Source organism: Lolium perenne, chromosome 2 (assembly GCF_019359855.2).
Source record: "Lolium perenne isolate Kyuss_39 chromosome 2, Kyuss_2.0, whole genome shotgun sequence".
Taxonomy (NCBI): Eukaryota; Viridiplantae; Streptophyta; class Magnoliopsida; order Poales; family Poaceae; genus Lolium; species Lolium perenne.
Window position 1 is genome coordinate 295382318 of NC_067245.2, and position 72089 is coordinate 295454406.

Consider the following 72089-nt stretch of genomic DNA (forward strand, 5'->3'; position numbering starts at 1 on the left):
CAGAGCTAATGGTGAGAAGGTGCAGACAAAAGTCGCCGTGAAGATTCTTCGTTATCTCCCGTTCATAAAAAGAATCCAACGGCTTTACATGTCCGAGGAGTCAGCCAAACAGATGACGTGGCATAAGAACGGGTTGAGATTCAAGGACGCGGAGGGACGACTAAACATGGGGCACCCATCTGATGGTAAAGCATGGCAGAACTTCGATGCAAAACACCCTGATAAGGCAAATGATGCTCGGAATGTCAGAATTGCGATAGCAACCGATGGATTCAATCCATATGGTATGTCAGCATCCGCGTACAGCTGTTGGCCCGTGTTTGTTATTCCGCTCAATCTCCCTCCCGGAGTCCTTATGCAAAGGAAGACCATATTCTGTCGATGATCATTCCAGGGCCTGATTACCCGGGGAAGAATTTGAGTGTATTCATGCAACCGCTTGTGGATGATTTGCACCACTCTTGGCACCATGGGACCTTGACATACGACCGAGCAACGAAGACAAACTTTGTCATGAAAGTTTGGTTCCAATATTCCATGCACGACCTACACTGGTACGCTCTATTTTGCGGGCATTGTACAGCTGGTAGGTTTCCATGCCCAGTGTGCAGGCACCGATTGGAGTTCATTTGGCTGAATGCGGGTCGCAAATATGTCGCATTTGACAAACATCGAAAGTACCTCAAAAGAGGGCATCGGTTCAGAGGAGACAAAAAGAACTTCACAAAGGGCAAAGTTGTGCGTGAAGAAGAAACGATACCAAAGTTCAATGGTGAAAGCTGTTGATGGTGAGCTACGTGCTCTCCGGCGTAGTAAAGAACCCGGCAAAACATATGTGGGATATGGTGAGACACACAACTGGACTCACGTGCCGGGCTTAACGCAGCTCGAGTATTACAAGGATCTCGAACTTCCCCATAACATCGATATGATGCACACGAAAAGAATGTGGGGGAGTCCGTTTTTAACACCGTCCTGAACATTCCTGACAAGACAAAGGATAATGTCAAGGCTAGAGTCGATGTTGAGAATCTGTGTGACAGGCAAAGACTACACATGCATCCTCCTGAGGGCAATAGAAAAAATTGGGTCAAGCCGCATGCCAACTATGTGCTTGATAGTCTCCAGAAGAAGGAGGCAATGATGTGGCTGAAATACGCCGTTATGTTCCCAGATGGCTATTGTTCGAATATGAGTAAGGGAGTCAATCTTACAACAGGAAAAGTAAACGGGCTCAAGAGTCACGACTATCATATATGGATTGAGCGACTGATGCCGGTGATGGTTCGAGGGTATCTCCCCGAGCATGTCTGGCGAGTGCTTGCGGAGTTGAGCCATTTCTTCCGCACGGTCTGTGCTAAGCAGATATGTGAGTCGGTGATTGCGAAGTTGCATGATCAAGTGCCGGAGTTGTTATGCAAGTTAGAGATGATCTTTCCACCAGGTTTCTTTACTCCGATGTTACATCTCATTGTGCATCTTGCGAACGAGGCACTCTTGGGTGGACCGGTGCAGTATCGTTGGCAGTTTTGTATTGAGAGAGAGTTCAAGTATATTCGAAACAAATGTGGCAACAAAAATAAGATTGAAGCATGCATAGCTGAGGCAACTATCCTCCGGGAGATGGCAGACGCCACGACAACGTACTATGCGGATGATGTTCCCACTATGCATAACCCGATATCTCGGTACAATATCGACGAGCCCAAGCATGACCCCAAGCTCCTCCTCTTCAAATGTCACGGTGGCAAGGCTGGTGCCTCTAAAAAGGGCATCTTGACAAAGGAAGAGAAAGATTGCATAATGTTTTATGTGGTTACGAACATGCAAGAAGTGCTCAAATTCATAAGGTAAAATGGTGAACAAATTACTTTGCTATTAGTAACTCGATTTTGGTCTAATACGTTTTTTCTTCCTTTTAGCCAATACAAGGATGAATATTGGACGAGATCGACGGATCCCTCTGATGCGGAGATGGAGATTCTTTTGAAAGAGAGTCGTCCCGGAAAGAAAAAATTCCTGGATTGGTTCTACGAAAAAGTAATTTCTAACAAGTTCCTTTTAGCCAATACTTTTGCAATCCGTGACTTGTCCCTCTTATTACACGTAACTAATGCAAAGAAACAATTTGAACTAAATTTGTAGGGAGGTGATCCCAACGTTGAGATGACGGATGAGCTGAGATGTGTTTCCCAGGGTTGCAACCGTAGAATCTCAATGTATGAGAAGTACGATGTGAATGGGTATCGCTTCCATACAGAGTATCACCAGAAGAATCGGCCTAACCCAAAAACTATAAATACTGGGGTCTTCACCAAAGGATCCGATGACATAGAATACTACGGAAGGTTAGAGAATGTATACGAGCTGACATTCAATAGGACAAACATACAACTCAATCTCGTTGTGTTCAAATGCCACTGGTTCGACCCACAAGTTGGACAGAGAAGCACTCCTTCCATTGGGTTAGTGGAAGTTAGGCCTTCAACCTGCTATAGCGGAGCCGATGTCTTTGTTGTGGCTCACCAAGCCAAGCAAGTTTATTATTTGCCCTACCCATGTCAAAAGGAGTACCTCAAAGGCTGGGAAGTCATGTTCAAGGTATCACCACATGGTAAGCTACCCATGCCCTCCGACGAGGATTACAACAACATTGACCCTGTAACATACGAGGGAATTTTTTATCAAGAGCAAGAGAACTTTGGGGATTTCGAAATAGAAATTGGTCTTGAGGACCTCGAGAACGAGGCACATCTTCATGGTGAAACAGTGGTGGACCTAAAGGACATACAAATGCTCACCAAGTTACATGAGGGCAATGGGTTCAATGATGAGACTCCACCGGACATTCCCACCCAACCTCATTACTCACATGATACTGATAGTGATAGTGAAAATGAGAACCCAATGCCTCGTTATGAGAACCCAATGCCTCATTATGATAGTGATGATTCGAGGTGAGGGTCCTTTATGCCTTTATGCTTAGTATCTATTTTTCCATATGCTTCTTATACTTAGTATTTATTTTTCAATATGCTTCTTATGCTTAGTATCTATTTTTCAATATGCTTCTTATGCTTAGTATCTATTTTTCAATATGCTTCTTATGCTTATTATCTATTTTTCAATATGCTTCTTATGCTTAGTATCTATTTTTTGCTTAGTGTCTACATTTTATTAAGGCATGAATGCTTACTTGTTTACTCTTTGTCAATGCAGGTGATTGATCAATATGAGCGGAAGCAAGAAATCCATGAACTCCATTTTGAAGAGTATGAGCCAACAGAAGTTCACCGGGACCACTAGAAGTGGAAGACCAACGCGTGCCAGCTCGCGTTACGCGGACGATGACACGGGTGGAGTTGGAGGTGGAGGTGTAGGTGGAGGTGGAGGACGTGGTGGAGGTGGAGGACGAGGTGGAGGTGGAGGACGAGCTGGAGGACGAGGCGGAGGCGGAGGTGGAGGACGAGGACGAGGTGGAGGTGGAGGACGAGGACGAGGTGGAGGTGGACCTTTCCTTGGTGACATACCCTCTGCTTCTGGCGACGTGGCTTCCCAGTCCGCTCACACACAGTCTACTGAGGGGGAGATGGAGGTGGAGATGGAGGTGGAGATGGAGGTGGAGGGCGGGGACGAGGAGGCGGAGAGGGAGATGGCGCCGAAGAAGTTGCGCATTCGTGGTGAAGCGCAAGTCCCTGATGAGAGGAGGGAGCCTACTAGCCAGGATGCGAAAGCCCTCATCATCCCGAACAAAAAAGAGTAAGTTTAATTTTGAACATTTAGATTCATTTTGCTATGTACTAATGTTTTCATTATTGTGCATAACTGATTGGCATACTAATGTTTTGATTATTGTGCATCAATTGGACATATGACAAGGGGGTTCGCCAGCCGTCGAGCATGATTGGAGCTCTTATTAGGCAGTACTGGCCGGGCTTTTACACTCCGGTCCCCGGCGGCGAGAAGAAGCTAGCCGAGACTTGGGCGGACTATGAGGCAGCTCCTTGCCCGGGCTTTGGGACAGCTTCTGACGCCGTGTACACCAAGTTTTGGGTAAAGCATGCTTCTCGAGTTTACTTCATAGTTGATGACCACACTATGCTAACTCATGTCTCTCTCACAATTATTCTTATGCATGATTGCAGACCCATTATAAGGTGCCTGATGATATGGTTGAGCTAGGGAGGGCGGTACTGACTAGGGCTTGTCAGAGGTTGACAAGGCAACAGTGGTACAATCAGAAGCATACCTGCATCGGGCACTTCAAGGCTGAGCAGGGCACGAGGGTCAAGAAAGCTGACAATATCAGGGACGATCCTCAGATGACAAAGGAAGATTACTTCAAGGTAAGTAAATATTCAATGAGACTCTATGTTGCTGCATAGTTGGGATTGCATTATGTGTTCTTCAAATGAGTTTTGGTTTTTCAGGTTATGCCCCTATGGTGCGAGAATAAGGAAGACGCATTTGAGGCCTTGGTAGCGAGGTGGGTTGGCGAAGACGCCGACTTCAACGCCAAGAGCGCGCGCAACAAGGCAAACCGGGGCCTTTGGAGGAACACACGGCGGGAAGCCGCAGACCGAGCGCTACAGGAAGCACAAGGTACATATATACATGGAACAACTTGCATTTATTTCCCCTCATATTACTACTTGATACACATAACATTTATCTTGTGCAGGAGGCGGAACTCGGGAGCCTCTCACCGAGGTGGGAGGGTGGCGAAGATGAAGGCTGAAGCAGCCCGATCTGAGCCAGCCTCAGCCCTCGCTGCCCGAGTACTTCGGCTATGCCGAAGAGGAGTTGGAGAAGTACTGCTCGGTGTTCAAGGGTCTTCATCCGGAGGTGGATGATCCTATTGAGCAGGAGACCGACTTGACGGCGATTATGGTGGCGGGGAGCGGCGCGGAGCATGGCCGCACGAAGCTTCTTAGTGGGGTGATCAAGCCGCAGAGGACCCTCACGCAGATCAGGTCTACCCTCACCACCGGCGACCCACCGGTCGCGCCTCCTCGACACCGTCGTACGGATGTAAGTTTTCTCATTTCCATCTTCTTTCCAACATTCATCCCTGAATGGCTAAATTGACATGACTCCTTTTCTTGGAAATTGTAGGCTCACTTTGAGGCCGCCTACGCGGCCGCTTATGAGAACTATTTGACGGTTGTAGCAGAGTGGGACCTCAAGAGAGCGGCTTGGGAAGAGTACCAGGAGGCGACGAGTCGTGTAAGTTCCAATCTTTTATGGTTCGAAGACATGACAAGTCCCACCTCCCCTTTTTTTATATCTGCGGCGCTTGACATCTAAACTATCATGCAGGCGGTCAGGACGTTCTTCCAGACTGGAGAGAGGATCGCACTTCCGGCCGAGGAGCCAGCTAGGCCGGGGCCAACTCCAGTGTGCCCATCGAGGGAAGCTTTCGCGGCCACATACTACGCACGGACTCCGGTAAGTCCTGTGCCTAACCAGTTCTCACCGCTTTCCTTTCCCATGTGTAAGATGCTAACTCTTGTCAAACATGTAGGGCACGGGAAGTTCGCGGAACCGACCCTCTCCTGGTTCGTCGCGCGAGGGCACACCGATGCACCCCGGCCGCCATTCTCCCGGTGCTTCAGGGTTTTCACCTGCTGGCGATGGTTCAGGCCATGGTTCTACTTCGGTCTACCTCGACAAAGGCCGGACGCCTGAATTTACGAGTCGGGAACCTGGTTGGACCCCCTGATCTTAGTTTCCCTTAGCTAGGTGTCTAGCGGGTGTGCGTCGATCGTGTGTGCCATGTGTCGACGATGTATGATGATTGTGTGTGCTACATGACACATATTTGTATCACGATGATGTTGTTGCTACATTTGATGATGATTATGTGCTGTGCAACATTTGTGATGCATTTGAATGTATATTACTGCTATATATGCTGTGCGTGCTGTGCTGGGCCAGGAAATGCAGCCGGAAACCAAATGGTATGGTCTGTGGACGTGCCAAATGGCAGGGGCTGTGCCGACGGCTATGCCGTCGGCACAGAAAGGGTGCGCCCAGCGGCAGCGCGGAGCGGCGGCGGCAGCTGCCTGGGCGAAGGACTGGGCCGACGGCTTGGCCGTCGGCACTGGAGCAGGGGCGTGGACGCGTGGCAGCCTCTGGTCCTCCGATGGCAGCATCTGGGCCGACGGCTTGGCCGTCGGCACAGCAGCAGGGGCGTGGACGCGTGGCAGCCTCTGGTCCTCCGATGGCAGTGTCTAGGCCGACGGCTTGGCCGTCGGCACAGTACCTCCCTTGACCTAACGGCCGTTAGACGCTCCGCGGGCCCCACGTTGACTGTGCCGACGGCTACTGTGCCGACGGTGTCGTTTAACCGTCGGGCTGGCGTCTGTGCCGACGGCAAAGGCTGGGCCGACGGCGAGCCAGTCTGTGCCGAGGCGATTTTGTGCCGACGGCGGTGTGCCGACGGCGGCCGTCGGCACAGACGTGGGCCGACGGCAGGTGATGCTGTGCCGACGGCCGTCGGCCCCTCGGCTGGTTCCCGTAGTGAATGAGTTTTCCGAGTCAGCTGGAGTATTTATTGAGTTGAGCTGAGTTTGGGTCTGGAGCTCGTTTAGTTAATGAGTTGATTCAAGTTGGTTCGTTGACTAACAAGTATTTACAAGTTGATTTGAGTCGAGTTGAGTTGGCTCGATATCCACCCCTAGTTAAGATCCAACTTAGTTTTTCATTCCCACAAGTGGAGCAACTAGATTAACTGATTAAGGGATACTTGATTAGCTACTTGATCCGCCACGTGTACTACACGAGGAACCCCTACAGCAACCCATTTATTCGTATCTAATTCCCATACGTATGATGCAAGCGACTATACCAACAGATAAAACTGTGTTACATTTTTTTGGGCGTTGCAAGGATATACACCGCCACCGTATATACGTGCCTTGGTAACCAATGGGACGAGCATTGCAAAATAGCAATAGGTTTCAAGCAGCAGCAGTATGCGTTAGCAGAGAGATCCTACACAAATCGAAAATTCTATTTCAAGAAATACAATTTTTGGTCTTAATGGTTTGACCACTCGTGAATATGGTACTAGATCTTTTCTCACCAAGGGAATATATATATGTACGTGAGTACCACAGAACATAAATGCATCACGTGGCAAAGAATTCAATATTTGTTATTTGAATCACATTCTCATACATGAAAATTATGTGAAGTGTAGACAATATACAATCTAGCTTCAAAATATAATATTCTACCTAGTCCTAGGCTGGATAAAAAGCTCGAAACTCGATGAGTTAAATGAGTGCTTGTTTGCTCGACTCGTTTGAGCTCGGCTCATTTTGTTAATGAGCCAAGCTGAGGAGCAATTTTTGCTCGTTAAGGTTAACGAGCTAAACAATCGAGCAGACTATATTCGTGAGCTACTCGTTAAGATCGATAACAAGTTAGGCTTCACCAGTTTTGACAGCGAGTCACTTTATTTATCTCAAATATTTGGCAGGAAGAGGCCAAACAAAATAGTGCTCTTTAGCCATGATTGAAATTTCTACAATAGGATGGAAAAACCTATGCTTCCGCTCTTTCTCACCATGCAATGCACACATGTTTGCTTTGCATTGCCTCCTTAACGATCCTTAACGAGCTGCTCGCGAGCGCTCGCAAGAACATAACGAGTCGAGCCGAACAATGATTTCAGCTTGTTATTCTTAACGAGCTTAACAATTCGAGCCTTAACAATCATGAGCTTAATGAGCCGAGCCTTAACGATCCGAGCAGCTCGTTAGTCTACCCCTGAGTAGAGTTACATTCTTGCGTCAAAACACTGTAAGCTACCAAGTCCTATATATCCGTTCTAATATTTGCCTAACATTCATCTTCAGAGTTGATATCCTAATAGAGGAAGTCTTGGTAATGTATGAACCCGCAAATACAAAAAAAACATTTCAGTCTGAAAGTGACAAAAGAAATCATAGGGTATAGTGAACTGTAAAGTATGACATGAGAAATTGTTGCTATTATATGCATCTGAAATAGCTCATCGGATCAACGAGTCACGGAAAGAAATCTGGATAAGAAATAACCACGACAAGATCTGAAATAATCCTTTAATAAACTAGATTGCCCATCTAACAGCAGATCAAACTACTTAATTAACTAAATGATAGAATGGTCGATCACAGTATCACAAAGCTAAACAGTTAATCTGAAGGGCATAAGTAGAAGTACATAGTGGTGGGTTCAGGAAACTGAAGTTTTGCAGGGATGCGGACATTTAAAATTTAAATTCTTTCAAGGGGAAAATACAAGTCTACTTATGTAATAAAATAAAAGTAGTAAAAGGACTTAGAGAAACTACTAAAGTGACTCCTATTGCGTGAAAATCTTAATTATCATTTTTCACAGTGCGTTCCAATTCCAAGTGAGCAGTATATCACTATATCATGTGAAGCATTATGAAGCAAAAAAAAGAATCTAACTTATTATCACAAGTGTGTTGATAGGCATAGCTTATAATAGGTTGTAGTTGAACAAATAACACAGCATAGAAATTAACACTTATTGGTCATTATAGAAGGAACTAACTACAATTTCTAGTTTCAGCAAATTATGTTAAGTGTTATACGGCAGATTCTGTAAGTGGCACCCACCAAAACTACCAGCACCTAGCAGAATATTCTAGTACAGGAATGGACCAGTTAACTAAATACATAAATAGTCTGTACTGTAGTACTATGAGACTATATCGAGAGTAAAATTTAAAATGGGAACAGCAAAAGCTTCTTCACTTAGATATCATCGTTTCCCCTGTGGTAAATACAACATTAGCACCGGCCTTGAGAACTTTTTCAATTTGATATTTTTCTTATGTCAGATTCTCTGCCAGAAAAAAGTAATATTAGGTACACAAGAAATGAGAAACAAAACGGATACTGATATGTTCCAGAGACTAGTTGAATGCCCGTGCGTTGCTACGGTTTTCAAGTTTCTTTCCTTTAGATATTTTTCGATTGAACATGTAAATACAATATATGTTACTATTATAATAATTCAACTGATACCCTCCCAAATTAGGATAAATGCTGAACACTAAACCCAAAGAAATAGACTTTTTTGCTGATAATCTCAATATATTACAATATAAAGATATGTTTATAGCATGATAAGTCATCTTTTTGTACAAAAGAGACCGTATATCGACAAAGTAAAAAAGAGCATAACAGCTATAGCGCCAAATGATGTTCATGAGTAAGCACAAAATCTTAGTTTAAAAAATGGTAATATATATCTACAAAGGCATGTTGTCATCTTAGTTTAAAAAATGATAATATATATCTACAAAGACATGTTGTCTAGAATATTCTTGTTATCTCTATATATAGACGGTGGGTACCATTTGTCATCGAAACATTCCACTTGAGGCCAAATGAATCCACAACCACAAGGCTAGAAACGTATCCACAATCATCATGTATCTCGCTTAATAAGTAAAGTATATAGCTGACATCGTAAGTACGCGGATGAAAAAAAGATTTACACGTGGAGTCTTTGTTCACCCTCAGTAAGACCCTTGGCCGAATTCCACCATGGTTGGATTTGTGTATCATGTAGCGGTCGTGCTCCCATTAGGTGTTGCGTGCTGCGGCAAGCATGTCCTAGGACGGGCCTGAGTGACCACCAGACGGTGGTCATCGCATTGGCGATAAGACAACCAGATACCACAACTTCTTGACCAGGCGTGGATGCCTCCTCGCTAACACACATTTGGCATCCCTTGAATTTCAAGGATCGACTTCTCCATGATCAACAATCATTGTTTCCATGCTCCTATGGAACAAAGTTAACTGCAGAAAAAAAGGCAGCAACAGAAATTTGTTACCCTTGTTGTCCAGCTGAGAGAAGAATTAAAAAATGTAGTAGTTGACATACACATTTTTTTTTCTTCAAAATTGTTTCAGAAAGTTTAGGCTAACTCTGAATAAGAAGTCAAGTGAAAAAAAATTGAACATGCATGCAACTCTAAATTTGTGTCAAATAGAAAACTAATGACACATATAAATTCTGACCATGGGTATCTTTGTTGACCATAAAAGAATACTCGTTGCAACCTGCCGAGCACCAAGATCTACTGTGTGTCACCATCTTACTGAACCCAGCAGGTAAAAACAGGGATATAGATGAAGGCTTTAGAACTTGATTGAAAATTCTTATGCTTCTACACTCTATCGTATATTCCTTCATTTAAATCAAAATAATAACTAAACTAACCTTAGAGACCTGCATTTTGTCGGTTACTTCATTGATGAAAGGATCTGTTGTAGATAAAACATCTAACAAACTGTGTGCATGAACAGAACTAAGAATCTAGACGCAAGCTTTTCAATCAAGAACTTTGCTAATTTGCTAATCCTATATAGTATGAAATATCTGAAGTCCTATAGTATCATATCTCTGAATTGGGGACGATAATAGCGCCAAAGCTTCATCAACAGCGGATTAAATTTCATCACAGCTTTACTTGCCCAAAATTGGCATTTATTTCAACAGGTTAAGGACAAGAAATGAGAGTCATGACACGAGCTGAAACTCAACAAAGTGGTATCCGGACATGTGTGATGATCTCATAATACTGAATATCATAAGTATCAGCAGGGGACAGCAGACCTATGAAATTTTCAGAGCCTGGGCACACTTTGATCTACCAAGAAACAGACATATCATATATTTGTTTATCACATAAGGTATGTCCATGACTTCTTCGGTGGATAAGATACCTACCAAAATAAGAAAACCTAGTGTTTATGTTGTAGAAGGTAGTCCAAAAAAAAGGAAAGTGTATCAATTTTCCAAAACTGAAGTCATAAAATGAGGTACTAAACATTCAGACGTGATCATATAATTACATCTTTCTTCATAGAACTTCGCATTCCACATACCCAGAATTCATTTCCTACAAATAAACAATTTATGTACACTACTATTGGTTGATAATTTCTGAACATACTTCACCTCTTAACTTTGTACAACAGTGCTTTAGTCTAGGTAACAGATAAAATGTTGTAGCACTGCAAAGGGAAAGTATAAACCTATATGATGATACTTTCTGAAATGTATACTTCAGATCTCACCTTTTTTAGAGAATACACTATTTGTCTAGCTAGGCAAGCAATCAATTTTCTCTAAACGGGCCCATGGATAAAAAAAAAGGGAAAATATAGATGTAACTTGCAGTCAGCTAAGTCAAATACTGATGTAACCAATACAAGTTGCATCTATATTAAGCATAACAAAGGAACATACATTAGTGCATTTACTTTATTGGGTACATCAGTATTAGACAAATAGAGCGTAAGATGATGCACAAAGCTAAGTCAAATCAGAATTGCTCTTTGAAATATTTTGTCAATAACGTGTAGATCTTGCTTGATTGACAATAGCTTTGCGTACTTTATGTGCTTCGAACCATTGCCACGGAAGTCAATCATATGCTCTATTGTAGATCATTCATGTACTGAATCATGTGAAGGGAGTTGCATCATTGAACACACACTTACACTGTTATACATGCCATCCAAACATATGTAAACCAAAGTATGATTTTAAGTTAAGCAGCGCAAGGAATATAGGCATCCAGGTTACACAGACTTGAGGGACAAAAACAATTTGCTATTGTTTATCTAGAACTTACACTAAATTGTATGATGGGTGTATGAACAGAGGGCACCCAGTTCACCTATATCTCCAGGGAGTAACATAAATACCTTAATGTCTCGTGTGACCATAAGTGACAGTGCAGAATTCATTCCATCACTACCAGCATGGACAAATATCAAGAATAGCGAAGCGCCATCATTGAAATTCATTACTAATTGTATATCATTGCTGTTATATCATTGTTGTCATCTGATTGATAAGTGAGTTTCCATCTTTGACATGAAAAGACAACTTCTTAATCCATGTAATTTTTTTTGGCAAGATAGTGCACTTAAGCTTTGTCTTACATACAGTTAAGCTTTTCTGATGATTATTTTTATTTTTGCAAAAGAGAAAGATGGTTATGCCAAGTACCAACATATGACTGTGATCCCTCAAGATATTTGCGGTATTGATATTCACCCATCTTCAAAATCCATGGATTTAAGCTGTAGCATTTCTCGCCCTAGAAGAAAAGAGAAAATATTGAAACTGAGGGAAATTAGTTCAGAATAAACAAACAGTAATCTTGATAAATTAATTGACAGAAATAGAATACCAAAACTGGATGTACATATGAGTAATACATAGACACACATTTTACGGATTCATATCAGCAATCATGTTCTCTCTGTTTTAATAATAGAAAAGGGGATACAAATGACATACCTACATTATATACATGGATTCAGCTGTTCGTCATCACTTGCACATGCATCAGGAATTGCTCATGCCCACGCATTGTCTGGGTGCGTTTTAAAATGCTCATCGATGATGCTATTAATCTCCACAGCTGAGCGCCTTTTTCTGCTACTTATTAATCAATCGAGGAATCTACCTCTAAACCTCCTAACCCAATTTTGTTTTCCAATAATGGCTGCACTTTGTAGTCAGTTTCCAGCACAAACATTCTTGCATTAACAACTAACAACAAACGGCTGGGGCGGGCCAAGTGAGGGAGATGGGAGCGGCGGCGAGAATCTTGTATGCCTTGGTGCTTAAAGACAAAACAAAGTTCCATAAAATTCCAGTTTGCTACATAGGAATAGTCCACTAAGTTTAACAATGATTCCCTACAGCGTGGTGCCTTGCAAATTTGGATTCCATAACATAGAGAATTTTTGGAAGTCAGGTGATCTACAACAATAATTTCAACCGAGTAAATAACGAATGGATTTTAAATAGTAACGAGCATCAATCACCTACTATTAAGAAGTAACCTGAGAATACTTTTGGGGCCTTAGCTAGTAATGCCAGTCTAGAGTGGAGAAAACACATGAATATGAGTCTTTATTTAACCTGACTTTTGAGTGATATGGAATAAGAAAAGAAAACAATTATATTCAGAGATGAATGATATGCAGGACTCACTTAGGTGTTATTATAGTGTACGAAGCTATACATATAAAATAAAGGAACCTGTCCGGCTCGTAAAATAAGTACATAATATACAGAATAATTTGAACTTCCACCTTTGGCTACTTCTCCAGCCAGATTTCTATTCATAAAAAGTGGTAAGCCATCCAAACATTTAGTAAAAGGTAAAGTGCTCATGATATGGTATGGGTTCCAACTTATAAAAAACTAAAAGAGAATAATTTGAACTTCCTAATAGACAGACAAACAAACAAACAACATCAAAGCGTTTTCCCAAGCAAGTTAGTGTAGGGCACATGATGAAAATCTATAATGAAGATTTTTAGATAATGTAAGTATATATATATTTTTAGACACACAAATTAGATACTTTTTGCTAATGATCATCAATCATTCATGTTATCCTAAGTCCACTTTATTTACAAGGGAACTGTTCGAAATAGAACTACTGAAAATATATTTTTTCGATAAAGGATGCTTTCATTACTTTTGTAAGCAATTACATCCAGCCTCTGCATAACCAGGATGCACACAGCCGTTTATGTTGTCTCAGGTTCGAAAAAGATAAAAACAAAACTAGGCGAGATACACATCAAGATGAAACATATACGCCTAGGAAGTAGGTGGGGCATCTATCCGTAGACTATGCTGCCACCCATGTTGGGAAAAAGTATCCCTCGCCGTAGCCTCCAACCGTGTACAGACCTCCGTAAACAGGTCTCGGTTCTCCACTCTCTGAAGAGGTAAGGGATAGAGGTTCAAAATAAAACTTTAGACATAAGCTAGTAGCAACGTCCTGTCAAAGTGCTATGTCATTAAGTAGGGAAATGTACCAAACCAGCGATAGTAAAACAAGTTATGAAGAGAGCTCTCTAGGAGCACAAACTTGTTCTGTATGCTACATGCTGAACAGAACAAATACATGCTATGCTTTGAGTTGCGAAAGCAACGTAATTTGAGTCCAAAGCCATGAAGAAAACAACAACAGTTAGGATTACCCTTATGATCTACAGTGCCATTTAGGGGGAAACTACAATCGATCTAGTGATGACACCTTCATGGCTCCGTTTAACTACATCAGATCATTTTGCACTGAGCCTAGTACCGTTCCGACCTTATGTACTGAACTTGCCAAATGCTGAAATTTGTGCTTTACATCCCCATTAATCTTAACTTGTTGAAACATCACTTGGAGACTTGAATTATAAAATATACTTGCAAATTTATTAGGACAATTTGATAGCTCAAAAAGACTACAGCGTAAGTTTAAAACCTGCTTAAGGTGCAATATCTTTTTAAAAGCATGCATCAGTTGACCTTACAGGGTCAATAAATGAGTTGATTCTTTTGAGCCTATTCAAAATACCAAAATAATTGCGCGTGAAAGACATGTAAATTTTGCGAGGGACAAGGGCATGAGTTTACATCTGCTATTCGAATAAGAACGGCTTACAGTGATTGTTAGAGGTTCTTGATATTTTTACCAGTTGCATCTGAGATTCATCACGCCTAAAGCTGAATTGGCAGGTATGAACACATAATCATCGAGGTGTCAACATGCTAGGCGAATCTCTGGCTGCGTGGAGTTCTCGGGAACTGCTCTATTCTGGTCCCGTCCCTGCTCCTCCTTCAAACCGCTGCAATGTATTGCAAAAAATCAGAAATAGATACAAATAGGAGCGCAGAGGAAAAAAAGAGGGGAAATGGGCTTTGGTTCAACCATCGTCGGCCGGCGACCTCGGGAAACGCCCCCCTCACGCGTTCAGGCAAGGCAATCCTGTATAAGCTGGCCACACGAAGCACCAGGTCACCGCCGAGCCGTTTGGCCAGTGAGAGAAAACATAGCGTCAGATCTACCATATACCAACAAAAGAGGAAGTGCCCATCGCCCTTCCCCTTTTTCCGTTGAGATCAAGATCCTTGGGGTGTAGCCTCCGGTGAACTTCCCGCCACTGCCACCTATCGCCGGTCAGCCCGGAGCCGGACTTGCGCGCTACTGCGGCAACTTGTAGGGATATGTACGCTCCTTCGAGAAATTGCATGGCTTCTCCTTCGGGAAATTGTATGGCTCCTGCTGCGGCAGATCTTCCTCGATCGGCTGGGATAGGACGTCGACGGCGGCAATCTCAGACCACGTCGGGCCGGAGGAGCTCCGGAATGAGGTGGTCGTCCGGCGTGGTGGTGCTTGAGCTCTCAGTCCAACGGGAGCAGGCTAGGTACTGGAGCAGGCCCTCCGGCGAAATAGCGGCAGGATTGCTGCTGGGGCGGGAGCGAGACGGGAGTGGTGGCGGCGGCACCCTATGCCTAGGGTTCCACAGGAGGAGGTTGGCGCGTTGATTCCCCTTTCTATTGTGTGGCGTGCTTTGAACCGGTATTTTTGACTTGTCGGTGGCAAGAAGGGTAATTAGCTAACCAAAGCATTGAAACCATGAATTGTGAACCGTCCTATACCATCTAATTATGTTTTGACGGGTGGGATGATCCCAATCTCCTTCACCAAACGCGTTATATGACGTACGACCAACTCGAATATAATAGTAAAGATAACAGAAAAGAGTAATACTAAATTTACAGAAAAATGCATATACCTCTCAATTACAGATCTTCTCTGGTTCCCTTGGATCTGATAGAACTACCTGAACGACCGCATTTGGTTTTCTTTTTTTAAAGTAAAATCATGACAAGCAGTACTAGCAAGGGTATGTTCAGTAGGCATTCTTTGAGGTGTGCGAACGGCGTGAATTCAACTCATATCTATTTAGCAGCTAACTTTAATTAGCACTTTTACCATGAGCTTTAAAATATTACTAGCACTATGGAGAAAAAACAAATCTACAAGAGATGTGATATAAATCTACACAAGGGCAGGAATTAATACCGGTAGGTAGTTCTGCGCGCTTCCCTGTTAATCACACACTGAAGTTGTGAAATTTCGCTCTTCTGTATTGCTATAGCTCGACTATGCATAGCATGGATTCTTCTGAATGCTTTTGAACTTTTTTGCTCAGCAAGGTTGGATGCAATATGCTAGATGGGACTAGCTACATTGTAGGATTGTAGACACCTAATGGTACTCACTAGCAATGTATGGGCGCGGCGGCACGCCGCGCCAACTGTGTAATATGATGGCTGTAATGTTTTTAAAAACATATTTAAATTGATGTAAGTAATTTTTTATGTTTAAAGAATTGGTTTTAAGACGGTTGGCAATGGAGATTGATACCGCATACATTGAAATTAGGTGTATACAAATTTAATCTTGAAGATCAAGTAAGTATAGGCATCAGAGAGACACAGAAATATAGCCCGGTAATAATACAAAGGCTGCATTTTAGTCTGTGTTAGGTTTCTATGCTAATCAGGTCCTTCTATTTATACCAGCCAGACGCATGCTTTTGTGTTGAGATTGAACGGCACATATAGCTTTACCCAGAGGCACAAAAATAACTGGTAATTAACTTGGACACAAGATACACTTGCAGAAGGGCATACAGAAAGAAGGTGAACATACATTAGAACATTATTACAACAGCAGTGATGTGAACACACACATTTATGCTACCTTGGTGGGACCTGGACATTATCGAATATCAAAAACTGCAAATGGGTAGTGTGCACCCCTTATCGCCCTGATCGAGATGAAGTGTAGGTTCATTGTTCTTAAAGTGAGAGATACTCTGACATGACATTCATATGCAGAAACGGACAAACAGTTATCCAAGAAACACCTACATGTAACAGTAGAAATAAACATGGATGCTAAATAAAAAACGAAGGCCCATAGAAACCACATCTGTTTAAAGGAATTGCAGTAGGTTGAATCCATAAAATACATTTGCAGCCACACAACTCTCTGATTCCACGTTTGGGAACTCCTTTTCTGCAACAAATCAAAACAGTTAAGCGAGTACTTGTGATAGCTCCTATCAAATTAGGAATGTTGTATAAAGCCACTAAGAACTAAGGTTCTGTTTGGTAGCTTAGTTTTTTTTAAGTATTTTGGAAATACCATAGTTGTTAAAAATACTACCATTTCAAATACTTTGAGTTGTTTGGTACCATTGAGTACTACAACTTCATAAACTATATGGCATCTCTATAACCATGAATTTTTGCCTAATAAACACGGAGATACATAATTAGGGGACGAATGGATCCTATCTGCAGTGTAGAAATTACCAGTATTTTGCCTGCTAGCTCCGTTTGGTCTCGTTTTTTTAAACTAAAATAACTTTTTTTTTATTTTAGTGTATGAATGGCAGAATGCCTGTCAGTCCTTCAAAATGATTTGACGACATTACTCTTATGTTTACCTAGTCCATTTGGTTTTTGATAAATTGGCATAATATGGTCAGTGGCGGAGCCAGGGTCCAAAACCTGTAATGTCAAGCTTTAAAAATGTGAAGATTGTTCTTGTAGAGAACACATTTATGTAGACAAATTAAATGGGAGTAGGAAAGATCACAGTTTATTGCAGCATAATTATAGTAATTTCCCTTTGCGATTATGTATATCTTCATGATATGACTTCCAAATTTTCAGTTGTTTGTGAAGAATTTGCAACATTTGACTGTGACTCTCACTTCTTGAAAAATATATCCATTTGCCAAAGTTAAGACCTGGCAATAAAAAGTTGTTTCTATAAGAAAGAAATTTAATTAACTGATAACATGGAGAATACGTAGAGAATAAGAGAAGTCGCTGGACAAAGATCGTGAGGATCAGTCAGAAAGTTACGCCGTTCCATTACTTTGTTTTGCAGTATGAGCAGACAAACGATTACCCGATGCAGACCAAAAGTGGGCATGCTAGTCAGTTTCCAATTTTTTGCATTGAGCAGCGGGGTATGCATGTCTGGGTATTAAACTTGCCAGAACCTGTGTAGTCGCTTGACTACGCTGCCATAACGTGGCTCCGCCACTGAATATGGTGGGTAGAATGGAGATGAGAAGAAAATTAAAGGAAAATCTTAAAACTACACAACAATGGACAAACTATAATAATATCGCGACAATGCTTCATTACCAGTTAGTCCTACCATGATAATGTGCAAAAAAATTAACATACTTACCTAAGGAAAACTCAATAGACTACTCGGTGGTTTTACAATATAACTATGTAAATATTGCTAATTAATCGCACGAACAGGTAGCATGAACTGAAGACCAAGGAATAGCAAAGAGGGGCTGAAGCAATGCGACTGAAAATTTTGTGCCTGCAAAGACATATTATTTAGCATATCGAATATCCATATAAGTATAACTGGAACGGATAGCATAAACATTGATTAGTAAAATTGTGGATTTTTTCTGGGTAATATGGTTTAAGCTTTTGCTTGAACACACAGTCTACAATGGCATTTACTTTTTTTAAGTTCTGTTGAACTTGAAGTTAAGAAATATGCCTCATTGTGATATTACATTCATGAAACTCCGTATGATCAATTTTCCTTTAGCTAGATAGAGGTAATACTTTTGTTCTTCCTTGTTTAAGCGTTGGAATAAAACTACAGTCATTTTCTTGGTCTCTGGATGAATTATTCCTTAAGCAAAACAATAATTGAGGGCAGTACCAATACCTAAATTAATAGAGAACCCGTAAAGTAAAACTGAGTACTAAAGAATTATGAATTTAATTATTGGTTTAAACCTTGCTTTTTAGTTTCCACCCATGCCGGAAAACTTTCCATTGACACTGAAAACCTTGGACTGAACATGTCTACTATTTAGCAGAGCAAATGTTCAGAGCAGTGAAGTGGAACTGGTATAAATGTACTTTAAGAAAAACATTATGGTTTACATACTTGTATTTAAATAGAGCTAGCTCTTGTGTTCAGGGTTTTTTGGCATCATATGGAAACAAAACTAAAATGACCGGAGTTATTCAAGGACGAAAGATAGACGGATTTGAACTTGCTAACTCACATTACACAGCCCTGCGATGTCCTCTTTGTTTAATGATTCTGTAAATGTTGAGTTCCTCCTCTCTTCTACTTGATTGTGTAACCCATAAGATTCGTACACTGATACACAGTGCCATAATCAGCGCAGGCAAGTTTCCTTGAGACTGAAACAGCCATAATAATTTGGATTCTGCAAGTGCAAATTGACACAAGAGAAATTAGATGCTGCAAATACAGTAGCACAAATAATATTTTATTTGATACAAACTGTTATACATTATAATGTTTGACATGTGTGCAAAATAATATTAATTGAGATGCATACAAGTCTACCAAATAAATTGTGGTTAGTCTTAATGAGAATAGTAATGTCTCTGTGATGCGCTTATACTTTTCTAAAGACTATATGGTTTAGCACATGCAGCACCCAAGTTAATTAAATCATAGATGCAACCATGGAGGCATGGATGCTTAAGGTTACATAGAAAAGTAATAGATAAGGCTGAATATATATGCCAAGGATAAAGCCAATCTTGCCCATGCACACATCCATCGATATGAAAACTAATCTAGGCTCTTAGCACAGATGCCATTGAATGGTCGAAGGTTATACAACCGGTAGAGGCATGTGGTGACGTCAGACAACAGCATATTGAGCAGCTTATGGATCTGATTAAAGAATAGAGAGCTTATTCATGAGATGAACTGGACTACTGCCAGCAGGTTGATCCGGCAATTCTAGCAGCCACACGAAGACGGAGGCGGCTTCTCCCTGGGCATCTTGCTCCGGTGTTACACCATGAATCAATTGTAGTCTTCTTAGCATGTAGCTTGGCTGCCGGATTACTTTGCCTCTGCGAGTGTCCTGGCGAGATCGTGAAGAATAGAAAAATAGTCATGCCCAAGGACGTTAGCTCATCGTGCAGGAAGAAAAAGTAGTATCAGATTTCATTCAACGCCTCTAGATGGAAGCAAATCATATAGTACCAAAAAATAGGGAATCTAGATTAAGAGAAACCTAGGATTTGTAGGATGGGTCTAAATCAAAGAAACCGTCCGACTTAGTCAGCCACCACCATCACCCCCATGTTCCTCCACCTGAAAATTAGCCTGCGGCTGCCCGGCGCTGTTGCTCTTCCCTTCGCCGACCGGCAGACCAACCAGCCGCCACAACCACCTCTTCCGATCTGCCAATGCTCTTAGGTGTATGGCCCCTCCAATACTGCTACATGATGTTGGCATCTCCAAGACTCCAACAGCACAAAGCCAATGTAGGGACAGAGGAGGCGAGGCAGATGGACACGATGGGCACCGATTCGGCATCCGCTCGTAGGAACGAAGAAGAAACTTGTTTATCTGCACCAAAAAGATCAATCCGAAACAGGAAAAGGAAAGGTCAACAAAAGAAGAACAAATAGAACACGAAGAGGAAAGAACTGAGCAATCCGAATAGGAATCTGTAGAACAGAACAAGAAATCGATAGATGGAGGCTGGGGCTACTCGCGCTGCCACTCTCAAGCCCCCGGCGGCGGCGGCCTCCGGCCAGCCAGCGGCGGCGGCAAGGCACCCTCCCGCCTCCTCTCCCCGTGTTTTCTCTCTCTCTCTCTCTCTCTCTCTCTCTCTCTCTCTCTCTCCTGTGAGCCTCTCCGCTTGGGGTGGCAGGCCTGCTTGATTCTGGCGAGGCCTAAGGAGGTTATACTGTGAGGGGGAACGGAGGAGGGGTCGATGCTCACCTTGGTCGTTCGGGCGTAGGCGCCGGCCTCTGGTGACATTCCGCGGTGGCCCGGCTCCCTTGATGAGCGGCTCGATGTAGCAGTTCTTCTCCACGCCACCAACCGCCTTCGAAGGGATAGGAGAGGGCCGAGCTGCTCCACCGCAGTCAGCCGCCGACGAATGGGATGTGGGCGGCGAGGCGGACGACACTGAAAAGGCGGAGAACGAAAAGAGAAAAATGAGATGTGGAGAAAAAAAAAAGATCCCTCAAATCGTTCCGTAGTGATTCTGTGCACCGCTTTGACCCGCCGCTTAAAGAAAACAGGAAATAGCTATGTCCACCCAGGTTATGAAGAAGCCCAGCACAGAATAGAAGAAACACGAAAATTCCAAGGTAGCACCAAAATTGTACATAGTAAAATCACTGCAGCAATGAACCATAATTTGACATACGTGTCAGCACGCCATTAATCCCAAGAAAAACTCAAAATTCTGTAAAAAGAGATGTTTGTTCCCAAATAGTATAGTAGTTATTCTTATCTTCTCCTTGAGTAGTGAAGTAGTATACTGAGTAGTTGGTGAATTAATCGAGCATCAGGAGGTAGGTTATTTGTTTGAACCACTTTTCACTTCTAAAATATTACACCCTCCGTCCGGTGGGTTAGGCTCACTAGCAAAATTTACTTGTCTCTATTACCTTCCTTCTAAGACCTGCTTGTCATTTAGTTAGGAGTAACTCACTCCTCTGATTACTCTCTCCACCTCTCTCTCTCTTCCTCTACTAGGGACCCACTTGGTAGTTTGGAGGCCCCTTGGCTCGCATGGGTCCAGCAAATTTTGGGCATTTGGTTGCCTAGAAGGCCTTCGCATTGTGGCCCAACCGCTTCTCAAAGAATCCTGGGGACACGTCCAGCCGGCCTGTCGCATTGTCGTCCATTTTTGCACGCGTGGAGAAGCGCGGGAGACACCGCGTTGTCTCGGCCCTCGCTCCCCACTTCCAGTCACCGGTTCGCTCCTCTCTCTCCATTTAACTCCCTCACTGACACATGCCATTGTCCCATCAACCTCCGCCCATGCCCTCCTCGCCTCCCTCGCCTCCTTCGGCCCCAGCGCCGACAGATCCCGCCACCAGCCCGATGGTCACCAGGTCGAACGATGCGCTGATGCGCATCGTCCGGGAGTACGAGGCAAGTGGCCGCGATTCAGCGGCGCAGATCGATGCCGGTCGAGTACCCGTGTTGAATCGGCCGACTCCGGTCGCCTCCAGGCCCGTCGGTATGGGTACGAGGAGCATGGCCTTCGCCGCACTACATGCCACCGGGATTCGATCAACGGATCCCGCGATGGGGTTTTTGAGCCCTGCCACCTAGGGTATCCTTCGGCGAGGGCGAGGGCGATGGCAATGGCGGCGGGTGCAGCAGGCTCCAGCAGGGAGATGGAGCCTCCACCGGGGTTCGCGACCACCCCGATGCACGCGCCGATGCCATGGGGAAGCCGCGTCCGGCTGCTCCCAATGGCGCGCCGCCGCCCTTCGACCGACCCCGTGCTCGTCTGCTCCATCAGCGCCCGGTCTTCCAACCGCTGCTCTGGCTCCGGCTCCGGCTCCGCTTCCACCTGGATTTGGGGTGCGGCCTCCTAGACCACATGCCGGCGTCGGTGTGCGGCCTCCTCCTCTGTCCGGCCTACTTTCTCTCCGACCCATTGTAAGTACTCTCTATCAATTCCTCATCGGATTGATGTCAATGTAGATCGGATTCATGATAGATCATATTGAAGTCAATGTAGATCGGATTGATGTTAATGTGTGTTGCATGTTAGTCATAAGCATTGCATGCTAGTCATAAGAATGTCAACGATGAGTAGGATGAATGGCATGATGATCTTGAGCTTGCCATTGCCACGATGATCTTGAGATTGTCATTGCCATGATGATCTTGAGTTTGTCATTGCCATTGGAGCTCAACATGCCAAGAATCGCTCACTCTTGTCATTTTCATTGCATCTGCAAAACTGGCTCTTCTGGAAACCTTCCCGAAAGGGCCCATAGGAGAGGCACGGAACATTGTCGTCCGGGTGCAGCTTAGGGATGCCAATGAAGGGTTCATGGAAGCCCACCGTCGGGTCACCGAGCCTAGGGCACCCGTTGGGCATCCGGCTGACCCGGGGCACGGTCCTAGACAGCGGCTGCCTGCGTTCTTCGTGCAGCTGGAGAGCCAGGACCTTCATGCCCTCGCTGTGCCGCCCTACATGGAGCAGCTCCTGATCAGGAAGTACAAGATGAAGAACAATGGCCAGATAGTGAAGGTGGTCTTGTACATGGGCAAGTGTTGCGAGCACAGGGTGCAGCTCCAGTGGAGGGCCGAGCGCGTCGGCTTCATCAAGTCCTGGATCAAGTTTGCCGGTAAGGCTGACCTTAAAGTCGACAACATGGTCGTCTTCACCCCTGCCGATGACGGCTTCCAGGTCGACGTGTATAGGAAGGATTGTTCCTGCTTGAGCATCTTCAGCTGCAAGAAGCATCGCCAGTGCCCTTATGCTGAAGCATAGCCATGGCCCTTATGCCGATCCTCGACGCTAAGGTTGTGTGCTTGTTCTCTATCTCTGCTATTGTGAAGTTTTAGTTGTTGTGCTGGCCTCAGGAGGCTGTTAAGCACTTGCTTTTGTGCATATATGCGTGTAATGTTGACCTCTAGATGATGTTGAACATTGTTTTTGGATCTGGGGTAGTCTTCCCCCAGATTTAAGTAGGCGTCTTACCACTCTGACGATAGGATTAGGTAGTAAGTACTATGTTCCATGTGTATATATATCTGTGTAGTGTGCTCCTGATCGTCTTTGTGATGTTATGTGATGGTAATGCTATCATATTTGAATGTGGTGAGGAGAAGCATAAGTTGGGTGCCCAAAATGGAGGGAGAGAAAGAGCGGAAAAGTTTTGGCGGGAAATCGGGCGGGAAAAGGGCAAAAAATAGCGCCAGGCTATGCCGAGGGTGGCCATCGGCATAGACCTTGGTTGTGACGTCACGTGGCGGGAGAAGCGGGAGAAAAAAGAAAAAAAAAAGGTAGGCTATGTCGATGGCAGCCCTCGAGATAGACCTGATGCCCTTACAGGGCCGTCACAGCGTGGCTAGGTGGGCTGCGTGCTCAGGCCTACCCCGACGGCCACAGAGGCGCCGAGGGAAGCCGTTGATGTAGCCCGGCATACGCCGAGTGGTTTTTCGTTGGGCTGGCCTGACCGGCCTGTACGTCGACGGCCCCAACATTTGGGCCTCGGCGTAGGGCCAGGCCGTCGGCACCTCGGCTCATTCCTGTAGTGACATGAAATAAACGAGCAGGCTAAATCCCTAGAGGAGGTTTTGTTTAGACATGGGAACAGAGCTTCAGACAAGGAAGCTCATAGACTGGCACGATCCGCAACCTTTAGTAGTGTGTTGGACGTCGGGTTTGCTCCTCCAGCCCTGGTCTGTGTATTCCAAACTATATTTCCAGTGATTAATGAAGTGGCATGTTGACCCTCAAAAAATAAAGCTAAATTTTTTATTGCAAAATATTTTTCTTCAGTAGGTTTTTCTACTTGCATACTGAATATTCCATTCGCGATTTTTTATTGTACATTGGTAAACTGTGCTTGAGCAGGTTAACTGCAATTAGCATACAATACAGGCTCAGCTTCCAACTGAGAATGTCTCGGGTGACAAATATCCTGAGTTTGGTGACCATATAGTCTCCACACTTAGATATGCATATTCCTCCCCTTTTCACCTTTGGATGTGTTAGAAATTGTGGAAAATCGTTATGGATTGCAGCAATATCATTCATTATTCACTCACTTTGCATTTACCTATTATATATGTTCAGACAGAAGAATCATACAACCTCTTGTATATATGGATTGATGGAGGATTCACTTCGGCTGGCAAGAAGGCGAATCGGGCTAAGCCGACGAGCCCCAGGTTGCGGCGGCCTCGTCCCTGAGGGCCTCGTAGAGCTCCTGCGCCACGCCGACGAGGAAGTGGTCGGCACCGTGCCGCGCCAGCAGCGAGACTGATACCGGGACGCCATTGCGTATTCCCAGTGGAATGCTGATCTGGCAGAACCCTGACAGGCCGGCGATGGAGAGCAGGGAGAAGGCCTTCGCCCGGAAATCCTCCACCATTGCCGCTTCCATGCGCAGCCTGGGCGGCGCGCCGGGGACAGTAGGGATCACCAGGATGCCGTCGTCCTACAAATTGATACGAACTTCGTTCAAGCATAGCAAAAACAGAAAGATGAACTCTTTTGAGCAGTGGCATGATTGGTGGGTCGGTTTGTTTACCTCTAGGAGAGCGGCGAGGGCGATCCTGAACTCGGTTCTCACGGTGTGAAGATCCTCCATGGCAGGATCATCTGCCGATGCGACGGCCTCTTGCACCCGTTCCCGGATGCCAGGGCCGAGGTTGGGCTTCACTGTGTTTATCCACTCTGCGTAGTTAGCTTTGAATTCAGACCTGAAAAATAAGTGGTACATCTTCACAAATTCAGAGACGAACACTGATGCATGTGCGATTATCGAGTTTATAGATCTGACTGAATTTGAAATGCGACATGGTGTGCATCCGGCTAAAGGAGTAATAACTTGTGCGTACAATACGTTTGCTTGATTAATGTTGGTAGTAGGTATAAGAGGCAATTGAATCCAAGAAACCTTTGAAGCACGCGCATGACGTGCGAGAAGGCAGACAGAGCCGGCACACCGGACGATGTAGACGAGCCGACGACGATGAACTTGCCGATGCTCGGAACTTTGCTGGACACAAAATCGCCAAGATCTCCATTGTCTACTATATCACCTGTCAGTTATGTAGCTTGAAAGTAAGTAAGTGATCGATCTCTGCTCTGCTATGACGAGTTCGAGTCGACGAGTTCTGCTAGCTACTGCTTACTGCCGAATGTCTTGGCCGCTGAAGCGTTGACGATCTCGTAGGTGCGGTCGTCGAGGGAGGAGCCCAGGATCCGGAAACAGTCTGCCGGAACCGTCACGCGGCTCGGCCGTCGCTCGGCAGCTGGTTGTGCCGGCGGCAGCATCACGTCGGTGACACGAGACAGCGTAGCCAGGTCCCTGGCAAACCAACCTGCAACCAGAATCCATCACACTCGAATCATCGGGCGGTGGATGCTCTCCTACTCTGTCTCGTAAGGTCACACTGCTTAGCTAGTTAGCTTACCGACGGTGTCAAACATCTGCGCCATGGGGACGACGCCCTCGACGGACACCGACCCATGCGACGGGCGGAGGCCGAAGACGCCGCAGTAGGCGGCGGGCACCCTGACGCTGCCGCCGGTGTCGGTGCCGAGGGCGAAGTCGGCGAGGTTCGCGGCGACGGCGACCGCGGAGCCGCTGGAGGAGCCGCCCGGCACGCGGCCGGGGACGCAGGGGTTGACGGGCGTGCCGTAGTGCGCGTTCTCGCCGTTGATGCTGTACGCCATCTCGTCCATCACCGTCTTGCCCACGCCCGTGGCCCCCGCGGCCAGCGCGGCGAGGACGGCGGGGGCCGTGGCGGCGGCCGGCGCGTGCGTCCGCGCCCAGTCCGGGGTGCCGAACCCGGTCACATGGCCGGCGATGTCGAAGCTGCCAATCGATCGATCAGATAAATTAATTGATGTCATTCTCTGGTTCAGAGGAAGAAGGGCAGGGAATTGAGGATTGGTGCGTACATGTCCTTGATGGCGAAGGTGAGGCCGTGCAGGGGGAGCGTGGAGCTCGGAGAAGGAGGTAGCAGGAGGAATTTCGCCATGAAGGCGCCGTGGTCGTCCTCCTTGGCCGCCATGGCTCTGCGTCTGCGATGTTGGCTGGAAGAGATGGATAGGATTAAGCGTGGGAACGGCTGTGCTGCTTTTCAGTTGGATTTTGACACACTGAGGGCTAGCTAATACAGGCCGTTTTGAGTTTTCGGTCTCGGCCCGAAAAAAGTTTTTCGGTTTTGGCCCTTTTACGATCACTGATCGGCACCGTTTTTCGTCCCGAACCCGTAAAACGGCGGTTATTTTTCGATTTTGGCCCGTTTACGGACTATGTTAGAGTTGCTCTTAGAGTTGCTCTGAGGGCTAGCTAATCCCTTTTCGGTTGGAGTCCAGCTTCACAGCTACTCCCGCGTGTACCTTTTGTGTAAATCTATCTTAAATTTGACTACTCCATAGTAACTTTTTTTTAAAAAAAACAATATGTGATATCTCATTTGCATATTATAAAATACATTTCATGATGAATGTAATTATACTAATTTAGTAGTCCCGTTGATTCGACATAAGCAGTAGTCCCGTTGAGGGGCACCAAACCGTCTTGTGCCATCCAACAAGGATGTCTAACATGCTCAACACACAGTTTAGTCCATTAATTGGATTGTCATCAACACCAAAACAATTAGGGAGGGGTTTCCTCGCAAAAAAAAAACAATTAGGGAGGGAAATACCTTTCACGTATGTCAAGTTCAAACGAAAATCTGGTTAAAACAAACAAGAACCAATTAGCACTAGATAGTGTGTGTGTGTGTGGGGGGGGGGGGGGGGGGGGGGGGGGGGTAAGTTGGGTACGATCTGACTTCTCTGACATCAATTTTTCTCATCAGACAAAATATGCTTAATTTTTCTAAAAAAAATTCCGAGACAGGGCGAGCGTATAGTCTTATATATAAATTTTTTTCCCTTTTACATCTTTGTATGTGTTAGAGATCGTGAAAAAATAAACACTTTGGACGTGTTATTTTTTCAAATAGGGGAGTAAAACCCGTCTAATCAACACACATATTTTTATTAGGAGGTTAATATTAAAAGTTTACAACTGAAGGATCACATAAGGTCAAGAAAAATATCATCCATCGAAAAATAAGCACAAAAACAACTATGCGTCAATCATATTAGTAGGACGCTGGCCAGCCTGACTAAAAGCATACTGAGCAACCGTCAACAGCCGGACGCATCCAATAACCATAAGGTCATGTGGTCCTCCGAGATGAGAAGGCCACACAACAGAATCCACTGCACAACGAAGTGGATAATCTGCAAAAAAAAAAAAAAATTTGAAGGTCCGTTCGTGTTAAAATCAAAATTATTTGGGAAATTCCATATAGAACAACATAAATCGGCAACATATATATGTATTCTTGCTTCCGTTTTGTTTTTGGTGCCATTTAGTCATACTGGTAGTTCATAAGTAGGATTTTTAGGAACCACAAGATATTTTTATCATTAGTAGGATTTTAGTCTTCCAAAGGTATTTGAGGAGGAACCTCCTCTGCTCGTTCATAAGACCACTATAGACTTAACCGAAAAGTCTCTTATACTAATAAGCTGCCAAACAAAACTATACGGCTCATTGAAGAGGTGAATCATCATCAGTCTTTGGCATAAGTGTAACCACACATTCCACTTAGTACCAGTTAGCACCCTTTTGAACCAATGCTCAGTGGAACCATAGCCATAACATGAGCAACAGAAACATTTTTCTGTTTAACTATGTTATAGAGCGAAGGGTATTGATGTTCCAAATAAGTCTCACCAAACCATGTATCCTCTCAAAACTTATTACCCATACCATCTCCAATCTAAAGAAACTTCGGCTAAAGAAGTCCCGCCTAACTCTGTTATCACCAGAATTTGACCGAGTCAGAGGTGGGCCGCGATCAAGATGGGCTTAAAGAATATACATGGAAGAATATACGTGAATCGGCCTTGTATGCAAAGTTTGGGCTAGTTAGCCCGTGTATCTGTAATATAGTAGGATACGTGTCGGTTAGTTAGAGTTTGGCTCGTGCACGGTTGGGATTATTCCCACGTTAGAAAGTCTACGGACTATAAATATGTATCTAGGATTTATGAAATAAACAACAATCACGTTCACCACAAACCAATCTAGGCGCATCGCCAACTCCCTTGTCTCGAGGGTTTCTTCCGGGTAAGCATCATGCTGCCTAGATCGCATCTTGCGATCTAGGCAGTACAAGTTTATTCGCTGTTCATGCGTTGCTCGTACTGAAGCCTTTTTGATGGCGAGCAACGTAGTTATCTTAGATGTGTTAGGGTTAGCATTGTTCATCGTATCATATGCTATCGTCGTGCAACCCTTAGACATCTAGCCGCCCTTACGCCTATCTTAGGTGTAAGGGCGGCACCCCGCTTGATCATTATTTAGTAGATCCGATCCGTTATGGTTGCTCCTTGTTCTTCAAGGATTAGTTTAATATCTGCATAGTTAGGCCTTACAAACGGGTTGAAGGATCCAGTGGCGCGTAGGGTGTAGTTTGCTAGCCCTAGACAGGATGTTCCGGGGATCAACCTCGTGTTGGTTTTTAGGCCTTGCCTAGGGTCGGTTTGCGAACACCGTGCGTGGCCGCGAGGCTCAATCACGAGTAGGATGTTCCGATTATGTGGTGAAAACCCTAAATCGTAGTAGGTCGTTTTAGCTTTATTCTGATCAAGCAGGACCACCATATATTCGTACACCTCGTGCGAATCATGGGTGGATCGGCTCTTTGAGCCGATTCACAGGACAACCTGAGAGCCGATCGAGGCTCGTATTTAATGTTTACGTGTATGCCATGCAGGAAACTAAGCGAGGCATCTCCATCACCTTCGACCAGGTATAGGTCGGGTGGCACGCCCTTGCACCGGCATCGGACGTGCGTGCCGAGTCTTTGCGGGCCGTCGCTCGGAGGGACCAGGGCCAGCCGCGATCCTGGGAGCCTCCGGCTCTCTTGTGTTGCCCGTCGCTGCTCGCCGGTGGGTTTCTGACCGCAACACATTCTGGCACGCCCGGTGGGACAGTCTTCGACATCAACCGCATCGCCATCTACATCTGAGATGGCGGACGGCACCCCAGTCACGTACGAGGATCTGACCGAGGAGCTCAAGAAGAAGTATGACGAGGTCAAAGCGATCCTCGAAGCCGACCTCATCGGCTCTTGTCACGTAACCCGCTCACATGGCATCGGGTGGAAAGGGTTCTCACCTGAAGGCGCTCGATGGAGTGGACCTCTCCGCCCGTCGAAGAACGCACCGAGTCCCTACGTCGGGAGATCAACTACATGGTAGCTCACTCGCTGCACCGCCATTACGAGAGCCTGGTGAACACTTTGGAGCGTGTCGCTCTTCGGGTGATCCAGGAAATCATGAGGCATCGATACTCTCCGTCGGGACCAGCTCCCGGGACTTACCAAGGAGAGATGCCACTCCGATCCCGTCCACCGCTGCCATTCGCGTTGGCGGCACCGAAGTGCCGAATTCACCGGCATACATCGTCTACAAGATCGGTGGTGACCCTAGCGACTACCGGTTCTTGCATGAGGCGCCTAAGGAGATCCCTCACGGATACACGTGCACATACGTGCCGGCATCGCGAATCGGGCACTCACAAACCAGATCTGCAGCGGCAGGGACTGAAAAGCGGGGAGGAACTTCGGCGACAGATCTTGAGAAGCGACGTGGCTAGCTAAGTATGCCACTCCAACAAACCTCCGAGCTCAGCTCTGCGGTTGGCTCGAGAGATGGAAAAGCAAGCATGGCTGGCTAAGTATGCCACTCCGGTGAATCTTCGAGTTCGACTCCTGCCGGCCGGCACCGCGGATCAGATCAGTACCATCTGAGAGACCAGTTCGGCATGGTGCCGAAAAGGAGGACAATCGGCTATTCCAAGCCGTACCCCAACGAGTACGAGTTGATCCCGCTACCACCCAAATATCGGCTCCCTGATTTCTCCAAGTTTAATGGATCAGATGGTTCCAGCTCCATCGAGCATGTGAGCCGATATTTGGCACAGCTGGGCACGATCTCAGCAGCAGATGAGCTGCGAGTGAGGTTCTTCGCACAGTCCCTCACAGGATCGGCTTTCGGGTGGTACACCTCGCTGCCACCAGACTCAATCCGGACGTGGAAGCAGTTGGAAGAGCAGTTTCACATGCAGTATCACTCAGAGGCTTCCGAGGCCGGCATTGCCGATCTAGCACAAGTACGTCAGAAGCGTGGAGAAACTGTGGCAGAATACGTCCAGTGCTTCAGACTTGTTAGGAACCGATGTTATTCGGCTCGTGTGACTGAAAAGGAAGCAGTCGAGTTGGCAGTGGTGGGCCTTGCATCACCAAACAAGGATATGGCCTCCCAAGCAGACTACCCTTCATCGGCGCACATGGTTCGAAGCGTCGTTATATGAACAGCGCCACCAGGACTTGTACCAGGACAAATTCAAGCGTGCGGTAGTCCTGGTTGAGGCAGATGAAGACGAAGGCTCTGCGGGAGATCAAGAGGTAGCAGTGGCTGAATGGACTCGGGGGGCAACCCCCGTGTCCTGCAAATGGGTTAAGCCACCAGGTCCGCCCAGGGGGTTTGATTTCGACGTAACTAAAACTAAGCAAATTTTCGACCTCTTACTTAAGGAGAAGCAGTTGAAGTTACCCGAAGGCCTCAAAATCCCCACGGTACAGGAGCTGAACGGAAAGCCATACTGCAAATGGCATAACTCGTTCTCCCATACCACCAACGACTGCAGGGTGTGGCGTCAGCAGATCCAAATGGCGATAGAACAAGGACGTCTGATTTTCAACCAGTACGCCATGAAAGTCGACACTCACCCCTTCCCCGCCATTAACATGGTGGAGTGCACTTACCCTGGAGGGTGCCAGCCAGGATTCTCGTTCAACATCAACATGGTAGGACCTGGACACCACTCTGGTAAGGACGGAAACGAGGGCAGCTGCTCTCGTAGCAAGGACACAGAGGAAGCCGTTCCACGCGATCGGCTCCGTCACGATGGCAAGCGCTACATCACAGAGGGAGAAGTGAGGAACGTGAGATATCAACGACCTCTCTCTGATCACCTCCTCAACAAGTATGTGAGTCAATATGACCAACGCCGACGACCCAACGACGATGATGAAAGAGATCGTCTGGCTAGGGACGCCAGGAGACGCCGTCGGCATGATCGCGACGAGGAGAGATATGAGCGCCACGCCAAGGAAAAGTCAAGGGAGCAAGACGATGAGGATAGGCACTGGGACTGCCCCTTCTTCAGACGCTGCTGGGATTCAGGAATGAGCCGATTGCCTACAATCGGCAACTGCCCAGAATGTAGACAGAAGAGGAAGGATGCAGCTAACGTGTCCGTGTTCAAACGTCTAGGGCCTCTCCCACCTCGGAACAAGCACGCTGAGTCCCCTCGGGTGGAAGATCTCGAGGATTTGGAAGACGATGATGAAGAAGAAGAAGACAGGTACCACCGGCCAAGGTGGTGCCCTGATGGACTCAGCCGTTCCCAAAAGCGTAGGGTTCAGCGACTGCGTGGCTTGGAGGAAGCCGAAAGGTTATACCTGCACACGCTAAGGAAGGCGCGGCCCGACCTGGCCGCAAAAATTCAACGAACCCTGGATGAAGAGGGTCGACCACAAAAAATGGAGTGGCGCCCCAAGCGAAGGAAAGCCGATGATGAAACATCGGCTGGCACAAACATGGTGTTCATCCTTCCGACGGAGTTTAGTGCTCCAGGATTAGACGAGGCACCCGTGGCACAACTTGACTGCGGCCCACGGCCAGTTATCTTTGAGAAGCCACGAGAAAGAAGCTACAGACATCTGAAGGCCCTGTACTTGCGAGGTTATATCAATGGGCAGCCAGCCTGTCAACAAGATGCTGGTGGACACCGGAGCGGCAGTCAACATTATGCCATACTCCATGCTACGTCGGTTGGGACGCCAACTGTTGCACGCCATCCACGATGCACCAATGCGTAATACAGTGGGATGGAGATGAGGTAGAGGTCGTCCATGCAGATGACTCGGCCGAGATTTCAACGGCTGGCATGAACGCTTGGGAAACAGCAGGCCAAGAGCCACTCTCAGGCATCAATTTGGACGACTGCGAGCGCATCGACGTGACAAAGGATGGGGTTAGGCTGGTCTTATCCACCGGCCTGACCGTGTAGCAAGAACGAACCAATGGGCAAACGTGGCGAGGCCGATCCTTGGGATCGGCCCCAAAGATCTATGGAGGAACATTACAAAACCTTCATTGAGCGATTCATGGAGGCCGATTCCAGCAATCGGCCAAAATTATCTTCACCACACATTCTGCCTGTGTTCAACGTCGATCTGATGGGCAGCGGTTTTACGTCGGCTGATGAGAGCCAACATTAGTCCTAACGAAGCCAACGTTCAAATACAGTGCCTTGGCTAACTACAGAGCCGATATCCGCAGTTACCTGGCAGATTCGGCTCGGGGGGCACTTAGTCAGACAAACATGTGCGATACATGTGGATACATGTGCAGTGAAATATTGGGGGCCGATAGAAAATCGGCCAGTAAAAAAAAAATTCTCATGGTATACAGCCGATGCAAGGACATCGACTTTAGAGCTAAGAAACAAAGCCGATGCACAGCCATCGACTCTAGTACAATTACACAGGATCTACCCGCTGCGTGTTCAAGACGCGGATTTTCACCAAGTCCAGTTCATCTGTGAGGCCCTCTGCTTCCTCGAGGGAGTGAACAATGAGAGCTTCCTCAGCGGCGATGAGCCGATTGTGGTGCCCGAACCTGCTCTTCGAGGACTTCCAACCCTTTGCGCCAGTTCAGCAGTACTGTCAGAAGCATCGGTTTTGGCATGCAAGGCAGCCTTTTGCTCGTTAAGCCGTCAGTGTTTCGTCTACAATATCGGCTTCCAACGGAAGAAGAGGCGATTGGTGGGGGCAAGTTTGGCTGACTCTGCATGGTGGCTGTCTCAGATTACCTGAGCTCAAAACCCTTTGTTTGATCTGTGCATCCTCACCGCTATTCTCGCCTTGACTGAGGCTCGGGGGGCAGCTGGCCTGGTAGGTGCTCTGTTTTTAGAAGCCGATTGGAGTGTCGTCGGCTGACCCTGCATCATAACCTTCTTCGAAAGCGGTGAGTTGTTGCAGCAGAAGACTACTAGAGCTGCTGAAAGGGAAGCCGCCATCATCTACAGAGTCAGAACCGTCTCTGTTGCTGCGAAAAGATAGAGCAAGGCGCTATGTTCGGACAGTAAGGGGCAGTTAAGGATCACCTTCAGGCTGGGAACCATAGCGTGTGCTTTGGATGGTGCTGCCCACGGATTCATTGCAGTTGCGAACCTGCGCGATTGACATCTGAGGTGCGTATGGCCGTGGGTTGGATCTTTTCAAGTGGCGTTTTGGGAATTTGGTTTTGCCCTTGCGGACAGGCCACAGATTACCATTTGGATAAACAATAGAGTTGGCTCTGCTCGCGTTTTCATGGCAAGGACCGGTGCGCTGCCATCGGCTCGTAATTTGTTGACTTATTTTAGCAATCGGTAAATTTGGTGAAAGGACAGAATCAGCTGAGAAGTTCTTCTTCATAATAAGAGGGGTTTTTTTTTAAAAAAAAAGAGCCGATTGCTCAAGAAAGGGAAAACAAAAGAAGAGCCGATTGCTCAGGGGCTACTAGTCCTACTTTACTAGTCCTCGCTGGCCTCATCGTCGGCATCGCTGCCGTCGGCGCTGCTTCCGGAGAGTTCCTCGTCGCTGCTACCCCAGCCCTCGGCCGGAGCCGCTTCTTCCTCGTCATCATCATCATCCTCGCTGTCCGCCCAAGCGCGGAAGCGCTTTGCCGGCGGATATCCAGCGGAGGAGGAGGAATCATCCTCCTCCTTTTCCTCTTCCTCCTCGTCATCATCATCGTCCTCACTGTCCGCCCAAGCGCGGAATCGCTTTGCCGGCAGATACCCAGCGGAGGAGGAGGAATCATCCTCCTCCTTTTCCTCTTCTTCCTCTACTTCTTCTTCTTCCTCCTTCCCGTCGGAGGAGGTGGGTTTCACCCAGGGGTGGAGGTCGTCTTCGCTTTCGCTCTTCAGCTCCCCTTCGATGAGGAACTTGAGGTCGTCTTCCCCATCGGTCAGAGGTAGGTCACCATCTGACCCGACGAGTGCTTCGGGTGGGCCGTCTGGCACATGATCAAAGTTCCACTCCTGCTCGCTCGAGGAGGAAGACTGGAGGGAGAGGCCTGAGGAGATGGAGGAAGAGGATGACATTGCTGCAGGGGAAGAGGGTTTTTTGGGTGCCGATGGCCGGAGCAGAGCAGGGAGATAAAGTGGCGAACCGTTCGGCACAGTTAAATAAAGGATATAGTGGAGATTCAATGCCACAGCAGTTTCCGAGGAGGTGGTGCCCAGCGGGAATAAATTTGCCAGATCACGCGGAGAAGTGGAAGAGGCAAGGCATCATGATGAAGGATACTGCAATGGTTCTGCCACGACATGACCCGACGAAGAAAAAGCAGAGTGATTTTGGAATTATCAATTCCAAAACCAGGGGGGCATGTGTTATCACCAGAATTTGACCGAGTCAGAGGTGGGCCGCGATCAAGATGGGCTTAAAGAATATACATGGAAGAATATACGTGAATCAGCCTTGTATGCAAAGTTTGGGCTAGTTTGCCCGTGTATCTGTAATATAGTAGGATACGTGTCGGTTAGTTAGAGTTTGGCTCGTGCACGGTTGGGATTATTCCCACGTTAGAAAGTCTACGGACTATAAATATGTATCTAGGGTTTATGAAATAAACAACAATCACGTTCACCACAAACCAATCTAGGCGCATCGCCAACTCCCTTGTCTCGAGGGTTTCTTCCGGGTAAGCATCATGCTGCCTAGATCGCATCTTGCGATCTAGGCAGTACAAGTTTATTCGTTGTTCATGCGTTGCTCGTACTGAAGCCTTTTTGATGGCGAGCAATGTAGTTATCTTAGATGTGTTAGGGTTAGCATTGTTCATCGTATCATATGCTATCGTCGTGCAACCCTTAGACATCTAGCCGCCCTTACGCCTATCTTAGGTGTAAGGGCGGCACCCCGCTTGATCATTATTTAGTAGATCCGATCCGTTATGGTTGCTCCTTGTTCTTCAAGGATTAGTTTAATATCTGCATAGTTAGGCCTTACAAACGGGTTGAAGGATCCAGTGGCGCGTAGGGTGTAGTTTCCTAGCCCTAGACAGGATGTTCCGGGGATCAACCTCGTGTTGGTTTTTAGGCCTTGCCTAGGGTCGGTTTGCGAACACCGTGCGTGGCCGCGAGGCTCAATCACGAGTAGGATGTTCCGATTATGTGGTGAAAACCCTAAATCGTAGTAGGTCGTTTTAGCTTTATTCTGATCAAGCAGGACCACCATATATTCGTACACCTCGTGCGAATCATGGGTGGATCGGCTCTTTGAGCCGATTCACAGGACAACCTGAGAGCCGATCGAGGCTCGTATTTAATGTTTACGTGTATGCCATACAGGAAACTAAGCGAGGCATCTCCATCACCTTCCTGACCAGGTATAGGTCAGGTGGCACGCCCTTGCACCAGCATCGGACGTGCGTGCCGAGTCTTTGCGGGCCGTCGCTCGGAGGGACCAGGGCCAGCCGCAGTCCTGGGAGCCTCCCGGCTCTACTGTGTTGCCCGTCGCTGCTCGCCGGTGGGTTTCTGACCGCAACAAACTCTTATAAGACCCTTCTAAAAAAGAAGAATTACTTGGTTTAGCTTGTGTAATGTCCCAGGTTTAGAGACGATCGAGGGGTAGATTTTAGAAAGGGATGTGCATTGCATGGTAAATTCTGGGGAAATTTCGCGCTTTTAAACAAAAACTGCATCAAAGGGGGACAAGTTTCTCTCTCGACACCTTACAGGGTTAGGGTTTCGAGAGTGTGACAAACTTGCATCTCACTTAACTAGTTTAGGGTTTTGAGAAGAGAGGGGAGAGTTTGCATCAAACTTAAGTTGCATGATTGAATTCTAAATTAAGTTGTATGATTGAATTCAAACCAAAGTTGAATTTGAATTTCAAATTCAAACATTAAATTATTACCCTAAATAATGAATTGTGAGGAAATTCATTAAGTAAATTATAAATAATAAACAAAATGAGCAACTAAAATAAAGTAAAGCTCATTAGGGAAAACTTTGAGCTTTATTGATCATCACACAATTTACATTGTCATTACAATATTCATAAGAGAAATAAATGAATAATACAACACATTACAAGAATTGCTCAAATAAGAAAAAGAAGATTACAATCAGTGACCTATCCTAAATTACAAGTCTAGTTTCATAAGATGCTTGGATCTGATGATCTTCATCTTCACTTGATTATACTCTTGATTCCCTGCACACAACAAAGCAAGACAAGAATTATGCCAAGTGGCATTGCCACTTGGCAGGTTAGAAGAATAATGGAAATGAGAGGATATGGTTCAGTTCTGCCGAGCTGATCCTCACACATCCAAGTGCAAAGCATCAGGCACACACACACACACAGGCAGCTTACAGTGCATGTGTGCATGCTAAATAGCACACCAGCACTGGGAGGAGTCACCAAATGAAATCACCACTGCTGTCGACCAGAGAGAGCAAGGGAGAGGCATATATAACCTTTTTTGAGCCAAACCCTAGCTGTTCACCGGCAGCAACTCCACAAGGGTAAGCACACCAAGAACAGCAAGAACAGGTGAACAGCTAGAGCTGTTTCACCTATACCATAATCACCAGAATCAAACCAAGCATCAAGTTCACCAGGAGGAGCAGGGAAAGTAAATCAACCACAAGAACAACACAGAAGCAATCCTCTACACCAACAAACCATCTAGGAGCTGGAGTGAGGTATAAACATAATCAACCTGAGCAAAACCCTGTTTTGCTCATAAATAAGCATACACTTGCATCACAGAAGTAAAGTGGGTATGAAACCCTGTTTGTATCATCATTTGGCTATCAGTCATATGATGCAAGCAAAACCAGGGTAAAATTATTAGGAGTGGATCCAAGGGAACACTGATCAAGCCAACAGAATTAAAAAGGACTTAACCAGAGAAATCCAGCAAGGAACTAATCCATATTTAGCTACCCAGATTCACCTAGCAGCACACAGCTAGCTAAGCCATCAGAATAATGGACAGATATCTGTCCAGTATGATTTCAACATCAAATAACCTGGCAGCCTATGAAGGACTACCAGGATTAGTGCACAGAAGCATCCATGAGGTAGGAGCAACCATTTCTAAGCAGACAGAGCCTGTTAGGGTCACAACAGCTACCTATCCACATAGGAAATTCACCAAAGCATCACATCATTATCCAGGAGGATTCAGTATGAGCTAGGGTACCCAACCAGTGGTTGGCATCCCTCTAGCTACATCAAATTCATCCATATGATCATTACTGATAAACAGTTCACATCATTTATCCATCTAATAAAGCAAGGACTTACAGATAAATGAAATAGTTAAATAACTAAAGCAACAACATCTTGCCAGTGAACCAATGGCTCACTGCAAGCATCAGATGATGCTTGAGCAAGCTTTAACACACACCAGCACAAGTATAAGTGTCACCCAGACACTAGGAGAAGCACCAGTAAGGCACAGGCCACAAGCAAGTGATGATCATTTGATCACCAGAGCCCACAAGAGCATGTTAAATCATGCTAGAATCAATCCTAGCACCAACATCTTAACAATATGAATTAATCATCCACAGGACATGAACAAATATATCACAGATAATTACATCAGTCATATACAGGAGCAAACCATCCAAGGATGGTGGCATCTTGTAGCAGGCATGCTCAAGGGAGCATGTCTAGAAATTATAGCACACAGAAAAGCACTCTGGGGTACTGGTCCTTGTAAATTTACAAGAATTGCACATTGCCAATCAGCCAGAACACCATAAATGAATACACTTGAGTAATTGGTGAAGATAGCATCAAGAACAGAGACACTGGCACTTGCCAAAGGCAAGGATCATGCATCATGATCAAGCCAGGGAGAAGTAATTGCACACACAGGAGAGGCAGGAGCAAGATAGCAGCAGCAGTAACAAATGAACAAAGCAAAGCATCACAGTATGCTCCTGAACAAGAGTTCATGAGTTGCAACAGCAAGCTATAGAGCACAATAGCATAGCACAGCACCCAGAATCTAGGGCAAATGCACAGCAGCAGCATACGCATAGCAGCAGTAGCACAGCTTGGACCATGGCCTAGGCCAGAGAGCAGAGAGCCGCATGAACAGCACAGCAGCATAAGCGCAGCAGAGCAGCAGCAACAGCATGGCAGACCTCCACAAGGAGGAAAGCCATGGCCAGAGCACATAGAAGAGAAGGAAGATCAAGCACAGAGGGTAATAGAGAGGCGACGCATGTACCTGGAGCGAGCAGACGGCAGGCGTGGCCGTGGCGGCCACGGCGGCGCGCGCCGAAGGCACGGCGGCACCTGGCCAGGCCATGCCAGGCCCGACTAGCGCCGCGGCGCTCCGCACCACGGCGGCGGCGAAGGCCGGCGGCGCCATCACGCTGAGGCGCCGGTGAGCTCCGCACCACCGTGCGGACAAACGAGAGGGGATCAGCGAAGGGCGGCTAAGAACCAGATCGATGCCGTGGATCTGGTGCGCCGTCGCGTGGCGATGCAGATGCGCCCCATGGCGAGGGCCATGGCGGCCGGGGATCGCCGGAATCGGCCGGCGACGATGCGGGCGACGCAGGTCGCCAGAGCGAGATTGGGGATTAGGGTTAGGTCGAGGCGGCGCGAGGTGGTGGGCGAGTGAGCGACCGCTCGGGTCGGTTGGACCCGAGCTGGTTTAGCCCAACCTACTGGGCCACCCTGACAGGTGGGCCCAGGGGCAAAAAGGACTTTTCACAATTCAATAAAAACATGAAACTTTGAAATTCAATAGAAAATTATTAAAAGCTCTTAAAAATAACTTAAAAATATGAAAAAGGATCAGCATAAAATTCTCTATTTAAATAAAATATCAAAGAGAATTTTTGAAGACAATTAAGAATAAGTCCTATTTTAAGGATTTAAATAATGATTTAAATCACACATATTATTTTCAGTAATGAAAATAAGTCCATCAATGCAATTGGACTTTAAAAACACCTTGACAACATTTCAAGGTTGTATTTTACTTTAAATCAAGTATCCCCAAATTATTCTTAGTATCAACCTCTTACATGAAATAATAACAACATCGGAAGGGGGGAACAAACCCTAAAACTGGAATCATGCATAATTGCTTCTTTAACCATTGCCCTTATCGGACAATGATGCTATTTTTCAGAGACAGAGGACAAGGGTCAGTCCACACCTTCCAACTGCAAAACTTTGCAGTGTTCAGGCAAGTTCATCACTTGCTCATGTCATTTGAGTATCTTTATCAAATTACTTGCAAAGTACTATGATTATCACTATTGCATAAAAACCAAAACCACTACTTTCATAACTATGAATATGACTATGTGGTGGGCAATGGAACCATGGATTGTGTTGATATGGTGGAGGTTCCATTGCAAGGGTTTATATCCATCTAGGATTAAACAACAAATGTCGCCAGTGATTCTTGTGCCGTAATACCCGTGTTAACCATAAGATCCGGAGTGGGACGGAGTAGTCAAAAGTGTTTCCACCTCTCGTTCATCAACGGATGCGCTTTACCGTAGTACACTTGTAATCCAAGGGGGCAAGCGGTGAGGCTGGGGAGTCCTAAGTCCCCACGGCATAGTCCGTAGTACACTTGTCGCCCGAAGGAGCAAGCGGTGAGGCTGGGGAGTCCTAAGTCCCCACGGTATTGCGGTCTAGGATGGGTTGCACCTACCGGCGTAGGAGTGTATGGTAGAGCCCAGCACTGATGTCGTGGTCGGGGTCCACCTTGAAATCTACAGGAATAATGGGACCGACGTGGACCCAGGGTCGGGGCATGCAACAAAGGGTGGGTGTTCGAGGTAGCGGAGGAACATGATTGGCTAGACCTTATACCGGGCCTCACAACAAAGGAAGTGTGGACGGGAAAGCTGCCCGGTTGGCACCAAGGTTAAGATCTCTTATGGGTAAAGCAACACACCTCTGCAGAGTGTAAAGAACTGTGACCTGTCACTCCCTGTTCCGGGATTGAGGAACTGCGAACGCGGCCGGAAAGGAGCTCCATGAAGTTCTAGTAAACCGGTGAAGGCTGACGGACATAGCTCTTTGAAATAAAATCAATCTCTTGAAGAAATGTTTATCAAAACTTGCATTGGTATTAGACTTTCTAGTCTAATATCGTAGCTAGTGCATTAAACACCTCTTACCTATAATGAACTTGTTGAGTACGCTCGTACTCATACCACTCTTAAATCCCATGCTTAGATTGTCTGAATCGTCTGGATGAGTACTATGACAACAATGAAGGAGCCGAGATCATCGGCTACGAGGAACCAGACCTCTCAGGAGGTGTTGAAGGCGTAGACTACCTCATCGTCTACGGATCCGGGGAGGCTTCCGGAGGAGAACAAGCCTAGAGATATCCGATAGTAGTAGTAACCGAGCAGCCCGAACTCTTAGTATTTAGCTGCTCGAGGAAATAAATGTTTAGCTTAATGAGACACTTATATTGTAAGTTAAGTTGGGTTCGCCTCGAACCCAGGAGTATTCCTCTTAGGACCCAAGAGGAGCTCCAAGATGACATGTGTATGATAGTTGTAATAATCAATGAATGAGTTATGGACCCTGCTATGTTCTGTTGTACTACTCTGAGGGATGTAATATTTGCGGAATGGTACTTCGTGAATGTTATATCAACGACTGGCATACTACAACATGCAGTGGTATGCAGGGTCACCACAGTTGGTATCAGAGCAAAAGCTTTGACCTTAGGTTGGAACCTAGTAAATGGGACCAAACGTTAGGAGTCAAATAGGACTAGTAAAGAATTCTCTAAAAATATGGTGTATATTCAATTGAGAATACAACAATCATAGTGCGATAATTCTTTATTATCTCTATTATGATGCATTATTACTAATCTTATAATCTTTCTATTTCTACAGCCAACATGGCAAGTTCACGACCGGGAAGAAACGTGAAAGTTATGGATTCCACACTAAGAGAATACCAGGGAGGACTTGCAGACATCTTACGAGCCATGTTACTTGAATTTGGGTGCGATCCCCAGATTCCAGTAAAGAAATACATGTTCTATGATGGAACTGTATTGGCCAAGTGCAGGGTAGGACTGCGACTTCCCGAATCTTTGGGAATGAGCGTAGTCATGCCAGCTGGGGAAGCTAGGACAACCAACACAGCCTACCATATAGCTGTTATGAGAGCCATAACCGACATACGGGAACATAAGACAAAAGAGCTTATGGATTCCGAGTTCTCCCATATTCCTCATAATCAGGAGGAAGAAGATCCCATGCTCAACCACTACAAATATGCCAAACGCAAACCCATAGCAGCGGCAAAATATATGGATAATAGCCGCAACTTCATATCATTACTCTTTCAGTTGAACCATCATCTGATAGGAGCAATTGATACGATGCTTGAGGAATTTACTGAACCCAAGGAGGAGAGTAGGGGGAAAGAACCTATGGAGAATGTGGTGCACACACCAGTTTACTCAGCTGGTGACTACATCAGTATTGATCCACTTGAGCGTGAACCTACACCTGTTACACCTGGGAACTATCTGGGTAGTTCCTATGGGGGATACGAGGGCGGAGAGGAATCCGGAAACAACCAGCGTTCCGAGACTCCTATCGAGAATTCCACGGGTTGGCGTTGGGGATCTGATACTGGAACCCATAGTACTTCTGTGTATTATGATGGGGATATGAATGATGATGCAACAACCCAGAACCAGAGTTATCCCAGTAATGAAGGAGTTGATGGAGGGTATCCGACACAGGTTGAGTCGGGTATGAGTTTTGGTAACACATATGGTGGAGCTACAGGGGAGTACACCCGATGGGTGGACTATGATGCACTCAACGATCAGTTTGTGAACACTGATTTCTCCCTAGGATCATCATCGGATTCGGATTACAAGCCAACGGGGAGACCTTATGTTCCAGGGTCTATCAGGAGGACGACACGTTCGACCGGATGGAAGCCTGGAATGTACCGGGAGTGAAGATCGACTAGAGTCCACCAAGGGAGGCGAGGCTATAATACACAAGTACCACGTGTATTATAGTTTGTAATATTTGTATAAATTTGTACATATACTTTAATAAGTGAGTTTGCATACTCACATCGACTTGAGTATTGTAATAAGACCACTTAAGTATGTATATACAGGATATATGTTTTGTATGATTTGGATTTGCTTCTTGATTTCCATTGCGTGACTAGTTCTGTGCACAAAGTTGAGCTCAGAAAACTTGCGCATGGAGTAATTATGAGTATCATCTTGTGTTGCAGAACTAGGGGGTTATGTCGGGAACGCTAGGAGAGGAGACCGAAGCGCAGCGCATGGAGCGCGAAGCAAAACAAAAGGAAGAGGCTGAGGGTGCAGCCAGAGATCAGTTTCCACCACCACCACCACCCATGACGCAGCAAAATTTCATCCAGTACATGCAGCTGGTAGAAGAGAGACAGCGTGTAACACTGGAGCAGCAGAACAAATTCTTTCAAGAATTGCTGCAGCAGAATAGGGTGGAGAGACCTGAGAACCCGGGAGTCACCTTAGCAGACTTCCAAAACACTAAGCCTATATCTTTCGCATACGCGCCCGAGCCAATGGACGCGGAAGATTGGCTGATGGATACTGAGCGAAAGCTCAACACCGTTGGATGTAACGACCAAGAGAAGGTTCGTTATGCTACCCATCTGCTGTGTGGACCTGCCGCATCATGGTGGGACAATATTGTAGCCGTTTATCCGGCTGGAAAGGTATTTACCTGGGAGGAATTCACGAGGAAGTTCAGGGAATCCAATGTCCCTGAAAGTATTGTGGAACTGAAGCGTCGAGAGTTTGAAAGTCTCGAGCAGAAGGACAAGGCAATCCTGACTTATGTCAGGGAATCTCAAAGCTGTCCTGGTACGCTGTTGAAGAAGTCAACACCGAGGACAAGAAGAAAAAGAGATTTCTGAGGGGGTTAAGTCCCCAGTTCAAGGTTCAGCTCCGTATGATGAGAGCGACGGAGTTTCAAGAGTTGGTGGATGCAGCCATCACTCTGGAAGATGATTTCAAGCAATTGCAGGAGGAGAAGCGGAAAAAGGCCAAGTTTGAGCCTAAGAGGTTTGTTAGTAACAAGCCTAATACCAGCTTGAGTTTCAAGCCCAGATACAACAACAACAACAACAACAACAACAACAACAACAGCAACTACTACGGTAGTAGGAAGAATCAGGCATTTCAGACTGCAAATCAAAGCGTTTGCAGGAGTTGTGGACTCACAGGGCATTTCGCCAAGGATTGCAAGAAACCAAGGATTATATGCTTTGGTTGTCGCCAGGAGGGGCACATGCTGAAGGACTGCCCCAAGAGAAACACCGGAGGAGGTCAGTCTGGAGGAGGTGGAGGTCGAGGAGGAAACACCAGAGGGAACTGGAAGAATAAGAAGCCCTTCGGCAAGCTGAACTGTACCAGTCCGGAGGAGGTGGTCAACTCCGACCAGGCGGTGATAGGTACGCTCCAGATACTCACTCATCCTGGCAAAGTACTTTTTGACACTGGTGCAACTACATCATTCATTTCTCAACAATTCATCATCAAACATGGGATTAGTTGCACTAAGTTAGATACACCCATAACCATACTTTCTGCGGGGGGAACGATAGTAGTAACCCATGCCAAACAAAAACAAGTCATTATGATCAATAAGTGCGCGTTTGACGCGGACCTGTTCATTTTATCGATGAAGGACATTGATGTCATTCTTGGTATGAACTGGTTAGAAGCTAATGGAGCATTGATCGACTGTGTAAATAAGACGGTGTCTTTGAAAAGCCCCGATGGAAGTAGAATGATCTACCAAGGCGACAAACATACACAAATTGAAGTTGAGCTACAGCTGAACAGCATGAAGGAGGTGAAGTTAGAAGATATACCTGTAGTAAATGAATTCCAGGATGTGTTTCCTGCGGAATTACCTGGTATGCCACCAGATAGGGAGATAGAATTCACTATCGACCTAATTCTAGGAACAGCTCCGATTGCTAAGGCACCATATAAGATGGGGCCCAAGGAGTTGAAAGAACTTAAGGAGCAACTGGATGATTTGGAACAAAAGGGATTCATTCAAGAGAGTGTTTCACCATGGGGATCACTGATGTCTACGTTCCCCCTCCTTTCCTGTAGACAGTGTTGGGCCTCCAAGAGCAGAGGTTTGTAGAACAGCAGCAAGTTTTCCCTTAAGTGGATCACCCAAGGTTTATCGAACTCAGGGAAGAAGAGGTCAAAGATATCCCTCTCATGCAACCCTGCAACCACAAAGCAAGAAGTCTCTTGTGTCCCCAACACACCTAATAGGTGCACTAGTTCGGCGAAGAGATAGTGAAATACAGGTGGTATGAATATATATGAGCAGTAGCAACGGTGCCAGAAAATAGCTTGCTGGCGTGTAGTTGATGATGGTAGTATTGCAGCAGTAGTAACACAGTAAAACAGTAAACAAGCAGCGATAGCAGTATTTAGGAACAAGGCCTAGGGATTACACTTTCACTAGTGGACACTCTCAACATTGATCACATAACAGAATAGATAAATGCATACTCTACACTTTTGTTGGATGATGAACACATTGCGTAGGATTACACGAACCCTCAATGCCGGAGTTAACAAGCTCCACAATAATGCTCATGTTTAAGTAACCTTATAGTGTAAGATAGATCAATAGACTAAACCAAGTACTAACATAGCATGCACACTGTCACCTTCATGCATATGTAGGAGGAATAGATCACATCAATATTATCATAGCAATAGTTAACTTCGCAATCTACAAGAGATCATGATCATAGCATAAACCAAGTACTAACACGGTGCACACACTGTCACCTTTACACACGTGCAGGAGGAATAGAACTACTTTAATAACTTTGCTAGAGTAGCACATAGATAGTAGTGATACAAAACTCATATAAATCTCAATCATGTAAAGCAGCTCATGAGATTATTGTATTGAGGTACATGGGAGAGAGATGAACCACATAGCTACAGCGAAGCCCTCAGCCTCGGGGGTGGATTACTCCCTCCTCATCATGGAGGCAGCGATGGCGGTGAAGATGGCGGTGAAGACGGCGGTGGAGATGGCTCCGGGGGCAATTCCCCGTCCCGGCAGGGTGCCGGAACAGCGACTTCTGTCCCCCGAATTGGAGTTTCGCGATGTGGCGGCGCTGGAAGGTTTCTGTGGTTTTCGCCAATCGTATCAGGGTTTTCGATCCAGGGGCTTTAAATAGGCGAAGAGGCAGCGCAGGAGGGTCGAAGGGGCGACGACACCATAGGGCGGCGCGGCCAGGGCCTGGGCTGCGCCGGCCTATGGTCTGGGGGCCCAGTGCCCCCCCTCTGGTCCTTCTCGTGTGTTCTGGATGCTTTCGGTGAAAATAGGAACCTGGGCGTTGATTTCGTCCGATTCCGAGAATATTTCGTTACTAGGATTTCTGAAACCAAAAACAGTAGAAAACAGGAACTGGCACTTCGGCATCTTGTTAATAGGTTAGTTCCAGAAAATGCACGAATATGACATAAAGTGTGCATAAAACATGTAGATAACATCAATAATGTGGCATGGAACATAAGAAATTATCGATACGTCGAAGACGTATCAGCATCCCCAAGCTTAGTTCTGCTCGTCCCGAGCAGGTAAAACGATAACAAAGATAATTTCTGGAGTGACATGCCATCATAACCTTGATCATACTATTTGTAAAGCATATGTAATGAATGCAGCAATCCAAGACAATGGTAATGACATGAGTAAACAACTGAATCATAAAGCAAAGACTTTTCATGAATAGCACTTCAAGACAAGCATCAATAAGTCTTGCATAAAAGTTAACTCATAAAGCAATAATTCAAAGTAAAGACATTGAAGCAACACAATGGAAGATTAAGTTTCAGCGGTTGCTTTCAACTTATAACATGTATATCTCATGGATATTGTCAACATAGAGTAATATAATAAGTGCAATAAGCAAGTATGTAGGAATCAATGCACAGTTCACACAAATGTTTGCTTCTTGAGGTAGAGAGAGATAGGTGAACTGACTCAACAATAAAAGTAAAAGAATGGTCCTTCAAAGAGGAAAGCATCGATTGCTATATTTGTGCTAGAGCTTTTATTTTGAAAACATGAAACAATTTTGTCAACGGTAGTAATAAAGCATATGTATCATGTAAATTATATCTTACAAGTTGCAAGCCTCATGCATAGTATACTAATAGTGCCCGCACCTTGTCCTAATTAGCTTGGACTACCGGATCATCACAATGCACATGTTTTAACCAAGTGTCACAAAGGGGTACCTCTATGCCGCCTGTACAAAGGTCTAAGGAGAAAGCTCGCATTGGATTTCTCGCTATTGATTATTCTCAACTTAGACATCCATACCGGGACAACATAGACAACAGATAATGGACTCCTCTTTTATGCATAAGCATGTAACAACAATTAATAATTTTCTCATATGAGATTGAGGATATATGTCCAAAACTGAAACTTCCACCATGGATCATGGCTTTAGTTAGCGGCCCAATGTTCTTCTCTAACAATATGCATGCTTAACCATAGGGTGGTAGATCGCTCTTACTTCAGACAAGACGAACATGCATAGCAACTCACATGAAATTCAACAAAGAGTAGTTGATGGCGTCCCCAGTGAACATGGTTATCGCACAACAAGCAACTTAATAAGAGATAAAGTGCATAATTACATATTCAATACCACAATAGTTTTTAAGCTATTTGTCCCATGAGCTATATATTGCAAAGGTAAATGATGGAATTTTAAAGGTAGCACTCAAGCAATTTACTTTGGAATGGCGGAAAATACCATGTAGTAGGTAGGTATGGTGGACACAAATGGCATAGTGTTGTTTGGCTCAGGATTTGGATGCATGAGAAGTATTCCCTCTCGATACAAGGTTTAGGCTAGCAAGGTTGTTTGAAGCAAACACAAGCACGAACTAGTACAGCAAAACTCACATAAAAGACATATTACAAGCATTATAAAACTATACATCGTCTTCCTTGTTGTTCAAACATCTTACTAGAAAATATCTAGACTCTAGAGAAACCACTCATGCAAACCAAATTTTAACAAGCTCTATGTATTTCTTCACTAATAGGTGCAAGGTATATGATGCAAGAGCTTAAACAAGAGCACAACAATTGCCAAGTATCAAGTTATTCAAGACATCATACCAATTACTACATGTAGCATTTTCCAATTCCAACCATATAATAATTAACGAAGCAGTTTCAACCTTTGCCATGAAAATTAAAAGCTAAGAACACATGTGTTCATACGAACCAGCGGAGCGTGTCTCTCTCCCACACAAGCATTTATTCAAACAAAAACAAAAACAAGAAACATACAGACGCTCCAAGTAAAGTGCATAAGATGTGACGGAATAAAAATATAGTTTCAGGGGAGGAACCTGATAGTGTTGTCGATGAAGAAGGGGATGCCTTGGGCATCCCCAAGCTTAGACGCTTGAGTCTTCTTAGAATATGCAGGGGTGAACCACCGGGGCATCCCCAAGCTTAGAGCTTTCACTCTTCTTGATCATAGTATATCATCCTCCTCTCTTGACCCTTGAAAACTTCCTTCACACCAAACTTCTCATAAACTTCATTAGAGGGGTTAGTACATAATCAAAAACTCACATGTTCAGAGGTGACACAATCATTCTTAACACTTCTGGACATTGCTCAAAGCTACTGGAAGGTAATGGAACAAAGAAATCCACCCAACACAGCGAAAGAAGCAATGCGAAATAAAAGGCAGAATCTGTCAAAACAGAACAGTCCGTAAAGACGAATTTCTAATAAATACTTCCGTTGCTCAGATCAGAAAACTCAAAACTAATGAAAGTTGCGAACATATCTGAGGAACACGCACGTAAATTGGCATATTTTTCTGATTTTTCTACAGAGAAAACAGCCCAGATTCGTGACAGATAGAAATCTGTTTCTGCGCAGAAATCCAAATCTAGTATCAACCTTCGATTAGAGGCTTCACTTGGCACAACAAAACACAAAACTAAGATAAGGAGAGGTTGCTACAGTAGTAAACAACTTCCAAGACACAAAATAAAAACAAATTACTGTAATAAAATAACACATGGGTTATCTCCCAAGAAGTTCTTTCTTTATAGCCATTAAGATGGGCTCAGCAGTTTTAATAATCCATTCGCGGGAAATAGTATTTGAAGCAAAAGAGAGCTTCAAGAGGCAAATTCAAAACAAATTTAAGTCTAACATGCTTCCTATGAAGAGGAATCTTGTACACAAATGAATTCATGAAGAACAAAGTGACAAGCATAAGAGGATAAAACACGAGTAACTTCAAGATTCTCAACATAAAGAGGGGAAACTTAATATTATTAAGATGCATACGACCATATTTCCCTATCTCATAATAACTTTCAGTAGCATCATTGATGAAATCCACAATATACCCATCACTTAAAACATTCTTATCATGGTTCATATGCATAGAAGTATCATTAATTTTGGCATAAGAAGAGTTATTCTCATTAATAGTAATTGGAGCAAGATTATTATCAAGAATTTGAACATGGTAAACAAGTTGCATATTAAAAGAATTGTTTTTGGTAATCCAATCATGACTATGACAAGTTTCATAAGGATAATTATAACCTATATCATAGCATTCTTTATAATAATCATCAAAGATCGGAGGCACAGTGTCATCATAAGAAATAGAATAGTTATCTTTCACAGTCGGTTTATCTATGACCATACCATCATTGTTATTAGAAGGAGATGTATCAAACACATAATGATCAGTAGCAAAAGGATTTTCAAACACCTCTTCCCCAAGCTTACAGCTTTCTATATTATTATGGGAGGAAGCATGGATAGCACTGACACTATGGCAATTATTATCATCATTTTCAGAATTAGTTTCCCAGAGATTTGCAATATCAAAAGTAGTGTGTTCATTCAAATCATGATTGCTAATGTATGTAAAGGGCATAGGAAGATCATCGTATTCAGATTCATTATCACAATAATCATTAGGAGCAACATACTTACGGTTACCTAGCGTTATCTCATTCACGCGGGGATACGCCGTTACCTCTTTCTTTTTATTCTCCTTCTTCTTCTTCTTCTTCTTCGTTCCCTTCTTCTTCTTCTTCTCTTCCTTCTCCTCATTTCCTTCTTTAGGAGGAAGAGGCTTGAAGGGTAGCTTGTCCGCATAACCTGATTTACTTTCAGAAACAATAGAAGAAACTTGGGAGGATCCCTCCTTTTCATTAATTAGTTGAAAACACACAGCGGTCCTATCATATTTTGGCAAGGTGTCATCTTCTAAAATATTTTGTATGTAAGTATTTGTATGGCTATTATCAATGCAATAAGAAAAACACCCATGCAGGACATCATCAATATCAAGATCACTCATATGTAACAAAGAGATTTTTCTCGACAATTCTTCACACCCCAAAAATAAAGTGAGTTCATCATGCTGATTAGGAGTAATTTCATCATCACAATACAAGTTTGCAGCACTCATTGGGTTCAAATTATCATTGGAGGAGCATTGAAAATTAAAATGACCCACTTCATGGCAAACTTCACAAATAAAAGGATAGAGGGCACAAACTTTTTTACCAAGATCATCTAGAGCCCTAAGCCACTTTCTAGTTTTTTCATTAATATGATGGATGCAATATTCATCTTTGACTTGATTAATTCCACAGGGTCTATGCATTCCACAAAAATTAACATGCTTATAAGAAATAGCATTCTTAGGAGTTTGAGCATGCTTATTGCAATAATTAACAACAATTTCATTCTTCATGCAAGCCTCTTTAAAAGGTTCATGATACTTATCAAAATTCTTCTTAGGCAATTCAAAATGAGAAGCAAAGGATTTATAAAGATTTGCAGCAACTTGAGAGTCAAGACCATAAGTAGCACTCATATTTCGAAATTTATCGGTATCCATAAAGGCTTCAATGCATTCATAATCATAATTTATACCTGACTCTTTACCTTTGTCGTTCTCCCATCCTTCAGCGTTGTCCTCAATCCGATCAAGAAGATCCCACCTAGCTTCAATCTCCTTGCTTGTGAAAGATCCCTCCGAACAGGCATCCAGATAGTCCTTGTGTTGTCCTGAAAGTCTCGCATAAAAATTGTTAACAATAACATTACGGGGGAGCTCATGAATGGGACATTTGAGCATTAGTGACTTTAGTCTCCCCCACGCTTGAGAAATACTCTCTCCATCACGAGGATAAAAGTTATAAATATAATTCCTATCAATATGCACTTCATGAGGAGGATAAAATTTAGAATAAAACCGGGGCACAATATCATTCCATTCAAGAGAATCCCCATTATCCAGTAATTTATACCAATGCGCCGCTTTACCAGACAGCGATATAGAGAATAGTTTCTTCCTCACTTCATCCATAGCAATACCTGCACACTTGAATAAACCGCATAATTCATGCAAGAACAATAAATGATCTCCAGGGTGGACAGTTCCATCCCCTGTATAACGGTTATCCATAACGCGTTCAATAATTTGCATAGGTATTTTATACGGAATACTTTCAGCAGGTGGATTCAAAATATCAGGAGCATCATTAGAGGTATCGCATATGGGAGATAAAGCATTATCAGAACAAATTTTCTCCCCTAAAGATGGGAAGCTAAAAATATCACAAAAACTAGCTTCCCCAAGCTTAGACTTCTTCATAGCATTAGCAGTAATTGCGTTCATACTAATAATATCGCTACTAGCATGCAAATAAGGTTCCATAGGTTTTTAATTTTCGCATCAAACAATTCTAAATCAGGAAAAAGACTAAAAAGCTCACCAATTTTTTTGTTGTTTTCCATTATGCCTAACTAGTGTAAACAAGAAACAAAAAGTTGCAATTGCAGGATCTAAAGGAAATAGCTTCGAGTACTTACAATGGCGGGAAATAGCTTAGTAGCTGGGATCCGTAGTGTGAGTACCTTTTACCTTTCCTCCCCGGCAACGGCGCCAGAAAATAGCTTGATGTCTACGTTCCCCCTCCTTTCCTGTAGACAGTGTTGGGCCTCCAGGAGCAGAGGTTTGTAGAACAGCAGCAAGTTTTCCCTTAAGTGGATCACCCAAGGTTTATCGAACTCAGGGAGGAAGAGGTCAAAGATATCCCTCTCATGCAACCCTGCAACCACAAAGCAAGAAGTCTCTTGTGTCCCCAACACACCTAATAGGTGCACTAGTTCGGCGAAGAGATAGTGAAATACAGGTGGTATGAATATATATGAGCAGTAGCAACGGTGCCAGAAAATAGCTTGCTGGCGTGTAGTTGATGATGGTAGTATTGCAGCAGTAGTAACGCAGTAAAACAGTAAACAAGCAGCGATAGCAGTATTTAGGAACAAGGCCTAGGGATTACACTTTCACTAGTGGACACTCTCAACATTGATCACATAACAGAATAGATAAATGCATACTCTACACTTTTGTTGGATGATGAACACATTGCGTAGGATTACACGAACCCTCAATGCCGGAGTTAACAAGCTCCACAATAATGCTCATGTTTAAGTAACCTTATAGTGTAAGATAGATCAATAGACTAAACCAAGTACTAACATAGCATGCACACTGTCACCTTCATGCATATGTAGGAGGAATAGATCACATCAATATTATCATAGCAATAGTTAACTTCGCAATCTACAAGAGATCATGATCATAGCATAAACCAAGTACTAACACGGTGCACACACTGTCACCTTTACACACGTGCAGGAGGAATAGAACTACTTTAATAACTTTGCTAGAGTAGCACATAGATAGTAGTGATACAAAACTCATATAAATCTCAATCATGTAAAGCAGCTCATGAGATTATTGTATTGAGGTACATGGGAGAGAGATGAACCACATAGCTACAGCGAAGCCCTCAGCCTCGGGGGTGGATTACTCCCTCCTCATCATGGAGGCAGCGATGGCGGTGAAGATGGCGGTGAAGACGGCGGTGGAGATGGCTCCGGGGGCAATTCCCTGTCCCGGCAGGGTGCCGGAACAGCGACTTCTGTCCCCCGAATTGGAGTTTCGCGATGTGGCGGCGCTGGAAGGTTTCTGTGGTTTACGCCAATCGTATCAGGGTTTTCGATCCAGGGGCTTTAAATAGGCGAAGAGGCAGCGCAGGAGGGTCGAAGGGGCGACGACACCATAGGGCGGCGCGGCCAGGGCCTGGGCCGCGCCGGCCTATGGTCTGGGGGCCCAGTGCCCCCCCTCTGGTCCTTCTCGTGTGTTCTGGATGCTTCCGGTGAAAATAGGAACCTGGGCGTTGATTTCGTCCGATTCCGAGAATATTTCGTTACTAGGATTTCTGAAACCAAAAACAGCATAAAACAGGAACTGGCACTTCGGCATCTTGTTAATAGGTTAGTTCCAGAAAATGCACGAATATGACATAAAGTGTGCATAAAACATGTAGATAACATCAATAATGTGGCATGGAACATAAGAAATTATCGATACGTCGGAGACGTATCAATCACCTGTGATCTTCGTGGATAAAAGAGATGGAGGAAGAAGGATGTGCGGAGACTACAGGAATCTGAACAACGTCACAATCAAGAACAAGTATCCACTTCCAAGAATACAAGATCTATTTGATCAAGTGAGAGGCGCGGGAGTCTTTTCCAAGATTGATCTAAGATCCGGTTATCACCAGATAAAGATCAAGAAGGAAGACGTTCCGAAAACTGCCTTTGTCTCAAGGTATGGACACCATGAATACCTTGTAGTACCTTTTGGATTGACCAATGCCCCAGCAATATTCATGAATCTTATGAATAAGATATTCATGCCATATCTAGATAAGTTTGTCATCGTATTTATCGATGATATCTTGATATATTCCAAGAACAAGTCCGAACATGCTGAACATTTGAGGTTAGTGTTGCAAACACTAAGGGAACATCAACTTTATGCCAAACTTAGTAAGTGTGAATTTTGGCTAGATCAAGTGGAATTCCTTGGTCATGTTATTAGTAAAGATGGAATAGCAGTTAACCCGAGTAAGGTAGCAGCAGTTCTAGAATGGGAAGCACCCAAGACTGTCAAGGAAATCCGAGGATTCCTAGGAATGGCAGGATATTATCGGAGATTCATTGAAGGATTCTCTAAGATAGCAAGACCTATGACAAAGCTGTTAAGGAAGAACACACCATTCGTGTGGTCAGAGGAGTGTGAGAAGAGTTTTCAAACTCTGAAGGAGAAACTCACCACGGCACCGGTGTTAGCGGTTCCGGAAGTTGGCAAGGATTACACCGTGTACTGTGACGCATCCAAACATGGATTGGGTTGCGTACTCATGCAAGATCGGAAAGTGATATCTTATGGATCGAGGCAACTCAGACCTCATGAAGTGAATTATCCAACACATGACTTGGAATTGGCAGCTGTCGTATTTGCACTTAAAACATGGAGACATTTTCTCTATGGAGCTAAGTGTGAACTCTATACAGACCATAAAAGTCTCAAATATTTCTTCACTCAGAAGGAACTCAACATGAGGCAGAAAAGATGGCTAGAATTGATCAAGGATTATGATCTGACTATCAATTACACCCCAGGGAAGGCCAATGTTGTAGCAGATGCCCTGAGTAGGAAGAGCACCGGAGGAGTGGAACAAGAAATATCACCGGAGTTGAGGAAGGAAATAAGTCAAGCCCAAATACAACTTTGGGAGAAGGAAGCTCATGAAGGACTATCAGCTTTACAAGTAGCCGATGAGCTAAATGTCAACTTGAAGAATGAAATAATGATGGGTCAGCTGGACGATCCATTCATCGTGGAGGAGATGAGAAGAATAGATGAGGGAAGACCATCAGAATTTCACCGAGGAGAATCTGGATCTTTATGGTTCCAGAAAAGAATTTGCGTTCCGGATATTGCTGAAATTAAGGAAGTAATACTCCGGGAAGCTCATCAAACACCATATTCCATACATCCGGGAAGTACAAAGATGTACATGGACCTAAAGGAACTATTCTGGTGGAATAACATGAAGAGGGAGATAGCACAATATGTGGCGAGAATGCCATACCTGAGAGAGTGAAGGCTGAACACCGAGTCCGGCAGGAAAGTTACAACCTTTACCTATTCCAGAGTGGAAATGGGAGGAAATAGGGATGGATTTCATCACCGGACTACCCATGACCAATAAAAAGAAGGACATGATATGGGTAATCGTGGACCGGTTGACGAAGAGCGCCCACTTCTTAGCAGTAAACCAGCAGGATAAAGGAGAGAAACTCATCGATCTTTACATCAAAGAGATCATGAGTAAGCATGGAGTGCCTAAGAAGATCGTGTCGGATCGAGGATCCGTGTTCACATCAGCATTCTGGAAGCAACTACACGAAGCTTTAGGATCCAAGTTGGACTATAGTACCGCTTATCATCCCCAGACAGGTGGACAAACCGAGAGAACCAACCAGATCTTAGAGGATATGCTTAGGGCTTGTGCCCTAGACTTCGGAGGATCATGGGAAGAGCACTTACCACTAGCAGAGTTTTCATATAACAATAGTTATCAAAGCAGCATCAAGATGGCACCATTTGAAGCTCTGTATGGAAGGAAGTGTAGATCACCGATATGTTGGTATGAAGCCGGAGCAAGCAAGGAGTTCAACCCTGATTATGTCAAGGAAAAACAACAAATCATTGACATTATCAGAGATAGGCTCAAGATAGCCCAAAGTCGGCAAAAGAGTTATGCCGATCAGAAGAGGAGGACATGGGAGCCACGAGTTGGAGACATGGTTTATCTTAAGGTAAGCCCGATGAAAGGACTCCAGAGGTTTGGAGTAAAAGGAAAACTCAGCCCTAGATACATAGGACCTTTCAAGATACTGAGTCAGAACCGAGGTTTAGCCTTTGAATTGGATCTACCGGGAAGGCTAGCTCAAGTTCACAATGTATTCCATGTGTCACAACTCCGGAAATGCTTAAAGACCCCAGATGAACCAGTATCACATGATGAGCTCGAGTTACAACCAGACTTGACTTACATCGAGAAGCCAGCCAAGATTCTCGAGGAGAGCTGGAAACAACTCCGAAATAAAGCTATCAAATACTGCAAGATACAATGGAAGCATCACCCTGAGAGGGAAGCCACCTGGGAAAAAGAAGAAGACCTGAGGAAAACATACCCCGAGCTGTTCAGGTATTACAACCACAACTTCGGGACGAAGTTTTCTTTAAGGGGGAAAGGCTGTAATGTCCCACGTTTAGAGACGATCGAGGGGTAGATTTTAGAAAGGGATGTGCATTGCATGGTAAATTAAGGAAATTTCGCTTTTAAACAAAAACTGCATCAAAGGGGGACAAGTTTCTCTCTCGACACCTTACAGGGTTAGGGTTTCGAGAGTGTGACAAACTTGCATCTCACTTAACTAGTTTAGGGTTTTGAGAAGAGAGGGGAGAGTTTGCATCAAACTTAAGTTGCATGATTGAATTCTAAATTAAGTTGTATGATTGAATTCAAACCAAAGTTGAATTTGAATTTCAAATTCAAACATTAAATTATTACCCTAAATAATGAATTGTGAGGAAATTCATTAAGTAAATTATAAATAATAAACAAAATGAGCAATTAAAATAAAGTAAAGCTCATTAGGGAAAACTTTGAGCTTTATTGATCATCACACAATTTACATTGTCATTACAATATTCATAAGAGAAATAAATGAATAATACAACACATTACAAGAATTGCTCAAATAAGAAAAAGAAGATTACAATCAGTGACCTATCCTAAATTACAAGTCTAGTTTCATAAGATGCTTGGATCTGATGATCTTCATCTTCACTAGATTATACTCTTGATTCCCTGCACACAACAAAGCAAGACAAGAATTATGCCAAGTGGCATTGCCACTTGGCAGGTTAGAAGAATAATGGAAATGAGAGGATATGGTTCAGTTCTGCCGAGCTGATCCTCACACATCCAAGTGCAAAGCATCAGGCACACACACACACAGGCAGCTTACAGTGCATGTGTGCATGCTAAACAGCACACCAGCACTGGGAGGAGTCACCAAATGAAATCACCACTGCTGTCGACCAGAGAGAGCAAGGGAGAGGCATATATAACCTTTTTTGAGCCAAACCCTAGCTGTTCACCGGCAGCAACTCCACAAGGGTAAGCACACCAAGAACAGCAAGAACAGGTGAACAGCTAGAGCTGTTTCACCTATACCATAATCACCAGAATCAAACCAAGCATCAAGTTCACCAGGAGGAGCAGGGCAAGTAAATCAACCACAAGAACAACACAGAAGCAATCCTCTACACCAACAAACCATCTAGGAGCTGGAGTGAGGTATAAACATAATCAACCTGAGCAAAACCCTGTTTTGCTCATAAATAAGCATACACTTGCATCACAGAAGTAAAGTGGGTATGAAACCCTGTTTGTATCATCATTTGGCTATCAGTCATATGATGCAAGGAAAACCAGGGTAAAATTATTAGGAGTGGATCCAAGGGAACACTGATCAAGCCAACAGAATTAAAAAGGACTTAACCAGAGAAATCCAGCAAGGAACTAATCCCTATTTAGCTACCCAGATTCACCTAGCAGCACACAGCTAGCTAAGCCATCAGAATACAGGACAGATATCTGGCCGATGATTTCAACATCAAATAACCTGGCAGCCTATGAAGGACTACCGGGATTAGTGCCTGAGAAGCATCCATGAGGTAGGAGCAACCATTTCTAAGCGACAGAGCACATTAGGGTCACAACGACTACCTATCCACATAGGAAATTCACCAAAGCATCACATCATTATCCAGGAGGATTCAGTATGAGCTAGGGTACCCAACCAGTGGTTGGCATCCCTCTAGCTACATCAAATTCATCCATATGATCATTACTGATAAACAGTTCACATCATTTATCCATCTAATAAAGCAAGGACTTACAGATAAATGAAACAGTTAAATAACTAAAGCAACAACATCTTGCCAGTGAACCAATGGCTCACTGCAAGCATCAGATGATGCTTGAGCAAGCTTTAACACACACCAGCACAAGTATAAGTGTCACCCAGACACTAGGAGAAGCACCAGTAAGGCACAGGCCACAAGCAAGTGATGATCATTTGATCACCAGAGCCCACAAGAGCATGTTAAATCATGCTAGAATCAATCCTAGCACCAACATCTTAACAATATGAATTAATCATCCACAGGACATGAACAAATATATCACAGATAATTACATCAGTCATATACAGGAGCAAACCATCCAAGGATGGTGGCATCGTGTAACGAGCATGCTCAAGGGAGCATGTCTAGAAATTATAGCACACGAGAAAAGCACTGCGGGGTCTTTGGTCCTTGTAAATTTACAAGAATTGCACATTGCCAATCAGCCAGAACACCATAAATGAATACACTTGAGTAATTGGTGAAGATAGCATCAAGAGCAGAGACACTGGCACTTGCCAAAGGCAAGGATCATGCATCATGATCAAGCCAGGGAGAAGTAATTGCACACACAGGAGAGGCAGGAGCAAGATAGCAGCAGCAGTAACAAATGAACAAAGCAAAGCATCACAGTATGCTCCTGAACAAGAGTTCATGAGTTGCAACAGCAAGCTATAGAGCACAATAGCATAGCACAGCACCCAGAATCTAGGGCAAATGCACAGCAGCAGCATACGCATAGCAGCAGTAGCACAGCTTGGACCATGGCCTAGGCCAGAGAGCAGAGAGCCGCATGAACAGCACAGTAGCATAAGCGCAGCAGAGCAGCAGCAACAGCATGGCAGACCTCCACAAGGAGGAAAGCCATGGCCAGAGCACATTGAAGAGAAGGAAGATCAAGCACAGAGGGTAATAGAGAGGCGGCGCATGTACCTGGAGCGAGCAGACGGCAGGCGTGGCCGTGGCGGCCACGGCGGCGCGCGCCGAAGGCACGGCGGCACGCGCCGAAGGCACGGCGGCACCTGGCCAGGCCATGCCAGGCCCGACTAGCGCCGCAGCGCTCCGCCCCACGGCGGCGAAGGCCCGGCGGCGCCATCACGCCTGAGGCGCCGGTGAGCTCCGCACCACCGTGCGGACAAACGAGAGGGGGATCAGCGAAGGGGCGGCTAAGAACCAGATCGATGCCGTGGATCTGGTGCGCCGTCGCGTGGCGATGCAGATGCGCCCCATGGCGAGGGCCATGGCGGCCGGGGATCGCCGGAATCGGCCGGCGACGATGCGGGCGACGCAGGTCGCCAGAGCGAGATTGGGGATTAGGGTTAGGTCGAGGCGGCGCGAGGTGGTGGGCGAGTGAGCGACCGCTCGGGTCGGTTGGACCCGAGCTGGTTTAGCCCAACCTACTGGGCCACCCTGACAGGTGGGCCCAGGGGCAAAAAGGACTTTTCACAATTCAATAAAAACATGAAACTTTGAAATTCAATAGAAAATTATTAAAAGCTCTTAAAAATAACTTAAAAATATGAAAAAGGATCAGCATAAAATTCTCTATTTAAATAAAATATCAAAGAGAATTTTTGAAGACAATTAAGAATAAGTCCTATTTTAAGGATTTAAATAATGATTTAAATCACACATATTATTTTCAGTAATGAAAATAAGTCCATCAATGCAATTGGACTTTAAAAACACCTTGACAACATTTCAAGGTTGTATTTTACTTTAAATCAAGTATCCCCAAATTATTCTTAGTATCAACCTCTTACATGAAATAATAACAACATCGGAAGGGGGGAACAAACCCTAAAACTGGAATCATGCATAATTGCTTCTTTAACCATTGCCCTTATCAGACAATGATGCTATTTTTCAGAGACAGAGGACAAGGGTCAGTCCACACCTTCCAACTGCAAAACTTTGCAGTGTTCAGGCAAGTTCATCACTTGCTCATGTCATTTGAGTATCTTTATCAAATTACTTGCAAAGTACTATGATTATCACTATTGCATAAAAACCAAAACCACTACTTTCATAACTATGAATATGACTATGTGGTGGGCAATGGAACCATGGATTGTGTTGATATGGTGGAGGTTCCATTGCAAGGGTTTATATCCATCTAGGATTAAACAACAAATGTCGCCAGTGATTCTTGTGCCGTAATACCCGTGTTAACCATAAGATCCAAAGTGGGACGGAGTAGTCAAAAGTGTTTCCACCTCTCGTTCATCAACGGATGCGCTTTACCGTAGTACACTTGTAATCCAAGGGGGCAAGCGGTGAGGCTGGGGAGTCCTAAGTCCCCACGGCATAGTCCGTAGTACACTTGTCGCCCGAAGGAGCAAGCGGTGAGGCTGGGGAGTCCTAAGTCCCCACGGTATTGCGGTCTAGGATGGGTTGCAGCTACCGGCGTAGGAGTGTATGGTAGAGCCCAGCACTGATGTCGTGGTCGGGGTCCACCTTGAAATCTACAGGAATAATGGGACCGACGTGGACCCAGGGTCGGGGCATGTAACAAAGGGTGGGTGTTCGAGGTAGCGGAGGAACATGATTGGCTAGACCTTATACCGGGCCTCACACCAAAGGAAGTGTGGACGGGAAAGCTGCCCGGTTGGCACCAAGGTTAAGATCTCTTATGGGTAAAGCAACACACCTCTGCAGAGTGTAAAGAACTGTGACCTGTCACTCCTGTTCGGGATTGAGGAAGCTGACAGCAACGCGGCCGGAAAGGAGCTCCATGAAGTTCTAGTAAACCGGTGAAGGCTGACGGACATAGCTCTTTGAAATAAAATCAATCTCTTGAAGAAATGTTTATCAAAACTTGCATTGGTATTAGACTTTCTGGTCTAATATCGTAGCTAGTGCATTAAACACCTCTTACCTATAATGAACTTGTTGAGTACGCTCGTACTCATACCACTCTTAAATCCCATGCTTAGATTGTCTGAATCGTCTGGAGGAGGACTATGACAACAATGAAGGAGCCGAGATCATCGGCTACGAGGAACCAGACCTCTCAGGAGGTGTTGAAGGCGTAGACTACCTCATCGTCTACGGATCCGGGGAGGCTTCCGGAGGAGAACAAGCCTAGAGATATCCGATAGTAGTAGTAACCGAGCAGCCCGAACTCTTAGTATTTAGCTGCTCGAGGAAATAAATGTTTAGCTTAATGAGACACTTATATTGTAAGTTAAGTTGGGTTCGCCTCGAACCCAGGAGTATTCCTCTTAGGACCCAAGAGGAGCTCCAAGATGACATGTGTATGATAGTTGTAATAATCAATGAATGAGTTATGGACCCTGCTATGTTCTGTTGTACTACTCTGAGGGATGTAATATTTGCGGAATGCTACTTCGTGAATGTTATATCAACGACTGGCATACTACAACATGCAGTGGTATGCAGGGTCACCACAGCTTGTACTTAAGCCGAAGTTTTGTCTCTCAAATTTATGTTATGCAGCTGTGCTTGCCACACACCCTCTTCATTAAGTAGTTTAAACAACATTTACTGGGTACACTTTTTGTTGTTGTCGAGTACTTAAAACCCCAAACCACCCCGATCCTTAGGTATACAAACAATATTCCATTTAGTTAGCAAGTATTTACATTTGTTGTCATCAGTTTGGTACAAAAAAAAACTTATTTGTAAAAGCCTAGATGCCTTTTTGTTACCGTTTAGGTATTTCAAAGAAAGAAAGCATAAACATTGGTAAACTTGTAAAAGTTGAAATTATAAGAACAAGACTATCTTCATATGAGCTCATCTTACCCGTCCGCATCCGAGCTTCCCTTAGAAGCAACTTTCAACTGGATACCATTTAGAGTTTTTAAGTTTTCTGTAATGAATAAGGACACCGGATACCATCATGGACGTGGCGTGTATATCTATTGTTGCGAATGATATTTTTGCTATTGTAGATGTGTGCACCAGTTAAGGTTCATTTGAAAGAGTGGATGCACACGCGATTTTATTTTCTTGTATGATGGAGCGTTGGTTCTCTTGCAAAGAGGTAGAATATTCAATATAATCATTAATTTAAGGGGAAAATTTTTGTACTCTCTACTTCATGAATTTATCAAAGGATGCAAAATCAGTATCTATCTGCAATCGATAAATTATCTTGTTTGAAAGAAGACCAAAACCACTCTCATTAATAATTTAATTGCCATCCTGTAACTTCTTGCTTGGTATCCAAATTAACATTTCTCTGTGTTTTAAAATTGAAGTCTCAGACTAGCTTTTTCACCATAGCACAATATGACTCGAGAGTAGAGATACAGGTAAGCAATGACACACATTTTAATTTTTTTTCAAACCATGCAGGAGGACTGCATGTGCTTAATTAAGAAGAAGAAAGTCTCGGATGGGGAAAGTACATGATTAGATACAACAAAAGGGAAACGACCAACTCTGGACTACAGACTGAAAAAAGAGCAGTCTAAACTAAAAAGGGTTACAAGCCTACAACTGAAAACAACAGCGACCCAACTATTCCATGGGGAGGGTGAGGTGTCCCTTGCTCGCCGTGCTCCAGTGCTAGGCGTTGGCCTTAATCTGCTCAATTATTTGATGAAGCAGCCTTAATCTGCTGCGCACCGGCCTTAATGTGCACACATTTTAAAAAAACATCTATTCACATGATTTTCATATTGTTTCTATCCTTTTTCTGGTATTAAGACTAGATGCCTACACAGACTCGTATTTTAACCACAACACAACAGTACTCAAGAATAGAGATCCAGACAAGCAATGCACACATTTTTAATTTAAGAGCAATGCACACATTTTTAATTCAAGAACATATATTCACATGTTTTTTCATACTGATGGTCTCCTTTTTTCTGATGTTAAGAATAGATGTATACACAACCCCCTTTTGCTTCATTGCTAATTTGTGGGTTTTCATCTCAAAAGGAATTTTTTTGTGGGATTTGATTTTGTTGAGCAATGAAGAAAATGAAAAGTTTGGATGCACCGGATAATCATAAGTTTTCATCTTTGGGACCTTTTTACTCTTTGTGAACTTTTAAAAGTCCTTCTTGGTTAAATCCTCCTTCCAAGCATTGTGTAGTAGAAAGAACAATTCTGTTAGTTTCATGTATTTTTTTTAATTTGTGTAAGTAGTTTAATCTCACCCATTGGAGTATTATATATTTGTTGGTACGGTCGGTTTGTGAACATCATTATAGATATTAGTACATAGGTGTATAGATGGGCCCAACATAGTGAAAATCTAGTGCAAGGCTTGCAAAATAGCTTCACCATTTATGTACCTTGTAGTAGACATGTGTTCCCTGTATTTATTTTCAAATTTTCAAATGATTATAGATAATACATATAATTATTCAAATAAAATTGATTATAGATGTTGGATTGAACTATGTATCTGCAAAGTTTCATAGCAAAACCTATTAATAATAGTCAGCATAAATAAATAGGTGCTTTAAGTTTTTATTTTCACATGCCACAAGAATGCAAGACTTCTCATGTGCCTAGGAGTAACAAACGTAAAGCAAGGTACGAACTATCAAAAGGTAAAGAGAGCTACACTCCATCAAAGTATCTGCATAATTTCTCTAATCTAAAAAAGGCCCTCTTAATGAGACTAATAAGAGCAACTCTAACAAATCCCTTCAAACAGTCAAACCCGTAAAATAACTGCTATTTTACGGTTTTGCGTAAAATGGGTCCATTTCAGATGTCATAAACTGGATTGATTCTTTAAAAAAATTATTGTTTGCTGGAATCTTCAGATGGATGGTCATCTTGGACACCTCGGTTCATCCCAGCACGCACAGAAATATCTGGAAATTAAAATAAGTTGCAGACGCTATTAACAAATCGGAAATAGTTTAGTACAGATAGCTTGTAAATGAAAGCAGGAAGGTTAACAACGGGAATACAGAGGAGAAAAGAACTTCACCAATAAGATCTGCAAGCACTACAGCTGCCTTACAGGATAATCCTGACACTGAGCATGTTTACAATTAATCGCAGAGTATAAGATGCTTACAAGGAAGTTAATAACATAATATCACAAAGTATACCTTCAGAACTCGCCTCAAAGCGACTTAGACCATGTACTATGTAGCGCCGGCTCAAAAAAATTGGTGTCAGAGTTTTGAACCTCTTTAGAGAAGCTGCTATGTATTGAATCGGTGGTAGGACCCTCTCTGCTCACATCCTTGCATGCATGCATCTCATTTCTCTCACAATTCCACTGCTAGGTCCCACATTTGCATGTAAAAAGCGAACCATCTTCTTGAGTCCGCTTCTTGTGTCAGAATATGTGAACCGATGCCTCACTATGTATAGAACCGGTTCAAGAGGAGGGGAGAGAAGGTTATGGTTCGCTTTCTTCACACATAGTGCATGGTCTTAAAACTGGCAGGCTGGACAAAGCAGAGCACATACATGAGTGTCTGTCTAGATGTTAAAAAACCAGAGACATAAGAACCAGACAGTTCTTGAGTAATGGTGTACCTCCTCTTCTTCTGAAGGTAGAATTTCGCAAGATCAGAAGCTGAAGTTCGGTCTATTTTCTTCAGGCGATGCCTTCGGTGAGAACTAAACATTATGAACAGAAGGTACAAGTAAAGTCAAAACAATTACCAATGAAACTGAAACTCAATTCTGTACTTATTGAGAACGCGACTAGATCGCCAGGATTCGGAACAAGGGTGAAGATTTAAGTAGGAATACCAGGATCGGATGGGGAGAACGGTGTGTGGCTTGTCTGAGCAGTTGGGCAACCGGACCAGGTCATCGAGGAGATTTAGGCGTGGTCGATCGATAGTACGCTTCGAAGGTGGAGCTGAAGCCATGGCGCGAGAGGAAGGCGAGGAGGCGGCGGTGACGGAGCCGAGACACGCAGGGGTACAGGTACTCCACGGAGCACCGCACGGTGGAGCGCTTTGCGGGTGCCGGTGCGGGAGGGTTCCATGAGGATGATCACGCCGAGGTTGCAGGGTTGGCGAATGGTCGATGGGTTCCCAGATACTACGGAGTAAGTCGCCCTCGTTTTACATGCTTTTTTTTTGTTTAACTAAGAATTACATCAAATATATAAATATTTTTTGTATTAAATTAATGGGATTTTTATTTTCGTGCCCCTGGTTCGTTAGTTGTACTCAGTTTCCCCAGTCCCTTAGTTTTTCCTCAGTTTTCCCCTCCTCTAGTTTGAAACACGCACAAGAGCTGGAACGGCCGGTAGCCGTCAGGTCAGAGGCCATGACCGTTAGTCTGACCGGGTGGGGCCGCACATAGGCCTGGAATTAAAACTCGAAACTCGCGAGCTAAACGAGTAACTCGTGACTCGACTCGTCTCGACTCGAACTCGGTGTATAACGAGCCAAGCCGAGTTTCATATTTTTTCATTAAACAAGTTCAAGCTAAACGAGCCGAGTTCATCAAACTCGTGAGTAGCTCGTTTAGCTCGGTAAAGATGAATTCGGCCCAAGCCCACCAAAATGCGCAAGTATATTTGTGGTTTCTGAAACTTGGCAATCTTATGCTGATGATATATTGATCGTTGGAGTTTATATTTTTGTGGTACCATAGTCCAAATGCTTGTTGTTCATTATTTATGCCCAAATATCCGGGGAAAATGCATTGTAAATATTGCATGTTCTATTTGACCATTTTAAACGAGCTACTCGTGAGTTACTCGCGAGCTTTACGAGTCGAGCCGAGTTTTAAATCCAGACTCGATTGATAAACGAGTCGAGTCGAGCTAACTCGATTGTTGACCGAGCTTTAGCGAGTCAAGCCGAGCTGGCTCGGCTCGGCTCGAATTCCAGCCCTAGCCGCACAGGGGCAGCTCCTCCCTGACCGTCTCGTGCTGACGGGTAGGGTCAGGAGACACGTCGGAGCAGCCATCCATCTATCGCTGACGTGTGGGCCGTTTTATGTCATGATTTTATACGCGTTGCTGTCAATGACAAATGGGGCCGCTCTATAGGGCTGCCGCAGTCAATGACCAGTGGGGTCGTATATTTTTCAGGAAAAGACATATATTGCCATCATGGGGACGTCAAAAAAGGGATCCTATCACTATCAACTAATTTGTTCCGACCTAGGATAATAAGCTCATGAGCTTGGTCTTACTTCACCCTAAACGAAAGAACACTTCCATATCTAAGTTTAGCCCAGACGTAGCTGCCTTCTTTTTGGGCGTGAAGAAGTGTCAAACCAAAATACCCAATAAGCATAAGCATTAGCTCTCCCTGAAAAGGAGGTGATCCAGCCGCACCTTCCAGTACGGCTACCTTGTTACGACTTCACTCCAGTCGCAAGCCTAGCCTTAGGCATCCCCCTCCTTACGGTTAAGGGTAATGACTTCAAACATGGCCAACTCCTATAGTGTGACGGGCGGTGTGTACAAGGCCCGGGAACGGATTCACCGCCGTATGGCTGACCGGCGATTACTAGCGATTCCTGCTTCATGCAGGCGAGTTGCAGCCCTCTGTGGGGCTGCCGCAGCCAATGACCAGTGGGGTCGTCTATTTATTTAAAGAAAATCATATATTGCTGCTCTGTGGAGCCTCCGCAGCCAATGACCAGTGGGGTCATATATTTTTCATGAAAAGACATATATTGCCGCTCTGTGGGGCTGCCGCAGCCAATGACCAGTGGGGTCGTCTATTTATTTAGAGAAAATCATATATTGCCGCTCTGTGGGGCCGCCGCAGCCAATGACCAGTGGGGTCGTATATTTTTCAGGAAAAGACATATTGCCGCTCTGTGGAGCTGCCGCAGCCAATGACCAGTGGGGTCGTCTATTTATTTAGAGAAAATCATATATTGCCGCTCTGTGGGGCCTCCGTAGCCAATGACCAGTGGGGTCGTCTATTTTTCAGGAAAAGACACATATTGCCGCTCTGATATATGTCTTTAGAGAATATCATAGAGAGAAGCAACAAGTTCGCTAATTAATTATTCTTAAGCTAGACCGGAGAACCGCTGGCAGCTCGTTCCCCACCGTCGGACGGAGCAGCCATCGCCGGCGCCTCGTCGCGCCGCCGGCTCTGTCCCCCGGCGGCGTCAGACGGACTGCGGCGCTGCACGTCAACCACGGCTCCAGCACTTGTTTCGTCCGCACACATTGTACCCACCGCAGGAAAGTCCGCCGCAAGCAGATCCACCGCCCACGACGATCGGGATTTGTTCCGCGCACCAATTGGTAGTATAGCTTGGTAAGACCTCCGCTTCTGCCTCCCCCGCTCCCTAATCGATTCGGTTCCCGTAATTTATTGGAGTTTGCAGGTACGAAATAGTCCTCATGTCTGGTCGTAGCGGGTACACCAGCGAGGGTGGGGATTCGATCATGTCGTAACCACGTTCTACTTCTCCTACCTCGTCGGAAGTGCAGGTAGCTAGCTTCAGCTCTCTGTACTACCGTTGAAAGTTCCGCCATGGCCTGTTGGAGTGATTTCAGTTGTTCTTTTTTCCATTATTGTTACAGTTAGCCAGGCAAGCCGATGATCCATGGTACATTGCATACCAAGATGAATCAACCCAGTGGTGTAGCCAGAGGATGGATTTGGAGGAGAAGGTGGCCAATTTAGGTTATGAATTGGCCCGTAAAAACCTGATGATATTCGAGCTGAAGCGTATTGTGGAGGAAGAAAAAAAGAATTCAGAGCTTATTCGCAAGGAGAAGTTGAGAGTTGAGACAGATCTTGCCGTATTTGATCAAGTGGTAGAAAATCTAGAACATGAACTTAAAGTGATGGGAGAGGAGAAAAGTAGATTCATCTGGGCAGTTTTATTAGGTGTCATCCCTGTCCTAGCAGTTATGTGGTTCTGGTAGACGATTTAGTATAGAATTGTTATTCAGTAGATGGCTCTAACCACTGTATTTTGTTGTGGCTCTAACACTGTATTTTGGCGTACAATTTTCTAGTTATGCTATGTAATGCGCGCGATAATTTTAGCATGCATAAACATTTTATAAAAGTGAAGGGATCCCAAAAGTGAAAGCATGTACCAGCCACCGGATCAAATACATATCAATATCTTCCCAATCAAGTTGGGATAGAATTCAAATCATACATACGGATGTACATGGACACATCAAGAACGTGGAGAAGCTTTTTTTGAGACGGTGGTAGTAGTTCGAACAATTTTATCCCAATTGGAAATTGAAAAATACAAATTTATCATAATTTATCTCAATTTGCGGCGTCGAACACGGCCGCGCAGCGATGGGCAAGAAAGGCCGGGACGACGGGCGGCTGAGGGTGGTCATCTGCGCCATCCGCCGTTGAAGCGATGTTATCGGCGATGGCTTCAATGTTCGTGGCATCGATGACCACTGTCGGAACCGCCGCTGTCTTGGTGTACTTCATCAGCGACGGATCTGCGGAGGGCTGGAATGGTGGCTTTGCAGCGCGGTTGTAGACGATGGCTTCAATTGTCTTGGCATCGATTCGCACTCTCGGCACCGGAGGTGAGACATCAACAGCCTCCGACATTGAATGCTGGATCTGCACCGTCGAAGCGATGTTGTAGGCGATGGCTTCAATGTTCGTGGCATCGATGACCACTGTCGGCATGGCCGCCGTCTTGTTGTCCTTCATCAGCAATGGATCTGAGGAGGGCAACGGAAGTGAGACATCAACAGCCTCCGACATTGAATGCTGGATCTGCGCCGTCGAAGCGATGTTGTAGGCGATGGCTTCAATGTTCGTGTCATCGATGACCACTGTCGGCACGGCCGCCGTCTTGTTGTCCTTCATCATTCAACAGATCTGAGAAGAGAAACGAAAGTGAGACAGAGAGAGACATTTCAACTATTTCTGACGGTTAGATCCTCACTGGCACTCTTAGATCCGCGCCGCCGCACGCCACCGCACGCACGGTTAGATCCGCGCCGCCGCACGGCGCCGCACGCATGGTTAGATCCGCGCCGCTGCGACCGCCGGAGTAAGAGAGGAAAGAGGAGGGAGGAAGATGCGACTGGAATATGCGACTGCCAGGGTTGGTAGGCATGTGCTCTGCTCTTATCTCCGTATGCGTCCATCGTGGTAGAGAGAGATATACAGGCCGTCCGATCATAAATGATCGTACGGTGCAAGCGTTCGTTGAGCTTTCAACCAACCAAGATCCGTGTGACATACATCTCGACCAATCAGAGATCAGCCAGTGAGTACAAGTTAGGAAAACTGAGTAGAAATAAGAGGGGGAAAAGTGAGGAAATATTTATCGGAAGGGCAAAACTGAGTAGGACTGAGTAAAACAAGTGGGCCCGGAGGGGGAAAACTGAGTAACACTAAGTAAAACAGGGGCACCCAAATAATAAAGGGACTAAGGGAAATTGAAGCTTTTGGCATAAAAATTGTAAAATTGTGTTATTTGAACAATATATTACATTTTGGCCGACTAGATATTGTTTGCAATTCAAAGATACACAAGTGTGACGAATTTGGACTCATTTGGACAAAGTTTGTAGGCATAGTGGGTATTTGGGAGGTGTATTGAGCAGAAAGCCCTGCATCTTCATAGCTAGTAGCTCATGGACTAGGAAGTGGTTTTGAAGCTTTTGGCATAAAAACTTCATATCTCTATATTTCCTTTTCCATTATTATTTCTCTAGGTTGTAGGTAACATAACAAGACTCCATGGGAAGGTTCCACCATGTTTTGAATTATTTTGAATTAAACCCTAAACCCTAAAACCCTAAAACCCTAAACCCTAGAGAAAATGATAAATGTGGCTTAAATGTGGCATACAAATTGTTCATACAAATTCAAATTGTTGAACACAAAGGGATCCCCAATACAAATTGTTCATACAAATTCAAATTGTTCATACTAATTCAAAATTTTCATACAAATTAAAATTGTTCAACACAAAGGCATCCCCAATACAAAGGGAACCCCAATACAAATTGTTCATACAAATTCAAATTAGTTGTTCAGAATAAAATCTTTCTCTTGCTCCTGGTGTTACTTGCTGGGGCCACCACCTTACTCCGGGTAACCCTACCAGGGATATTACCGGTGTCTACCTTCCTTTTGCCCTCTTTCTTGCTCTTCTTCTTCTGCGAAGCTTGTGCTTTTTCTTCTACCATCTGCTCTTCGAAGTTAGCAATAATCTGGGCCATAGCACTTTCGGTGCACTCTCGATTATACTGTTCCTTCTCCTCTAGACTCATCGGTTGAAGCAGCTCTACATCCATCTGTTCCCTCTGCTCTCGATCCATCGGTTCAATCTCCTCATGTTCAATTGCTGCTTCAATCTCCTCTGCATTTGCTACTTCAATCTCCTCATGTTGAACTGCTGCTTCAATCTCAAGTTGAATTGCTGCTTCATTCTCCTCTGCATTCTTTGCTCCCTTTGATCTTCCATTCCAAAAGCTGGGTCAACTCCATTTTTACAAAGCCTAGCAATGTGTCCAGGGATTCCACAATGTTTGCACTTACATTTTCGAATCGGTGCACCATCCTCTGCACTAGCTCTGATCCTATTCTTCCTCGGCCTACCTGCCGGTCTAGTCAATACTGGAGAGTACAGTTTGAAGCCTGGATCGACTTTCATCCATTGGTCTTTTCCCAACAAGGTAGGAACATTCATAGCATATGCAGCCCTAAATTTTGGAACAGAGAAATACTCTGACACATACTGATCAACTTCACCATCTTCACCCCCTATAACACTCATGAAAAACAATGCGTGTATGCAGGGTATCCCACGGATCTGCCATCCCCTACAATGGCATGTCCTATCAACCAAACTCGCTAGATACCTCCACTGCCTGTTTTGACTATCAGTGTAGGTTACCTCAGCCTCCATTCCTTTTCTGACGCATTGCATCCTCAATTGTTTTGCCCTGTCATGCAAATACTTAATCAAAGATGGGAGCATGAGATGGCCAGCATATTTTGTGGATGCAATTCTTTGACGCAGATCGATCTTTATCATGATCATCTGCCTAATCTTATCAAATATTTGCCACAGCATAAGCCCTTTCAATGACTTGACCTTTGAATTGAAACTCTCCGCAAAGTTACTTGTTACATAGTCTACCTTGCAAATTTCATTGAATTGGCTTCTTGACCACACCCTACCATGATGTTCATCCAAGTACTCCTTCACCCCAGGTTTTTGTTTATACAACACATCCAAATGAAACAGATGCTTCCTAGAGCTGCATGTGTATGAAGCTGGCCATAGGTTGTCAGTAAAAACTTTACCCTTGAATTTCTTTGTAAAATTCTGTACCAAGTGTCGCATACATTCCCTATGCTCCACTCCAGGGAATACTGCTTCTACCGCAGTCTCCAAACCTTTGCAAGCGTCTGTGTGGATAACAAGTCCTGGTGGATGACCTATAAGGTCGCGCAAATTCTGCAGAAACCAAGTCCAACTTTCTTGTGACTCAACCTCCAAAACCCCATAAGCAACAGGGAACATCCAATTATGTCCACCAACTGCAGTAGCAGCAACTAGCTGTCCTTTAAACCAGCCATGAAGAGCTGATGCATTCACGGCCACATAAGGCCTGCAACCGTCCAAAAAGCCTTTCCAGCAAGCTTTGAAACAAACAAAAGCCCTTCTAAAACATTCCTTGTGCATTACCTTCCCGCTTTTCAATTTGTAGGGAACTGTATGCTTGTCTATCGCTACAACACTGCCTGGACTAGCCATCTCCACTTCAGCTTTGAAAGTGTAAAGCAACTGAAAGCTTTCATTCCATGGACCATTGATCTTGTCAAGAGCCATTTTCTTTGCATAGAACATCCTCATGTAAGGTACTTCCATTTTATACTTCTCAACCACCTTTTTTACGAGTGCTTTTGGACCAAGTGAAGGATTTTCTCTCAGCCAATCTAGGATTATATCTGCCAACCACCTAGTCTTCGCTAGCTTTGTTTTCAGCTCTGGCTCTCCCCCTAGAGGTGGACAAGAATGGACGTGCTCATTCTTCTTTATCTGAAATATAATGATAAGGGATGTCAGTAATAGATAAAAAAATTTACACCGTGATCTAAAATACACAACTGGTTGGGGTAGTACCTGAACCAAGCTGCTTCTGCGCATTGTGGATGCATGCAGCCTCCACCTACGCCTCTTGTATGGGCATTTAACTGTGAACCTACCTGGCTCACTTTTAATAACCTCATAATTATTCTTAGAGAGAATGCAATATGTAGTAATTGCATTACGGCAGTCCATCATCGTTTGAAACACGGTGCCTTCTGCAAGCTGAGGGTTCTCCCTGTTCCACTCAATTGTTGGCAAGTCTTCACCTTCGTAATCAGCTAAAACGAGGCTGTCATCATTCTCATTCTTCTCTTCATCATCAGTGTCATCAAATCTGGCACCAAAAGCAATATCTTCCATGTATTGATCCTCCATTGCCTGCTTACTGCATCGATCTACCAATTCAGGAAACATCAACTCATCCTCATCATCTTGAGGAGACTGATCCTCAATGTCTGCATCGTCCTCCACATCAACCGTA

At 44.7% G+C, this 72089-nt stretch overlaps 1 protein-coding gene and 2 long non-coding RNA genes across 3 annotated transcripts; 1 reads left to right on the forward strand and 2 right to left on the reverse strand.

Annotated features, from left to right (window-relative positions):
• The first annotated feature begins 1189 nt into the window (after positions 1-1189).
• LOC127336177 (uncharacterized) lies at positions 1190-2350 on the forward strand. The gene is made up of 3 exons (XR_007873209.2): positions 1190-1850; positions 1923-2040; positions 2146-2350. It is a non-coding gene; the product is annotated as an uncharacterized lncRNA (long non-coding RNA).
• Positions 2351-9378: 7028 nt separating this feature from the next.
• On the reverse strand, positions 9379-13507 carry LOC127336176 (uncharacterized). Its single transcript, XR_011752758.1, has 2 exons — positions 12346-13507; positions 9379-12142 (listed from the first exon to the last, which is right to left on the reverse strand). It is a non-coding gene; the product is annotated as an uncharacterized lncRNA (long non-coding RNA).
• A 10942-nt stretch (positions 13508-24449) lies between these two features.
• Positions 24450-26561, reverse strand: LOC127336170 (amidase 1). Its single transcript, XM_051362956.2, has 6 exons — positions 26364-26561; positions 25874-26277; positions 25592-25780; positions 25354-25498; positions 24985-25156; positions 24450-24891 (listed from the first exon to the last, which is right to left on the reverse strand). Exons 1-6 carry the CDS (start codon positions 26474-26476, stop codon positions 24604-24606), a joined length of 1311 nt encoding a protein of 436 aa, XP_051218916.1. The 5' UTR covers positions 26477-26561; the 3' UTR covers positions 24450-24603.
• Between the last annotated feature and the right edge of the window lie 45528 nt (positions 26562-72089).

Coding starts and splice junctions, on each gene's coding strand:
- LOC127336170 (XM_051362956.2), bottom strand. CDS start 26,476: ATGGCGGCCAAGGAGGACGACCACGGCGCCTTCATGGCGAAATTCCTC. Junction 26,278..26,363: donor ACCTTCGCCATCAAGGACAT/GTACGCACCAAT, acceptor ATCGATTGGCAG/CTTCGACATCGCCGGCCATG. Junction 24,892..24,984: donor CCCTCGCCGCTCTCCTAGAG/GTAAACAAACCG, acceptor ATCAATTTGTAG/GACGACGGCATCCTGGTGAT.